General features: G+C 44.1%; 2 protein-coding genes across 2 annotated transcripts; both read left to right on the plus strand.

Annotated features, from left to right (window-relative positions):
- The first annotated feature begins 12,790 nt into the window (after positions 1-12,790).
- Positions 12,791-17,344, plus strand: LOC109740952 (uncharacterized). The gene is made up of 7 exons (XM_045234208.1): positions 12,791-12,809; positions 13,435-13,492; positions 14,034-14,208; positions 15,053-15,219; positions 15,624-15,939; positions 16,712-16,878; positions 16,989-17,344. Exons 2-7 carry the CDS (start codon positions 13,471-13,473, stop codon positions 17,123-17,125), a joined length of 984 nt encoding a protein of 327 aa, XP_045090143.1. The 5' UTR covers positions 12,791-12,809; positions 13,435-13,470; the 3' UTR covers positions 17,126-17,344.
- Positions 17,345-18,750: 1,406 nt separating this feature from the next.
- Positions 18,751-21,757, plus strand: LOC109740965 (uncharacterized). The gene is made up of 5 exons (XM_073505998.1): positions 18,751-18,815; positions 19,306-19,360; positions 19,900-20,027; positions 20,553-20,722; positions 20,994-21,757. The coding sequence occupies exons 1-5, from the start codon at positions 18,751-18,753 to the stop codon at positions 21,371-21,373; spliced, it is 798 nt and encodes a 265-aa protein (XP_073362099.1). The 3' UTR covers positions 21,374-21,757.
- Positions 21,758-72,089: the final 50,332 nt, after the last annotated feature.

A 72,089-nucleotide genomic window follows, 5' to 3' on the forward strand; every position in this document is an offset into this window, starting at 1 on the left:
ATACTAATATCTCTACAACCCTAGCGTCACCGAACCTTAAGTGTGTAGACCCTACGGGTTCGGGAGACATACAGACATGACCGAGACGCCTCTCCGGTCAATAACCAACATCGGGATCTGGATACCCATGTTGGCTCCCACATGTTCCACGATGATCTCATCGGATGAACCACGATGTCGAGGATTCAATCAATCCCGTATACAATTCCCTTTGTCAATCGGTACGTTACTTGCCCGAGATTCGATCGTCGGTATCCCAATACCTTGTTCAATCTCGTTACCGGCAAGTCACTTTACTCGTACCGCAATGCATGATCCCGTGACTAACTCCTTAGTCACATTGAGCTCATTATGATGATGCATTACCGAGTGGGCCCAGAGATACCTCTCCGTCATACGGAGTGACAAATCCCAGTCTCGATCCGTGCCAACTCAACAGACACTTTCGGAGATACCCGTAGTGCACCTTTATAGCCACCCAGTTACGTTGTGACGTTTGGTACACCCAAAGCATTCCTACGGTATCCGGGAGTTGCACAATCTCATGGTCTAAGGAAATGATACTTGACATTAGAAAAGCTCTTAGCAAACGAACTACATGATCTTGTGCTAGGCTTAGGATTGGGTCTTGTCCATCACATCATTCTCCTAATGATGTGATCCCGTTATCAACGACATCCAATGTCCCTTGTCAGGAAACTGTAACCATCTATTGATCAACGAGCTAGTCAACTAGAGGCTTACTAGGGACATGGTGTTGTCTATGTATCCACACATGTATCTGAGTTTCCTATCAATATAATTCTAGCATGGATAATAAACGATTATCATGAACAAGGAAATATAATAATAACCAATTTATTATTGCCTCTAGGGCATATTTCCAACAGGCTACGGCTCGACTTGAGTCTCGAAGGGCACGTTGCGCCTCAAGTGCTTGAGGTTCACGTAGTTGTTGTTCTTGGCGTTGTGCCTCGGCGTCTTGTGCATCTTGGTGTTGTCGCGCTCGCTCCTCTTTTTCTTGTTGGCGTTGATGTTGTCGTTCTCGTGCTTGCGTGAATGTATCTTGGTTTTGACGATGTCAAAGCTCTTGAGAGTCGGTGTCGTGTAGAGGATTGCGGTTAGCTTGACGGTCTTGACGCGCGGCACGACGAAGAGTATTCGATGTCGGTGTACTTGAACCGGAGATAGTGTCGTCGGAGTGTCGACTTGAGCGGCTCCGTCTTGAAGAGGACGAAGTTGTAGAAGAACAGTTGACCATCATGGTTCGGATATCTTCTTTGAGGGAACTCATGGATGTGTCGAAGTAGTCTCTTGTACGTTGCTCGGATTGTCATAGGTCGGTGGCGAGATTGTCGATGCGATCGCCCAAAGTAAGTTGTTCTTGATGCAAAGCTCGATGTGCGCCAAATAGTTGCGCCTTGGTGACGTAGGAGGTCATGTCAGCGTCTTGCTCCAAGAAGAGTGGGTCGGTAGAAGTACTTGGCCTATCCATCATTCCAAACAAAGATATGTGAGTGGGAGAAAAAGAAGAACCAATACCAAATGTACCTTGACCGATGTTGCAGATGGATCAATGATCACTCCAATGTGTAACAAGGAAATAGCACAATTGGTACCAATTCTTGTCGGTTCCTCACACCTACACAAGTAAAAGCTTATGGTGGAGCTTGGTTAGGATGGTGGCACAATTTTTTATGTGAAAGTAAGCAAGATTCAATAATGTTGGAAAAGATTCGTGACTTGTAAATGCAACAAGTAGACCAATAGCAAGATATGGTACATGGAAACACAACACACGGAAAGATAAATGGGGTCGTGCGACCAAGGGTGAGCCAAAATGTGGAATCCATGAAAATGCTCTTGCTGCACAACACTAGAGAGACGCTAGCACGATTGCACAATAGGCGGATACGAATTTGTGCACAACCTACTAAGCAAAAATGCAACAACTTCTATCCCAAGTATGCTCTATGTATAATGTTCCGATGATAAGATCCAAGATGATCGAGTATGACAACCTTAATGTTGTATGATGCTATGGTTCTTGCTTATAAGCTCTTTGCTTATCTTTCCCTTTTGCTTAAAAGCTTGTTTGGCTCTTTGTTGTTTGAGCTCTTTTCTCATGCAATGCTTCACGAAGCAAGATAGCAATTGTCTATGCAATGACAACTTTGTGACACAAGAGATGATTCCAAGATATGCAACACGATGATAGTATGTATGCTATGGGAAGTATGATCACTAATGTCCACAAGTCACGTTGCCGGCAATACTCAAAGGCTAGTCTCGATGGGTAAGCTACGCAAAAGTAAGGCTATGGGGTTATCGATGCAAATGCAAGAGAGTATGATGATATCACAAGGTGTAGTCGTTCGTAGTAGTCCTTGGCGAAGATGAGCGGTGGTGATGTTGATGTCGAACCGTCCCTAAGTAGCCGAAACACGATAGGAAACGGTGAGCCACAACTCAAATTCTCAAAATCAAAAGCGACAAAATGTAGTGGAGTTGGTAGCGGTCAAGTGGTGGTATGGTTTGGGTTTGTGGTAGGGTTTGCGGAAGTTAGGTGGTGGTGGTCGAAGTGGGTATTCGGAGGCGTAGGCGGTGGTGTCAAAAACTGCAGAAAATGCAGTTTCGTCAGGGGAAGCCGGATGATCCGGGCCAGGAGCCGGATGATCCGGGCAGGTCAATCTTGCTCGGGGATGGCTCGGGATGAACACGAAAATGGCCACAAATTCGGGGAATTCGCGGATTTTGGAGGGATTGCGAGGTGGAGATGGTGGGGGAAGGTAAGATCCACTTGCAACACAACAAATTCACGGATCAAAACCAACAAAACATCATCAAAACTCACAAATCACAAGAAAAAAATTTGGGGCTATTTTTTGTGGGGATTTTCGGATTAGGACGAAAAACAACAAAATCAAGCTAGAAAATGAAGAGGGGAGGCTCCGAAATCGTGATCAACGTGGCTCATGATACCAAGATGATGTAGGGTGGAACCCTATACGACCGATCTTTCACGAAAGGAGCGGATCCCTACTAAGGACACGAAGAACACGAGGGGAAAACGAGAGAAAACACAAGAGGAAACACGAGAGAATCACTCAACCAACAAGAATAGATCACACATGCGCTAGATCGATGAACACAAAGGTGAGATACAAGATCCAAAGTCAAAAACGGACGATACAAACGGTAACCGGTTCTTCTCCTAGAGGAGGTCTTGATGGGGCCACCCAAGAGGGGGTCTTGAATCCAAGGGGATCTTCTTCGTAGAGGGGCTGCGGTCACTCTCGAGGAGACGATCCGTATGGATGAGCAAAAGCTATCCTCACATATGAGCTACTACTTTGCTAACCCTAAAAATGGGGAGGAGAAGGTCTATTTATAGCCCAAGGGGCGAGGGGGTAAGTGAGGGGACGAAACGGGTACACGGGCCTCGGCCCAAGTCACGCACGCAGGCGGTGGCCAGATGATCCGGGAGTTGGTCCGGATGATCCGGGCTTCGGTGGTCCGGATGATCCGGGTCGGCGTCCGGATGATCCAGCTGTGTTGGAGCAGCTGCGGGAGGGCCGGATGTCCGGGTCCTGGTCCGGACGTCCGGGTGTGGCCGGATGATCCGGTTTCATGTTGAAGCTTCGGGTGTCGTTGGGCATTGTAGCTGGATCGTCTGGGCCGGGGTCCGGATCATTAGGGCTGGGGCCGGATCGTCCGGACGGCGGTCCGAATCGTCCAGGCTTCTGCTGACTTAGCCCTTCTTCTACTCCGTCTTCACGTCCATCTTCGTCTTCGGATTCTCCTTGCTCCTTGGCGTCTCCATGGCTAACTCCTTGGTACCTGAGCATGCACAATGTCTCCGTTTGAGGTAGTAGCCATGTCTCATGTTCATCGAAGTGGAATTGTGAGAGGAGAGATGTCACCTCGGTTTTGAGAGCTCTTGCACGTGATCGAGTCATGGGTCCACTAGCCACTTGGTGAGACGATGGTAGGTTCATGGGGATGACCTTGGGATGCTCCGCATCAGGGTTGCTCTCAAACGACAAAAGCCGTGCACTAACTCTGAGCAGCCACCAATTTATGGTGTAGGGGGTGGGCTATTTATAGCCACTAGGCAACCCGACCTGATTTGTCCGAAATGACCCTGGGTCACTAAGGAACTGACACGTGTTCCAACGGTCAGATTTCAAACACACACGGCAGCTTGACTTGGGCTACAAGTAAAGCTGACTCATCCAGCTCTGGATAAGATTTGCTCTCATTGTCTTCGCTCGAAGACATAGGATTTGGTTGAGCATCACTTCAGTCACTCTGACTTTGTTCACTTGGACCCCACTTAGCAGTACGGTGGTTCCTATGACTGTGACGCCCAGATAATTAGGCTACAGTAATCCCACGTTAATGATGCCATGTCACCCCGGTTTCTGTGCTAATCTCGCGTTAGTTCGAAAAAAACGATTCAAATTAAAATTTTAAAATAAAAACAAACAACAAAAGTTTTCAAACACTAAAAACTAAAATGTTCACAATATTGCAAAAATTACCAAAGCTGTTATAAAAATAAAACCAACAATTTAGAAACTCCAGAAATGCCCCTAGAAATTAAAACAGCGGACCAACGGCACATCACTTGGCCTTTTCGATTTTTAAAATAATTAAACCTTTTTGAAAGACCTTCAGCTTTTTGTGGCATTGCTATATAATGCAATGATGTTCATGTGACAAGCTCCATGATTTACAAAAGTCCTTTGGTGGTTAAGCAATTAACAAACCAGAGCAAAAATAAAATAAAAACTGTAGAAAAGAAAAAAAAGAAAAAAAAAGAAGCCCCCCCCCCCCCGACTGGGCCTTGGCCCAGTTGGCCGAAGGAGCCAGTCGGCCCAGCCGACTCACTCCCGCACCCCCTGGCCTACTAGGCCTCCTCCACCCCCCGAAACCCTAACCCCCCCACTCCCCCTCTCGCTCCCCATCCCCCCGATCCAGAACTGGATCGGGCCGAACCCCGACGCCGTGCGCCGACGCCGGCGCCCGTCCCCGCCTGCGCCCGTCGCTCGGACTTGCCGGACCTCCTCGCCGGCCTGCCTCCCCTGCGTCGCCGTCGTCCCCGACCTCCTCCCCGCGCCCACTGCCCCGTACCCTGCCACTCCCCCTGTGAGCTCCTCCCCCTCGCTGTTTTCCTCGCTCACACACGGCGCCCGCGCTGTCCCCGCCGCGGTCACCGCCCCCTCCTGGCTCCAGCGCGCGCGCACCGCACCAGGCGACCCTGCGCCCGCCCGCGGTGGCCTGCTGTCGCCGCTCTACACGCCCAGCGACGGCCGCGCCCCTGCCTCCGCCCTCCCGCTCGCGACCCTCGGCCCCGCTCCGCTGCTCTGCTCCGCGCTGCCGCGCTCGCCGCCTCCACCACCGCGCCCCACGGCCCCCCTCCGTTCGCCCTCACCACCTCCGCGGCTTGTGCGCCCCGCCCTCGGCCTCGTCGCCGCTTCGACCTGGGGGCCACGTCGTGCCGCCCCCGCGTGTTGGTCGCCGCTCAGGCTTGACCCCGCCCACGGCGCTCGTCGCCGGGTCCGCCCGCACCACCGCCCATCGCCCACGCCCGCCTGTGGCCCCTGGGCCACTGCCAGGTGGGGCCTCGCGCCCCTGAGCCACCGCCCCTGGGCCCGAACCCCCTATGGGCCACAGACAGGTGGGCCCCGCTCCCAGAACGTAATAAAAAATGATTTAAAAAATTAAATAAATAAAAATATATAAATAAATAATTAAGATAATTAATTAACTTAATTAATCCTGTTAATATTAACTAATTAAGATTAATTAACTTAATAACTAATTAACCTAATTAACTACTGTTAATTAGCTAACAGTCCCTGACAGGTGGGACCCACCAGTCAGGTTGACCAGGTCAACGGTCAACGTTGACTGCTGACGTCATGCTGATGCATTAATTAAATTTCGAATTAAATTAATTTATGAAATTCTAAAAATAATTTAAATCTTTAAAATTTAATATAAAATAAACCGTAGCTCGGATGGAAAAACTTTGTACATGAAAGTTGCTCAGAACGACGAGACGAATCCGGATACGCAGCCCGTTCGTCCACCACACATCCCTAACCTATCGAACTCGCAACTTTCCCCCTCCATTTCATTTGTCCGAAAATGCGAAACATCGGGAATACTTTCCCGGATGTTCCCCCCCTTCGCCGGTACCACCTACTGCCGCGTTAGGACACACCTAGCACCGCTCATTGTCATGTCACGCATCGTCATGCTTATGTTTGCATTGTATTTACTGTTTCTTCCCCCTCTTCTCTCCAGTAGACTACGAGACCGACACTGCTGCTGTCCAGTTCGACTACGGAGTTGACGACCCCTCCTACTTGCCAGAGCAACCAGGCAAGCCCCCCCCTTGATCACCAGATATCGCCTATTCTTCTCTATACTGCTTGCATTAGAGTAGTGTAACATGTTACCGCTTTCCGTTAATCCTATCCTGATGCATAGCCTGTCCTTGCTTCTACTGTTGTTACCTTTACCTGCAATCCTACATGCTTAGTATAGGATGCTAGTTTTCCATCAGTGGCCCTACATTCTTGTCCGTCTGCTGTGCTATACTATCGGGTCGTGATCACTTGGGCGGTGATCACGGGTATATACTTATATACTATATACATGACACATGTGGTGACTAAAGTCGGGTCGGCTTGTAGGAGTACCCGCAAGTGGATCTTTGTGGCGGAGCGATAGGGCAGGTTGAGACCACCTAGGAGAGAGGTGGGCCTGGCCCTGGACGGCGTCCGCGGTTACTTCAACATAACACGCTTAACGAGTTCTTGGTATTTGATCTGAGTCTGGCCATTTGGTCTATACGCACTAACCAGCTACGCGGGAACAGTTATGGGCACTCGACGTCGTGGTATCAGCCGAAGCTCTTTTTGACGTCAGCGACGGAGCGGCGCGCGCCGGATTGGACTGGAACGCCACTAGGCTAGGTCTGCTTCCGGCCGCCCTCGCAACGTGCAGGTGTGCAATGGGCGATGGGCCCAGACCCCTGCGCGCATAGGATTTAGACCGGCGTGTTGACCTCTCTGTTGATCCTAGGTGGGGTTGCGACGTGTTGATCTTCCGAGGCCGGGCATGACCCAGAAAAGTGTGTCCGGCCAAATGGGATCGAGCGTGTTGGGTTATGTGGTGCACCCCTGCAGGGAAGTTTATCTATTCGAATAGCCGTGTCCCTCGGTAAAAGGACGACCCGGAGTTGTACCTTGACCTTATGACAACTAGAACCGGATACTGAATAAAATACACCCTTCCAAGTGCCAGATACAACCCGGTGATCGCTCTCTAACAGGGCGACGAGGAGGGGATCGCCGGGTAGGATTATGCTATGCGATGCTACTTGGAGGACTTCAATCTACTCTCTTCTACATGCTGCAAGATGGAGATGGCCAGAAGCGTAGTCTTCGACAGGATTAGCTATCCCCCTCTTATTCTGGCATTCTGCAGTTCAGCCCACTGATATGCCCCTTTACACATACCCATGCATATGTAGTGTAGCTCCTTGCTTGCGAGTACTTTGGATGAGTACTCACGGTTGCTTTTCTCCCTCTTTTCCCCCTTTCCTTTCTACCTGGTTGTCGCAACCAGATGTTGGAGTCCAGGAGCCAGACGCCACCGTCGACGACGACTCCTACGGCACTGGAGGAGCCTACTACTACGTGCAGCCCGGTGACGACGACCAGGAGTAGTTAGGAGGATCCCAGGCAGGAGGCCTGCGCCTCGTTCGATCTGTATCCCAGTTTGTGCTAGCCTTCTTAAGGCAAACTTGTTTAACATATGTCTGTACTCAGATATTATTGCTTCCGCTGACTCGTCTATGATCGAGCACTTGTATTCGAGCCCTCGAGGCCCCTAGCTTGTATTATGATGCTTGTATGACTTATTTATGTTTTAGAGTTGTGTTGTGATATCTTCCTGTGAGTCCCTGATCTTGGTCGTACACATTTGCGTGCATGATTAGTGTACGGTCAAACCGGGGGCGTCACAATGACTCAACAAAGAAGAAAAGGAAACTACGAAACAACTATGTCTTCGCACTCCATAGTCTTCACGTGAATGTCTTCTCGAGTCATAAACTTCGATGTGATTGTCTTCATATACCACCATTGTCTTCAATGTCTTCATACATTTTTAGGGGTCATCTCCGGTAGGTAAACCGAATCAATGAGGGACTACTACCTGTGTTATCCTGCAATTCTCACAAACACATTAGTCCCTCAACCAGGTTTGTCGTCAATACTCCAAAACCAACTAGGGGTGGCACTAGATGCACTTACAAACACCAACTTCCCTGACTTGCTTGCTGAAATCCACGCCTCCCCTCCCCGCTACCGCCATATTAGATGGCTATGCGTGGAGGTTCTTGCCTGGACGCTTTGGACCGTCCCCAATAAGCTTGTCATTCAGAAAGTGCCTCTTCGACGTGCAACTGACGCAATCTTCAAAATGTGTGGTTACTTGCAGCTCCGGCGGCTGCTTAGCCGCCCTCAGGACCGGGACACCATCAACACTCTCCTCGCCGACCTTCGGTCGATGGCCTTCCGCTTGGCGCCCCCGCTCCCTCCGCCTCCCCCGGAGCCCGACTAGTTCCTCTTTCTGCGCTCCGTGTGTGCGAGTTTTTTTTCTGTTTTCAGGGCTTGTTGAGTTGTGCCCTCAGCACTAACCCTTGGATACCTCTCTATTTGTGAGACTTTTGTGTGTGTGTGTGTGAACCTTGTTGGATGTTTGGTTTGGGCGGTTGCTTTATAATATAAAGCGGGACGAAAGCCTTTTTCGGTAACTTTCTTGATAGGCTTGCCATCGTTGTAAAGTTGGCGCTTGACCATGTCGCATGCCTCCGTACCAGGCATCCAGGGAAGGTGTTGCCTGCCACCATCACCGTCCTCCATGTCGATGACCTCTCCCATGCACTAGCAGTGTTGTGGCTGCCCGCCGTCAAACTGGAGGACGCCCGCCTCAAGGTCCCGTTGGCTGCCAGCTAAGTCAAGCCAGTGTGCACGACGTCTTTCGTGCGGCAAAAAACAACAAACTTATAGAAAAACACAACCGTCTTAATAAAAAAAATGCCCACGAAACAGACCGCCTCGTCACAAACTGGCAAGCAAAAGCAAAGGCTCCGCGGTCAAGTCCGTTAAACGTCAAGAGAACATCGAGCCAGGCGCACATGCATACGCATGTCAAACAAAGTGCCAGGCCAGCTTCACCATCACCTCACTGCTGCAAAAGAAGGTGGAGACTGAATGAACACTAGCAGTGGCACGCTCGATCGTGCTGGCGCGATGGGGAGCTCGCGGGCGCAGACACGACTTGCATGTCACGATCGAACCAGCCTGAACGGTGCAAAAGCGCCGACATGAGGGTTCGGTTGGACCATTGCGCGCGACCGGCGTCACGAGCGGCACGTACGACCCGACTGTCGTGCCCGCACCAACCTAGTGCGGGGGCAAAGACAGTCGATAGGCGGGTCCGTGGCCCGCTGTGCACGGGGTTGCGCGCGGGATGCCACGGCCAACGCCGCCGGGCGGTGTCTATTTCTTAGCTCACTGATTCTTTTTCCTCGACCGGCTGAGCGTTTCGCGTGAACGAGGCAAGACAGCTAGGACCAAAGGTTGCCAACGCCAACGGTGTTAATAGCTGCCCCCTATGAGACACGGGCGGCGGATGCAACGCGTGGGCCGGCCAGCGCCGCGGGTGCAATGCAGAGCTTGGCCGACCTAACTGGCTCGCCCACATGCGCCGGCTCACTCAAGTGTGACACAGGACCCACGCGCGAGCCAGCGCAGGCGAGTGCGACACACGCCTCACATGTCGCGACCGGACCATCCCTGCATGGGACTAGGATGCCGACAGACGGGTCCGGCTCACACGTCGGGCACGAGACAATGCGTGAAAAGGTCATCACATGTGCGCCCTCCGCCGCGCAATGACAATGGCCCAGGACGCACCTTAGGTCCACCCGTCATGGACCATGGAGGCGGGTCTCCTTGGCGCGCGTCACCCGGGAAGATCGGACAACGCGGAGAGCCCCTCGTGGCATGCCAACCAGAAATGGACAGTGCCGAGGCTCTCTTTGCCCTCGAAGCTCCCGAAGAGGCGGGTACTCTAGAATGCTTTTATAGGAGTAATGACACACACGTCATGCGTTCTCGAGAAAAAAAGGAAGCAACATAAACACCAACGATTAGATTCAACAACTATTAGAGACATCAACAAGGTGTACTACAACAAACAGGAATGCTAAGCAAATATACAAGAAGAACGAACCTTTTTAGGAAAATCTTTGGGGATTTTCAGCAAATATACTTCTATGGTTGTTCATATTTGTTTGTCGTGTGTACAAAACACAACGCCAGGGGCAAGGGATGCCCCCTTTCCTTGTTTGGTGAACACAACGCCAGGGGCAAGGGATGCCCCCTTTCCTTGTTTGGTGAGGGGCACAGCTTTACTAAAGACTATCTCTACAAGATGGTGATTTTATCCAGGTTCGAACAACTGAGAAGTGTGACACCCTACGTCCTGCTAGATTTATTCATTGGAAATAGTGAATGAAGTTTACAAGAGTCAGTTTATGTTACCGGGGCTAGCTGGGACTAGGAAACGATCTCTAACGTACTGGAGTGAACTCTCTCGGAGTCGAACCCTTATATACGTAGCTTGGGCTTCCTTTTATCATTGCAAGGGGTCGCCACAGTAGCTACAATGTAGTGGGTATAGTATTGGTACAATTGAATACCCACCACATTAAATGCGGGGTATGTGGCGCTGTATCATGTTGTCGAGAGTAGGCACATGTTTCATCGCACCGGCTTTATTGACAGCCCACCATTTACCGTGACATGCAGCGGGTGAGGTGTCGCGCATGGGGTAAAAGGGATGGTGTGAATCACCTCGCATGCCACCTAATCTCTAGGGATGCCCTGTCTGTTTCACAACTCGCCCCGCGCCACCGTAGGCCGTCGCATGCCTATGTTACAACTGCTCTGCCATAGACCCAAGCTATCCCGCAGCCACACCCACCGTTGACTGGTCATTGGTGGGCAGGATGTTCACAGGAGGTGGACGCCAGGGCAGCCATTGCCAGGTGGCAATCCCTTGTCAAGGCAATCTTGGTCTTGACATTGTCAACGGTGTCAGAGGGCACCTCCTCAAGCATGTTGTTGTTGGCAGTGAGAGTCTTTTACAAGGGTTTCACCACACCAAGACACGAGGGCCGTCCTCTTGTGGCGGCCGCCTCTAGCGATGAGAGGACCCTCCAAAGCAAGCAAGAACGAGACTCGTGAGAACGATTCTTCAAAGAGAAACACGGCTGCACAAACCAGAGAAACAAAACCCTGCAACCACCAGGACATAAACATTGCCGGGTCCAACCCTGAGTTTGCCGCCTCGCTTAATTCTTGCAAAGGTTATCACAAGGTATTTTACTAGATGTGATACTAACGATTTATTCGTTTCTAATCCGATAAAGGACATTTGTTGTTATCAAGAAAAACTATCAAAACATACGAAGTAGGAAAGTAAGGGTGTCCCGATTCAACTTCTCACGAATGAGAATATTAGTTCATATTCACATTATTAGTTTTCTTTCGAAAAAGAGCAGCTACCAACCAGCAGCAAGATTACACGAGTGAGGAGGTAAATCCTTTGAAAAAAGAGAAAAAAATAGAGAGAGAGGAAGAAAGAAGCAAAATACTGAATGCGTCAGTCTGCTTTAGTGTATTGATAAGAAACGTTACTCCAAAATGGCACTCATAGTAAAACAGAACGTAACCCTTCGCCCTTGCCGGCGGAAGGGCTCCGTTTTAGATGCTTTTCTGAATTTTGTTAGGGTTTGCGCCATGCTCAAGAAGATGAGGCGGCGTCGGCTTCTTGAAGATGGAATAAGGTCCTCCCCGCCTAGCCCCAGTTCCTGTGATGTTTTAAGCATCGTCGGAAGGCGTGTGGGGGTTTGTCTCTGGCGGATCTCGTGGGATCCGGTAGGCATTTGTCTTCGGTGGATCCGACTGGATCCGGTTTTCGTTCGTCTACGTCTGTGTGCCTGCAGGTTGGATCCTTCCGGTCTATTCTTCTCTTCATCGACGATGGTTACTGTTCTGGTGCGCTGGTCCTATGGGGCCTTAGCACGACGACTTTCCGACTGTCTACTACAACAATGTTTGCCCGACTCCGACGAGGGAGGGGCGATGACGATGACGTGCCTTCGGCTCGCTTCAGTGCTTGCAGTCGTCGCTAGGTGGTCTACGAACTTGGATGTAAAATTTACATCTAGTGTTCTTTGTACTACCTTGACAGTTGATGAATAGATCGAAAGTTTCTCGAAAAAAAATGGCACTCATAGTGCTTCCTTTTAACAATGGAGAAATAAACCCGCAAAAAAGAAACCAATGGAGAAAATGAAAGGGGAGGGAAACGGAGAGACGGACGCAGGAGAGACAGAGGATAGAAAAGTGACGACGCGCTTCCTCTCTGTGAGCTGTGACCGTCGTCCAGAAGAAAACCCACCTCCGCCCGCATCGCACCTCCGGGACCCTTACGGACGCCGGCCGAGGAAGCCCCCGAATTCAGGTCTCTCTCTTCCCGTTGCTTCTTCACTTCTTCGTCCCGTTGCCGCAGACCGCGCGCTTGGCATCCTCACTTGTTCTTGTTCTGGAGTAGAGGGTTTTTCAGGCTCCCACTTTCTCATTTTTGACGAAACAGGGATTCAGGGTTTTTGCGCTGCAAGTTCATCTTGGCTTTCTTTCGTGATCGATCGACGGGTAGCTTTTTAATCGATCTGCTCGTGGAGTGGGATTTCTACTTCTTGTTCTCTTTTCTTTATTTTTTTCGCGGGTAATAATTTTGACGAGCCGAGCCGTGGCAATTATTTTGACCAAGATTGGCTCTGCCTCTCAAGATTCTGCATGTTCTTAACCCTCATCGACAATGTGCTGCTCCCCGCGGAGTAGGAGAGTATTTAGTAGCAGCGTGGGGGTATTCACTTACCCTTTCTGGCTTTTCCCCACTCTTTCTCCAAGCCCCCAAAACCCTCTTTTCCCCTCCTCCTCTTCTTCTTCCTCTGCTCTGCTCCCGGATTCTGCTTTGCTTGTTGGTGTTGCTAGGTATCTCGAGGACCCAAGCACACAATCCATCTCCCCCTCTGTTTATTTTGCTCTTTGTTTTGTGTTCTTAGTTATTGTCGCTCTCTGCTTCTGCCCTATCTTGCTCCTGATCGTTCTTCGGTCTCTACTCTACTGAGTGTTGCGCTTCGTCGAGGCCCTCTGCCCTATCTTGATTCCTTCTCCTTCCGTTGCCTTCACTTTACTCCATCTGTTTTGTGTGGTATTTTGCATCATCTGCTTCTACCTTTACCTGACATGTGGTATGATTTAATCTCACTTGTAGAGGAGAAGAGAAGAGGAAGGGGCAGATCTATCATCTATGGGCAACTGCAAGAGTTCATGTATGTAGCTCTCTTATAAACTGAAAGTGAGGTGCAATTTACAGCATTAATTCCTTGGCAAAAGTCAGGGTAAGAAGATGACATCCTAGCTCTGAATTGAAGAGCACTTACTCTCACCATCATGCTCATAAATTAGCAAGATGCCTAGCTAGTCATGTGTTGAGTATATCACTCTCCTTATGTAGAAACACAAAGCTGTTTGAGTGCTGGTCTTGATGTCTTATTGGTTAGAAGCAATACTACAATGCTAATGACATAGTACTAGAAGCAAGTACCTGAATGATATCTTGTTGATTGGAAACACAGTGTCTTCTGCCTTATTCTACCCCTGATTGGTGACATGAATAAATATGTGCATCCAAGATTTTGATTCATTTATTAATCAGAAGATAAAAAACTTATATGCATGTATCCCATTCTTGCGGTAGTCGATATTGTAGTTTGTTTATTTGGATCTGCAACATGACATGAATTTTATCATAGCCTGTTCTCTCTTTCTTTGTTTTGTAATTTTAAGTTATTGCATTTGTGCAAATATCAGCTCGGGCACTGCTAGGAAAAGCCCATGTTGTTCCGGATGCTGAATGGAGGATGCAGGACTTTGGAAAGACCCATGTTCCAGATCTAGAATGGAGGATTCATGACTTCTCATCGCTGCTTGAGACGGGAGCTAAGTCAGCAACATCTGCCACTTTTCACTGCTCTGGGTATAACTGGTATGCACCATAATTGCAAAAGAAACTCTGCAAAATTCAGGTATTAGATGTACTAGTAGGTATATACACGTGCAATGCACGTCTTAATATAACGGAGTGATTTTGGTAAAAGAAATAAAAAAGGTCAAAGATTTGCTAATAGATTCGGGCAAAAAGAAATATAGTGATGTACGAATGCAGATATTAATTAAGTAGGAATTAATATTCGTTCCTCCTGCAAAAGAAAAGAATTAGTACTCATACAAAAACTGTACATTCACATCTAAAACAACTATAGGTTCATGTAGAAAGTTGTATGTTACTCTATTTTCTTTTTCTCCTCATTCTCCTCCCAAACCATCATGCCTGGGCTCAAGTAGTCATGCGCTCAAGCAGCACTGCAGCAAGCCGGCAATATGGCCCATGAGGCACCGCATTTTTTTTATGGGCTTCTTTTCTCTGGAAGGGCCACATGAATGTTCTATAACACAGAAGAGGCAATAGCAGTCTACTGTTCATGGCGAATCCTACTGATCTTAGCCCTTGGATTTTGGGGACCAACAGTTATGATTGATGCTCTAGATCCAATTCAAAACTGGTACACTATATAGTAGTGGAGAAATGCCATCTGGTTTGTTTTAGTAGAAAAGGTAATTATATGTTATCCATATACACATTGATTTAGGATGACATTTACTCACAATGATGTTTCGATGTAATCAAATTAGTAATCACAATCTCATAAACAAACAGTCAGACGCTAAAACTTGATATGGTGCAGGAAGTGAAGAAATTAGACTTCATTCCTACTTCAGTTATGAATTCTAGACTGACTTTGGCTTCTTCGCATGATTTCATTTACCAGGCACCTGCAAGTAATTCCAATGCATAAAGAAACAGGTTCTGAAACGCCATATGTTGCTCTTCATCTTATGACATCCCAAGAAAGGATGGTGCCAGGTCACACGGTGCATGTGGTTTTTGAGTTGTCAATATACAACCATTCAAAAGGAATGTACTGTGGATGCAAAGGTAGTCTCATGGATGTGTTTTTTCAATCACATCCATCATATTGCAGCTACAAATCCATACTCATATGTGTGTCATAAGTTTGGGATATAAATACCATGATTCCACCATCATTACAAGGCAATATTTGTAAATATTGAAATATGATCAAATACAACGTTTTCCCATTAACAAGTCACTTTCTATTTGCTTTGCTGTCAAGTTTCTCTGTAGATCTTCAGGAATGTGTCACATTTGAGACTACTATGGTTCAAAACGGCATACACATGTTCTCTTAAAATTTGATTATCATTATTTGGACGTAAATATTTGGTGCAAGGTTGGTTAGATTATTTGGTAATATTTGCTTCTTGCATACAAGTTGTCGTTCTCTAATCTTCTAAGTTCTAACCTTTAGCTAAATGCAGCTGGCTGCAACTTTGATTTCAAGAATGCCCACTCGAAGGAAAATTGCTTGATTCCTCTCCAGGAGCTACTGAACTCATCTGCTTTTCTAGTTGATGATAACTGTGTCTTTGCTGTGGAGATATTAAAAATTGATGCCTCTTCTCCTAAAAAGAAGGCTGTTGTGCTTCAGAAGAAAGCTACCACAGTTCAGAACCTATTTGTCCAGAGGAAGGGGTTTGTCAAAGGGACATACACTTGGACCATGAACAATTTCCTTGAACTGGACTTGAAGTACTTCGTCCGTTCTCCTACATTTGAAGCTGGCGGACAGAAATGGTATACATCTGTTACCACTTAGGCAGTTACATCACAAATGATGTATATAAACAGTGCATGTGTAATCCAACATTTTAGCTTATATGTATCCTTTAGCTTACCATACCTGGTCGGTTCACTAGTTTCATAGTGGAAAGAAGCTTCCTGTTTAATGTTTTATGCCAACGGACATTAGCGATGGCGGGATTTTTGTGGAAGGCAAGGTCCTTGAGATATTCCAACTAGATAGTTTAGCTTGATCTCTAAGCATGAAACCAAACTGTACTTCTAGTATATTTACAGATATGCGGTAGCACATTCCAATTTCAATAGAAAGGGGTTTTGTCATCATGATGTACCGAAATTCAGGAACCAATTTGAAACAATGTAGTACTAAAATCTATGTTGGCATATAAAAATTTCATGGTCATATGTTATGTTGTTTAGGAGATTTTTCCCAGAAATTTTGTTCTCATGTATATATGTGGTATCACTGGTTCTGGTATGTTCTCCCAGAAATTTCATTCTCATGCATATATTTTGTATCACTGGTTCTGGTATGTGTCACATACCATCAATTATTTTGGCAGATTGTTTTTGCTGAACATTGTATTATCTTGTACTGTAGTCATGGTTTGCTTAGATTTTTTGTACAATTTAGTAATACCACGAAGTTGTGTCCAAAGATAATGGCATTCTACACCCAAACTCAGCCACAACTTTCTTATTTCAATAGCTAACCACATTCTGCAAATACATTTTCCGGGGTACTTAATTATATTTTTGTCAACAGGTACATCGGCATGTATCCGCGTGGTGACTTGTACAGCACTGATTGCCTCAGTTTGTACTTATACCTGGATGCCTGGGATGAGATCCGTCTTGAGTCCAAGAAGGTGGTTGTAATGACTCTGTCCATCCTGGACCAAAAGAATGGGAAGCACTTGACTGTAACTTCAGGTTCAGCTCTCCTTAGCAAGTATCACTGCTATTGATATGTGTGATTTAAGAAGCTAGTGTCTGTAACCTCATTATTATTACAGTTGATCTTACTTTTTTCTTGATCACAGGTCTCTGGGTGTTTACGGGTGGACATGGCTTGGGATGGGCTGATTTCCTTAGACTCAGTCAACTCAAGGACCCTTCTGGAGGCTATGTTGTGGGATCGAGCTGCATTGTGAAGCTAGATGTTTACCTCATGGCCTGATGGAGAGATAATGCTATTTAATCCTAGCTACTAATAACCGGACTTATATATGAGACAATGTTGTGGTAGCAGTACTAAGAACTTGTGGAATGATTAGTAGTAGTAATGAAAGCCGGATTTGAGAAGTGAGATGATTTCACGCATATATATTTCTACGTATATGTGTCGGACAGAAATATGTTACTGGAAGTACTTGTATATGCATGGATGATACAGCTATGTCGTTCTGCTTGCCTCGATTACATGCATGCTGGATTCAGCTGAACACTTTGGTTATCTTTCGCTTGGTTTATGCGGATCATGTCCCCAATAGATAACAGGATAGGAGTCTAGGGAGCTTATCCTCTTTTCTGCCTTACCGGTTGTACTTTTATTTTCTTTGTCTTTGCTCTGCTTGCGAGCTGTAATACCTTCATGACTTTGGGATACTTCGAGAATTTTTAATAAGATGGCTGCATGCATCATTATGATGCAGAGGCCGAGGGCACGCCTCCATTTTCAAAAAAAATGTCCCCAATAGATGAACCATGGTTCAATGTAAAGCGCTTTGCGTCTATGGTTTATTTTGAGAAGGAAAAGAGGCTCTTTCCTTTGTCTGCCGTCCATTCGTTTCGATCTCCAGGAGGAGGAGGAGGATCAGGGCGTTTAACTTGTCCTGGTCCAAACTAATTTCTCCAGGGGTTTGTTGCGGATAATATAATATCCAAACTAATTTCTCCTTAGAGCTGGGAAGGATTCCGTTTTTTTTCTCCAAAAAAAAATAGAGAGGAAGGAGTCCCCACGATCACATCCTCCATATAAATGCCCTCGCCCCCTCTCGCCTCCATTCCTCCAGCGTCGACCATCCAAGCCAGGTCTTCCCAGCTCGATCTGCCCCGGAAGCCAGGTCTTTCTCCTCCCTTGCTTCCTGCTCTGCTGACCATGGGAAATCCAGTCATTTATTCGCCCTTCTCCATCTTTTCACCTACCTCTCTGTGGAAAGAACAAACGATTCCCCGAGCAGAGGGTTTTAGGGTTTTTCTAGACCAGGGGGTTTAGGGGGTTTCAGTGCAAATTCCAAGTTCCTGTAAATTTATCTAATTATTTTAGACAAACCGTTTATGTTTATGGAGTGCAATTTTACTTCTTGATCTCTTATTTATTAATTAGTTCGTCGGGGAAATTCTGTCCTCGGCAAAGCTTAGTTTGGCAGCACAGTTTTTGAAAAAACGAAGTATCCTAAAACCACAGTTTTCTTATGTGTGGGGAACAAATACTCTGGTTTTTAAAAACCATAGTTTTTCTCAGTTTTGTCAAGTCCACCGAAGCGTTTGGCTTATCTTATTTTGCTGCAGTGATAACTACATGGCCGAATAGCACGTGCTAACTTATCAACACCTAAAAAGCAACATCACCGGATTAATCAGCGTGTGCTAGTGTACGACCGGATTAATCACCTGCAGCTACATGGCCATGCACGAGTCAACCTCCTGTGTACGAGTGTGCTCCAATGACCAATCTATTTAGCAAGCTAGCTTTGTTCGAGACGTGCAGAAAGTATTCGGCAACCAGTGAATTCATTATAAAATATACAACAGATAGATGAGTCGGCGGCCGCGGCGACTGATTTTCTGATCAGTGCGTAGATGGCGGTGTCAACAAGCTTAGCACTCTCCCAACGACTTTCACTTGGTTCAGTTTTTAAAAAGAGGTCAGGGCCTTTTTTTAAATACTGCAGAAAAACTACAGTATCAAAGATACCTCAGTATATTAAACTACAGTAATTTTTTGAGCCAAACACTTCAAAGTATTTAATACCAAGGTTTTTTCAGAAACCACAGTATTCCTAAAAAACTCCAAAAATACTTTACTCCCAAACGCACCCGATTGATTTACATCCAAGTGGTAAGTCATTAAGGAATGGTGATTTATGTTTGTGCGGCGTGGTTATTATTTCGTCAAGATTTGCACTACTCTACTTTTGGAGATTACTTACGTGCCTTGTGGTGCTTCCAGAGGAGAGCAGAGGAAGGCTATGGGCAACACCGGGAGTACATGTACGTCTTCTTGGTCCTTTTCTAGTTGAAATTCAGATTGTGCATTATAAACAGAACACAGATACCAATTACAGTGCTCATTTGTTAAACAAAATCAGGTAAAAAGTACATGAATCGTAGCACTTAATTCTTATGGTCCTACAGTTCTAGGTATGCTGCAGAGAATGAAGTTATTGTCATCGCTATCATCTTTAGTACTGTAACTAGCAAGACGATTAGCTACCGGTGCGGTGATTGCTCTTCGACTGGGCTTGTTGCGGTGGTGGCTCTTGTGCCCCTGTGGTGCTCATGCAATAATCATCGATCGTGATCATGGTCGTCTGATCTGTGCTTTGGCTGCCACCGTGAACGCCCATGGCTGATGACCAAACGCACACTTTTTTTGTGACTCAAAAAGAAGGCATGCTAGATTTCTAGAGAACACATGCATACTTGCTGATTACAAGAAGCATTACTTGCTATATATGTACATGTAGGAAGTACTATGACATGTTCCATTCTACGCTTTTTTGGTCCAAGTGAATCTGTTAAGATTACATGCCTTCACGTATGTACACTGTTTGCATTTTCTGCTCAATGAAAAGATGTTCTGCTGCTTCCATACTGCCCATGGTAGATATTGCAGCCTGTTCTTCTGCAAATGCAAAAGCACATTAATTTTCTGAATGGTGCATACGTTCTTTTCCTTTCCCTGGACTGGTATGTAATTTTGAGTTGCTGCCTTTGTGGAAATTTCAGCTCCTGCAAGCTTTAGGAAAGGCTCATGTTCCACATTTACAATGGAAGGTTCATGACTTCTCAGCGCTACTTGAGACAGGAGCCAAGTCAGCAAAATCTGCTCATTTTCACTGCTCCGGGTATAAATGGTATGTATCTTAACTGCAGAAGGATTTTTTACACAATTACTCCCTCCGTTCCTAAATATAAGTCTTTTTAGATATATTTCAATAAGAATTACATACGGATGTATATAGACATATTTTAGAGTGTAGATTCACTCATTTTGCCCCGTATATTAGTCCGCATTGAAATCTCTAAAAAGACTTAAATTTAGGAACGGAGGGAGTACTATGTGTTACATGCAAATATGATGCTTCTCAGTCTAGCATTATTACTAAACCTTTCATTTTGTTTTTAGTAGACAGAATTGCTATCTGTATATCCATATGCAATACTAATTTAGGACCCAAAAAACACTAATATAGGATGTGAATTGCTCTGGCTAATCATGCTTCTGTGAAGTCAAATTGTCAATCATAATAATTCCATTAACAAACATTTTGGTAGGATGCATGAAGTGAAGAAATCAGATTTCATTCTTACTTCAGTTATGACTACTTCTAGACTGATCATGTTTTTACTTTTTTTTTGTCCATCAATTGATTTACCAGGTTCCTGAAAGTGACACCACCAATGCATAATAAACCTGGCGCTGAAACTCCATATGTTGGTCTTTCTCTTAAGCTAGGCCGGACAACCCTGAAGCCGGGTGACACGGTAAATGCCGTGTTTGAGTTATCAGTATACAATCATGCAAAGAAGATATACTGTGGACGCAAAGGTATTTTTTAATTGCTTCTTTGTGCACGTCCAACCTATTACAGTTGGGATTCCCTTCCCTAGTCCTTTGTGACTATGCTATATAAGTTTGAGCTATAATTCTATATTGGGATTTACATTGAACAATGGTACCAACATGGGATTCACTATATTGCTGCCATGTTTGCATATATGCGTAAAGGGTGTGAACGGAGGTTATACATTGTTTGGGGTATGTGCAGCTTACATGCAAGTTTTCACTCACTAATCTTCTAATCTTTAACTGAATGCAGCTAGCCACAATTTTGATTTGAACAATACATGCTCAAAGGATGAATGTTTGATTCCTCTTCAGAAGCTACTAAAATCATCTGCTTTTCTAGTTGATGATAGCTGTGTCTTTGGTGTTAAGATATTAAAAATTAAAGTATGTTCTCCTGAAAAGAAGGCTGTTATGGTTCTGAAGAAGGCTACCACACTTCAAAACCTTTTTATCCAGAAGAAAGGGCTCATCAAAGGGACCTACACCTGGACCATGGACAACTACCATGAATTGGACTTGAAGCGCTATGTTTGTTCTCCTACATTTGAAGTTGGTGGACATAAATGGTACTCATATCTTCCATCAGTTACATATAAATGGTTTTTATTAATAATGTGCATGCAACATTAGCCCATTTATCATAAATGTACCATGCCATGTTACATTACTAATTTCGTAGTGGCCGGAAGTACTTCTCCAGTGCTCTATGCCAACATACATTAGGGACACCCAGATGTCTGTGCAACACAAGTTCCATTGTAACTTCAGATATTCCAACTGAATATCTTAGCCTAATTTCCACGAAAGGAACCAATCAACTCTTGTTCTAGTATATTTAGAGACACCCAGAAACACACTCTGATGCATGACCTAACGAGTTACTGAATATTCAGTCTGCAAACTCGATGATTATGTTTTGATTGCCACTCTACATGTCTGTCAACAGGCATGTTGGCATGTATCCGCATGGTTGCAGACACATCACCGGCCACATCTCCTTGTTCTTATACCTGGAGTCCTCGGATAAGCTCTGTGACGAGTCCGGGAAGGTAGTTGAATTGACTCTATCCATCCTAGACCAAAAGAACGGGAAACACTCCACCATCACTTCAGGTTCAGCTCTCCTTAGCAACTATCAGTGACGACTATAATTTGCTACCTCCTGATTTCAGTTGATCTTACTTTTCTGGTGATCGCAGGTCTCTCGGTGTTTGGAGGTGATAGCAGCTGGGGATGGCCCAAGTTCCTTACAGTCAATAGATTCAAGGATCCGTCTCGAGGCTATGTCCTAGGATCGAGATGCCTTGTCAAGGCAGATTTCACTATTGTTGGCTCCAATGATGGCTAGATCTTTAGCTCATGGCCCTTGCATCCTACTACTCCCTCCGTTCCAAATTACTCGTCGCAGAAATGGATGTATCTAGAACTAAAATACATCTAGATACATCCATACCTGCGACAAGTAATTCGGAACGGAGGGAGTACTTGCTAGTATTGTGTCATATACTTGTTAAGTTTTTGCCATATTGTTTTGGTAGCAGTGCTAACACGACCATCATATGGTGCTAACGACAAACTTAGCACTGTAAGTTGAGAACATGTTAGTTTTATTTCAGGCAGTGTGATGTTAGAAACTACTTCAATACGGATGATGCAATTATTTCGGTTGGCTTATTATCTCGCTAGTACAATTTAAGTTTCTACCATCTCTCCTCACGCCCTGGTCGGCCAAATAGATTTTGGTGTTGGTGCTGTTATTGGAAGAGACATAGGCTTGCTTGTTTGCAAGATAAGTTCAGAGATTGACACTTGTTGTTACATGAACGAGGAATTTAATCATAATATCAGCTACAACTGGAGATGTACAGATTGAATGCTGGAACTCGCCATGGTTGTTACATGGACATGGTAACAAACCAGATGCAAAGCAACAGTAAACAATTGCGTCGACGCTTTTGATTTTCCTTTTCAGATGAGATGCATTGACGGTTTGAGGCACACCTGAAATTTGAATGGTCGGGGGGGGGGGGCACCTGAATATAACAAGGAAATAAAATTTTGCAAGTGGAAGAGACATGGCTGCAATTTTAAGCATTCCCTATGCTCATCAATCAGTTTAATTCATTTCCTTTGCAAGAAATTCACAAGACATTCAAGCACGAGTTGGTAATTACAAAGTTTGTCAGTACTAAGATCAACGATCAAATATTTCACATCCATAGCATGCCATAAGGAAAATTGATGAATATTACATCTGAAACAAAAGAAACCATCCTAGCTCATTGTATTTCAGATACAGATTTACATAGGTATCTCCCCTAATGTTGTACTTTTCCTTATGCCGATCTAGCAATGCTGGCCTCTGCCCGGGCGGTAAACTCTGCCGCCATGCTCCGCGGTGTGCATTCTTCCCTTGCATTTCTTCAAGTGTTAAACTTGGCATGAGAATTCTTCGGCGATCCTTCATCTCTTCCCTAATCTGGGTGCTAACTTGCCATCATGCTCTATCACGCTCATGTCTGGCTTTCCTTTGCTCTTGTGTAAGGCTAGCATCGCAAGCAGAATCATAGGAACATTTTCTTCGACTCCATGGGATAATAAATACTCCCTTCATTCCCCAATAAAAGGTACTAGAGGGGTTGGCACACTCTGCTGCGCCCATGCATCACGCCAATGATTAAGCTTGTATCAAAATGGCTTTTTGCACTATAGTATTTGTAAGTGCATCTAGTGCCATCCCTAATTGGTTTTGGACTATTGACGACAAACTTGGTTGAGGGACTAATGTGTTTGTGAGAATTGCAGGATAACACAGGTAGTAGTCCCTTATTGATTCGGTTTATCTACCAGAGATGACCCCTAAAAATATGTGAAGACATTAAAGACAATGGTGGTTCATGAAGACATTTATGATGAAGATTATGACATGTGAAGACATTCACTTGAAGACTATGGAGTGCGAAGACATAGTTGTTTCGTAGTTTTGTTTTCTTCTTTATTGAGTCATAGGAACCACCGTACTGTTAAGTGGGGTCCAAGTGAACAAAATCAGAATGACTGATGTGATGCTCAACCAAAATCCTATGTCTTCGAGGAAGACAATGAGAGCAAATCTTATCCAGAGCTGGATGAGTCAGCTTTGCTTGTAGCCCAAGTCAAGCTGCCGCGTGTGTTTGAAATCCGACCGTTGGACACGTGTCGGTTCCTTAGTGACCCGGGGTCATTTCGGACATATCATGTTGGGTTGCCTCCTGGCTATAAATAGCCCACCCCCTACATCATAAATTGGTGGCTGCTCAGAGTTAGTGCACGACTTTTGTCATTTGAGAGCAACCCACCTCCGAAGCCTTTGAGAGAGATCCTTGCGAGGACAACGCCCAAAACACCCAGAGCCAAAGAGTGTTAGGCATCACTAAAGTCTTTCTGTCCGCGTGACCTGAAGACTTGTTACACTTGAGGACTGTGAATCCTCCAGCCGGTTAGGCGTCGCATTCTGAGCATCCAAGAGCCATTGTGGATCGCCGGTGAACGAAGTCTGTGAAGGTTTGGAACTCTACCTTGAAGACTTACCAGAGTGATTGGGCGAGGACTGGGTGTCCTTAGCTCAAGGGGAATAAGGTGAAGACGCGGTCTTCTGAGTTCAATCTCAGCCTCCCTAACCAGACGTACAGTTGTCACAGCAACTGGAGCTGGTCTACCAAATCCTTGTCTTCACCAAGCAACTGGTTCTATCCCCAACTTCCTTTACTTTTCAGTTTGTCTTCGTGAAGTCATTGCTTGTGTGTCTGATCTGATTGACTTCACTGTGTGAAGACTATTACCTGTTTGGCTTCATACTGCCTTCCATTCTGATCCATTCTACCTAGCTGCTGATAGTCTTCGTACTTGCATTGTATTGCTTACTTGACTATGGCTTGTCTAGTGTAGTCTATCTTCTGCTGCATATCAATAGGTTCATTCCATCTGTTTGTCTTCAAAGACCTCATGTTTTGAAGACTTTCATAAAAACCACCTATTCACCCCCCCTCCAGTCGATAACTAGCACTTTTAATTGGTATCAGAGCAAGGTGCTCCCTTGTTCTGTGTGATTCGGTTTAACCACCTGGAGTTTTAGCTATGTCGACTGCAGGGATAATCAAGGTGTCCGCTGCGTGCCCAGTCTTCGATGGCACTGATTACCCTACTGGAAGAATAAGATGCGCATGCATCTTGAAGCCATTGACGTCAACCTCTGGTATGTCGTCAAGACATGCGTTCCCAAGGTCGGTGAAGGTGTCACCGTTGTTGATGTCAAGAGGTTCGCTCAACTGGACTCGACCGCCAAGAACATCATTTGTGGTCATCTGACCAAATGACAGTATGGCCGTGTGAGTGCACTGGAAACTGCGAAGCTAGTCTGGGACTGGCTGTCCAAGGTCAACGAAGGTGTCTCTACTCAGAGAGACTCGAGGATTGATGTTCTTCGCAACCTCTTCAACCGCTTCAAGAGAAACGACAATGAGAATGTCCAGCTCACATTTGATCGCCTCACTGATATCACAAATGAGCTTCGTGCTCTTGGCGCCACTGGGATCACCAAGCACGAAATTGTGAAGAAGCTTCTGAGATCACTTGACAGCTCATTTGACACCCTAGCCCTGATGATACAAGAACGTCCTGACTTCAAAGATCTTGATCCGTCTGACATACTTGAGAGGCTCAACACACATGAGTTCCAGCTATCTGAGAAGAGAGATATCTATGGCCCCAACTATGGCCGAACTCGTGCCTTGAAGGCAAAGGCTGTTTCATCATCTGGAGAAGAATCTGACTGCAATTCTGAGGATCCTGAAGACATTGGAAAGGGGCTAGTTATGCTCGTGAAGAAGTTCCAGAAGTTCTCCAAGAAGAATCGCTTCGGAAAGTCTTCAAGATCCAGCTCAAGAAATGATGAGGCTTCCACTCGTGACCACAAGAAGAGAACATGCCACAGATGCAAGAAGCCAGGACACTACATCTCTGAGTGTCCTCAATGGGACAAGGAATCTAAGAAGAAGAAGAAGAAGAAGAAGAAGAAGAAGAAGAAGAGCAAGGAATATGATTCTGACGACAAGAAGAAGAAGGAATCTTCAAAGTCTTCTTCAAAGTCTTCGTCTCACAAGAAGAGCTCATCCAGCAAGGCTCGTGCATTTGTTGGCAAGGAGATGGATTCAGATGAGGAGTCTGCTTCTGAGGAGGCGGAGGTGGAGCCTGAGGAGGAGTCTGATTCAGGAGTGGCAAGCCTGGCTCTAGCTTCGGCATTCGTCGCCAAGTCCATCTTCAACACTGAAGACAATGGTCACGTCACCAACGCTGAAGTCGAGGATGAGGACGACTCTGCTCTGACCTATTGCTTCATGGCACGAGGTGCCAAGGGACAGGTCTCCAGCCGGAAATCAAAGGCTTCAGGCACTAATGCTAGGGACCTAAAACATCTTGTGGGACGGAAGATAAAGTGCCAAAATGGTCTCACTATGTATTTCGTCCCAGGGTTTCTTGACAATCGTCCTATCTACCCTAACAAAGATATGAACTTTGATAGTATGCTTGTTCGTCAAATGTTTATGCTTCACACTTCTGTTTGTGAAGCCTATCCCCCTAACTGCATTGTAGGGTACGGCTCCGAAGGCTACGGATGCACTAACCACATGACTGGTAATCGAAGTCTTCTTATGGATTCAACCCTACGTCCGTCTGACAAAAGTCACATCACATTTGCTGACACTGGTAAAAGCAAGGTATTGGGCCTAGTTAGAGTTGCAATCTCAAAGGATCAACACATGGATAAAGTGATGCTTGTTAAATCCCTTGGTTTCAACTTAATGTCTGTCTCAATGCTTTGTGATCTGCACATGATTGTGATATTTGGAAAGTATCGTTGCCTTGTGCTTATGGAATCTGACAAATCTCTAGTCTTCTAAGGGTATCAAAGAGACGATCTGTATATGGTAGATTTCTCCGCAGGACCACAGCTTGCCGTATGTCTTCTAGCAAAAGCTTCAGAGTGCTGGCTTTGGCATCAGAGGCTAGGGCATGCGGGCATGAGGAACTTGCACACTCTCGCGAAGAAGAAGCATGTCATTGGCATCGAGGGCGTCAAGTTGAAGAAGGATCATCTGTGTGGTGCCTGTGAAGCCGGGAAGATGACAAGGGTCAAGCATCCCTCGAAGACAATCATGACGACAACACGCCCCTTCGAGCTGCTTCACATGGACTTATTTGGCCCTACTCACTACTCTACCCTTACTACCACTGCATGCCTCTATGGCTTCGTCATTGTTGATGATTACTCAAGATATACATGGGTGCACATAATTCTCTACAAGACTGAAGTGCATGATGGCTTCAGACGATTCGCCAATCGTGCCATGACCAACTATGGCATCAAGATCAAGCATATCAGAAGTGACAACTGCACAGAATTCAAGAACACCGGCCTCGACACTTATCTTGATACATTGGGCATCACACATGAGTTCTCTGCTCCATACACACCTCAGCAGAATGGCATAGTGGAGCGCAAGAACAGAACCCTCATTGAGATGACCCGTACGATGCTTGATGAGTACAAGACACCAAGGAAATTCTGGCCTAAAGCCATTGATACTGATTGCCACATCATCAACCGTATTTATCTTCACAAGTTCCTAAAGAAGACATCCTATGAGCTCCTGACTGGTAAGAAGCCAAATGTCAGCTATTCAGAGTCTTTGGTGCTAGGTGCTGGATCAAGGATCCGTATCACACTTCAAAATTTGCACCGAAAGCACATGAAGTTTTTATGCTTGGTTACGAAAAGGATTCACACTCCTACAAAGTCTTCAACCTCTTTCACTACAAAGTGGTTGAAACTATGGATGTGAGGTTCGATGAGACTAACGGCTCGCAAAGAGAGCACCTGCCAAATGTGCTAGATGAAGCTACACCAAGTGAATTTATCAAGCTAATGGGTACCAGAGAAATCATACCTACAGAGGAATAGGTTGAAGAGGAAATCATCATTTCTGCACCTAATAAGCATGAATACACTGCTCAGCCTGAAGCCAATGCTGAAGATGAAGACAATGATCAGCAAGGGCAAAATCTTTGTCCAGCTCATCCTCGTGTTGCAAATGAAGTCCAGATTGAGAAGATAATCGATAGCATCAATGCACCTGGTCCACTCACTCGTTCAAAAGCAACTCAGTTAGCAAATTTCTGTGGGCACTTTGCATTTGTCTCTATATCTGAACCCAAGAAAGCTGATGAAGCCTTCATGGAACCTGAATGGATTCAAGCTATGCAAGAAGAGCTTCGATAGTTTGAGCTGAATAATGTATGGGAGTTAGTAAAGCGTCCTGATCCTCGCAAGCACAATATCATCGGCACCAAATGGATCTACCGCAACAAACAAGATGAGCATGGTCAAGTTGTGAGAAACAAAGCTCGTCTCGTTGCTCAAGGTTACACACAAGTTGAAGGGATTGACTTCTATGAAACCTTTGCTCCTATGGCTAGGCTTGAAGCCATTCGCATACTGCTAGCCTACGCCAACCACAACAACATTCTTCTGTACCAAATGGGTGTAAAGAGTGCCTTCCTTAATGAAGGAAATATGCCCTAGAGGCAATAATAAAGTTATTATTTATTTCCTCATATCATGATAAATGTTTATTATTCATGCTAGAATTGTATTAACCGAAAACATAATACATGTGTGAATACATAGACAAACATAGTGTCACTAGTATGCCTCTACTTGACTAGCTCGTTAATTGAAGATGGTTAAGTTTCCTAGCCATGGACATGAGTTGTCATTTGATTAATGGGATCACATTATAAGGAGAATAATGTGATTGACTTGACCCATTTCGTTAGCTTAGCACTTGATCGTTTAGTATGTTGCTATTGCTTTCTTCATGACTTATACATGTTCCTATGACTATGAGATTATGCAACTCCCGTTTACCGGAGGAACACTTTGTGTGCTACCCAACGTCACAACGTAATTGGGAGATTATAAAGGTGCTCTATAGGTGTCTCCGAAGGTACTTGTTGGGTTGGCGTATTTCGAGATTAGGATTTGTCACTCCGATTGTCGAAGAGGTATCTCTGGGCCCTCTCGGTAATGCACATCACTATAAGCCTTGCAAGCATTGTGACTAATGAGTTAGTTGCGATATGATGTATTACGGAACGAGTAAAGAGACTTGTCGGTAACAAGATTGAACTAGGTATTGAGATACCGACGATCGAATCTCGGGCAAGTAACATACCGATGACAAAGGGAACAACGTATGTTGTTATGCGGTTTGACCGATAAAGATCTTCATAGAATATGTAGGAGCCAATATGAGCATCCAGGTTCCGCTATTGTTTATTGACTGGAGACGTGTCTCGGTCATGTCTACATAGTTCTCGAACCCGTAGGGTCCGCACGCTTAAAGTTAGATGACGATCGGTATTATGAGTTTTGTGTTTTGATGTACCGAAGATTGTTCGGAGTCCCGGATATGATCACGGACATGACGAGGAGTCTCGAAATGGTCGAGAAATAAAGGTCGATATATTGGACGACTATGTTCGGACACCGGAATGGTTTCGGGGAGTTTCAGACATATATCAGAGTACCGGGGGGTTACCGGAACCCCCCGGGGAGACTAATGGGCCTATTGGGCCCTAGTGGAGAAGAGGAGGGGCGGCCAAGGGTAGCCCCGCGCCCCCTTCCCCCAGTCCGAATTGGACAAGGAGGGGGGGCGGCGCCCCCCTTTCCTTTCCCCCTCTCTCTCCTTCCCTCTCCTCTCCTACTCCCACTGGAAGGGGGGAGTCCTACTCCCGGTGGGAGTAGGACTCCTCATGGGGCGCGCCTAGGGAGGCCGGCCCCCTCCCCCTCCTCCACTCCTTTATATACAGGGAGGGGGGCACCCCTTGACCCCTTGGAGACACAACAATTGATCTCTTGATCTCTTAGCCGTGTGCGGTGCCCCCCTCCACCATATTCCACCTCGATAATATCGTAGCGGTGCTTAGGCGAAGCCCTGCGTCGGTAGCATCATCATCACTGTCACCACGCCGTTGTGCTGATGGAACTCTCCCTCAAAGCTCGGCTGGATCGGAGTTCGAGGGACGTCATCGAGCTGAACGTGTGCTGAACTCGGAGGTGTCGTACGTTCGGTACTCGGATCGGTCGGATCGTGAAGACGTACGACTACATCAACCGCGTTGTGCTAACGCTTCCGCTTTCGGTCTACGAGGGTACGTGGACACACTCTCCCCTCTCGTTGCTATGCATCACCATGATCCTGTGTGTGCCTAGGAATTTTTTTGAAATTACTACGTTCACCAACAGTGGCATCCGAACCTGGTTTTATGCGTAGATGTTATATGCACGAGTAGAACACAAGTGAGTTGTGGGCGATACAAGTCATACTGCTTACCAGCATGTCATACTTTGGTTCGGCGGTATTGTTCGATGAAGCGGCCCGGACCGACATTACGCGTACACTTATGCGAGACTGGTTCTACCGACGTGCTTTGCACACAGGTGGCTGGCGGGTGTTAGCTTCTCCAACTTTAGTTGAACCGAGTGTGGCTACGCCCGGTCCTTGAGAAGGTTAAGAAAGCACTAACTTGACGAACTATCGTTGTGGTTTTGATGCGTAGGTAAGAACGGTTCTTACTCAGCCCGTAGCAGCCACGTAAAACTTGCAACAACAAAGTAGAGGACGTCTAACTTGTTTTTGCAGGGCATGTTGTGATGTGATATGGTCAAGGCATGATGCTATATTTTATTGTATGAGATGATCATGTTTTGTAACCGAGTTATCGGCAACTGGCAGGATCCATATGGTTGTCGCTTTATTGTATGCAATGCAACCGCCCGGTAATGCTTTACTTTATCACTAAGCGGTAGCGATAGTCGTAGAAGCAATAGTTAGCGAGATGACAACGATGCTACGATGGAGATCAAGGTGTCGCGCCGGTGATGATGGTGATCATGACGGTGCTTCGGAGATGGAGATCACAAGCACAAGATGATGATGGCCATATCATATCACTTATATTGATTGCATGTGATGTTTATCCTTTATGCATCTTATTTTGCTTTGATTGACGGTAGCATTACAAGATGATCTCTCACTAAATTTCAAGATAAAAGTGTTCTCCCTGAGTATGCACCGTTGCCAAAGTTCGCCGTGCCGAGACACCACGTGATGATCGGGTGTGATAAGCTCTACGTTCATCTACAACGGGTGCAAGCCAGTTTTGCACACGCGGAATACTCGGGTTAAACTTGACGAGCCTAGCATATGCAGATATGGCCTCGGAACACTGAGACCGAAAGGTCGAGCATGAATCATATAGTAGATATGATCAACATAGTGATGTTCACCATTGAAAACTACTCCATCTCACGTGATGATCGGACATGGTTTAGTTGATTTGGATCACGTGATCACTTAGATGATTAGAGGGATGTCTATCTAAGTGGGAGTTCTTAAGTAATTTGATTAATTGAACTTAAATTTATCATGAACTTAGTACCTGATAGTATTTTGCTTGTCTATTCTGATTGTAGATAGATGGCTCGTGTTGTTGTTCCGTTGAATTTTAATGCGTTCCTTGAGAAAGCAAAGTTGAAAGATGATGGTAGCAATTACACGGACTGGGTCCGTAACTTGAGGATTATCCTCATTGCTGCACAGAAGAATTACGTCCTGGAAGCAGCGCTGGGTGCCAGGCCTGCTGCAGATACAACTGATGACGTTAAGAACGTCTGGCAAAGCAAAGCTGATGACTACTCAATAGTTCAGTGTGCCATGCTTTACGGCTTAGAACCGGGACTTCAACGACGTTTTGAACGTCATGGAGCGTATGAGATGTTCCAGGAGTTGAAGTTAATATTTCAAGCAAATGCCCGGATTGAGAGATATGAAGTCTCCAATAAGTTCTACAGCTGTAAGATGGAGGAGAATAGTTCTGTCAGTGAACATATACTCAAAATGTCTGGGTATAACAATCACTTGATTCAACTGGGAGTTAATCTTCCGGATGATAGTGTCATTGACAGAATTCTTCAATCACTGCCACCAAGCTACAAGAGCTTCGTGATGAACTATAATATGCAAGGGATGGATAAGACAATTCCCGAGCTCTTCGCAATGCTAAAGGCTGCGGAGGTAGAAATCAAAAAGGAGCATCAAGTGTTGATGGTCAACAAGACCACCAGTTTCAAGAAAAAGGGCAAAGGGAAGAAGAAGGGGAACTTCAAGAAAAACAGCAAACATGTTGCTGCTCAAGAGAAGAAACCCAAGTCTGGACCTAAGCCTAAGACTGAGTGCTTCTACTGCAAGCAGACTGGACACTAGAAGCGGAATTGCCCCAAGTATTTGGCGGATAAGAAGGATGGCAAGGTGAACAAAGGTATATGTGATATACATGTTATTGATGTGTACCTTACTAGAGCTCGCAGTAGCACCTGGGTATTTGATACTGGTTCTGTTGCTAATATTTGCAACTCGAAACAGGGACTACGGATTAAGCGAAGACTGGCTAAGGACGAGGTGACGATGTGCGTGGGAAATGGTTCCAAAGTCGATGTGATCGCCGTCGGCACGCTACCTCTACATTTGCCTTCGGGATTAGTTTTAGACCTGAATAATTGTTATTTGGTGCCAGCGTTGAGCATGAACATTATATCTGGATCTTGTTTGATGCGAGACGGTTATTCATTTAAATCTGAGAATAATGGTTGTTCTATTTATATGAGTAATATCTTTTATGGTCATGCACCCTTGAAGAGTGGTCTATTTTTGTTGAATCTCGATAGTAGTGATACACATATTCATAATGTTAAAGCCAAAAGATGCAGAGTTGATAATGATAGTGCAACTTATTTGTGGCACTGCCGTTTGGGTCATATTGGTGTAAAGCGCATGAAGAAACTCCATACTGATGGACTTTTGGAATCACTTGATTATGAATCACTTGGTACTTGCGAGCCATGCCTCATGGGCAAGATGACTAAAACGCCGTTCTCCAGAACTATGGAGCGAGCAACTGATTTGTTGGAGATCATACATACTGATGTATGTGGTCCAATGAATGTTGAGGCTCTCGGCGTGTATCGTTATTTTCTCACCTTCACAGATGATTTGAGCAGATATGGGTATATCTACTTAATGAAACATAAGTCTGGAACATTTGAAAAGTTCAAAGAATTTCAGAGTGAAGTGGAAAATCATCGTAACAAGAAAATAAAGTTTCTACGATCTGGTCGTGGAGGAGAATATTTGAGTTACGAGTTTGCTCTACATTTGAAACAATGCGGAATAGTTTCGCAACTCACGCCACCCGGAACACCATAGCGTAATGGTGTGTCCGAACGTCGTAATCGTACTTTACTAGATATGGTGCGATCTATGATGTCTCTTACTGATTTACCGCTATCGTTTTGGGGTTATGCTTTAGAGACGGCTGGATTCACGTTAAATAGGGCACCATCAAAATCCGTTGAGACGACGACTTATGAACTGTGGTTTGGCAAGAAACCAAAGTTGTCGTTTCTTAAAGTTTGGGGCTGCGATGCTTATGTGAAAAAGCTTCAACCTGATAAGCTCGAACTCAAATCGGAGAAGTGTGTCTTCATAGGATACCCAAAGAAACTGTTGGGTACACCTTCTATCACAGATCCGAAGGCAAGACATTCGTTGCCAAGAATGGATCCTTTCTAGAGAAGGAGTTTCTCTCGAAAGAAGTGAGTGGGAGGAAAGTAGAACTTGGTGAGGTAACTGTACATGCTCCCTTATTGGAATTAGTTCATCACAGAAACCGGTTCCTATGACACCTACACCAATTAGTGAGGAAGCTAATGATATCTATCATGAAACTTTAGATCAAGTTACTACTGAACCTCGTAGTTCAACCAGAGTAAGATCCGCACTAGGGTGGTATGGTAATCCTATTCTGGAGGTCATGTTACTTGACCAAGGTGAACCTACGAACTATGAAGAAGCGATGGTGAGCCCAGATTCCGCAAAATGGCTTGAGGCCATGAAATCTGAGATGGGATCCATGTATGAGAACAAAGTATGGACTTTGGTTGACTTGCCCGATGATCGGCAAGCCATTAAGAATAAATGGATCTTCAAGAAGAAGACTGAAGCTGACGGTAATGTTACTGTCTATAAAGCTCGACTTGTTGCAAAAGGTTTTCGACAAGTTCAAGGGATTGACTACGATGAGACTTTCTCACCCGCAGCGATGCTTAAGTGTGTCCGAATCATGTTAGCAATTGCTGCATTTTATGATTATGAAATTTGGCAAATGGATGTCAAAACTGCATTCCTGAATGGATTTCTAGAAGAAGAGTTGTATATGATGCAACCAGAAGGTTTTGTCGATCCAAAGGGAGCTAACAAAGTGTGCAAGCTCCAGCGATCCATTTATGGACTGGTGCAAGCCTCTCGGAGTTGGAATAAACGTTTTGATAGTGTGATCAAAGCATATGGTTTTATACAGACTTTTGGAGAAGCCTGTATTTACAAGAAAGTGAGTGGGAGATCTGTAGCATTTCTGATATTATATGTGGATGACATATTACTGATTGGAACTGATATAGAATTTCTAGATAGCATAAAAGGATACTTGAATAAAAAAAATCAATGAAAGACCTCAGTGAAGCTGCTTACATATTAGGCATCAAGATCTATAGAGATAGATCAAGACGCTTGATAGGACTTTCACAAAGCACATGCCTTGACAAAGTTTTGAAAAAGTTCAAAATGGATCAAGCAAAGAAAGGGTTCTTGCCTGTATTACAAGGTGTGAAGTTGAGTCAGACTCAATGCCCGACCATTGCAGAAGATAGAGAGAAAATGAAAGATGTTCCCTATGCTTCAGCCATAGGCTCTATCATGTATGCAATGTTGTGTACCAGACCTGATGTGTGTCTTGCTATTAGCCTAGCAGGGAGGTACCAAAGTAATCCAGGAGTGGATCACTGGACAGCGGTCAAGAACATCCTGAAATACCTGAAAAGGACTAAGGATATGTTTCTCATTTATGGAGGTGACAAAGAGCTAGTCATAAATGGTTACGTCGATGCAAGCTTTGACACTGATCCGGACGATTCTAAATCGCAAACTGAATACGTGTTTACATTGAATGGTGGAGCTGTCAGTTGGTGCAGTTCTAAACAAAGCGTCGTGGCGGGATCTACGTGTGAAGCGGAGTACATAGCTGCTTCGGAAGCAGCAAACGAAGGAGTCTGGATGAAGGAGTTCATATCCGATCTAGGTGTCATACCTAGTGCATCGGGTCCAATGAAAATCTTTTGTGACAATACTGGTGCAATTGCCTTGGCAAAGGAATCCAGATTTCACAAGAGGACCAAGCACATCAAGAGATGCTTCAATTCCATCCGGGACCAAGTCCAGGTGGGAGACATAGAGATTTGCAAGATACATACAGATCTGAATGTTGCAGACCCGTTGACTAAGCCTCTTCCACGAGCAAAACATGATCAACACCAAAACTCCATGGGTGTTAGAATCATTACTATGTAATCTAGATTATTGACTCTAGTGCAAGTGGGAGACTGAAGGAAATATGCCCTAGAGGCAATAATAAAGTTATTATTTATTTCCTCATATCATGATAAATGTTTATTATTCATGCTAGAATTGTATTAACCGGAAACACAATACATGTGTGAATACATAGACAAACATAGTGTCACTAGTATGCCTCTACTTGACTAGCTCGTTAATCGAAGATGGTTAAGTTTCCTAGCCATGGACATGAGTTGTCATTTGATTAACGGGATCACATTATTAGGAGAATAATGTGATTGACTTGACCCATTCCGTTAGCTTAGCACTTAATCGTTTAGTATGTTGCTATTACTTTCTTCATGACTTATACATGTTCCTATGACTATGAGATTATGCAACTCCCGTTTACCGGAGGAACACTTTGTGTGCTACCCAACATCATAACGTAATTGGGCGATTATAAAGGTGCTCTATAGGTGTCTCCGAAGGTACTTGTTGGGTTGGCGTATTTCGAGATTAGGATTTGTCACTCCGATTGTCGAAGAGGTATCTCTGGGCCCTCTCGGTAATGCACATCACTATAAGCCTTGCAAGCATTGTGACTAATGAGTTAGTTGCGATATGATGTATTACGGAACGAGTAAAGAGACTTGCCGGTAACAAGATTGAACTAGGTATTGAGATACCGACGATCGAATCTCGGGCAAGTAACATACCGATGACAAAGGGAACAACGTATGTTGTTATGCGGTTTGACCGATAAAGATCTTCATAGAATATGTAGGAGCCAATATGAGCATCCAGGTTCCGCTATTGTTTATTGACTGGAGACGTGTCTCGGTCATGTCTACATAGTTCTCGAACCCGTAGGGTCCGCACGCTTAAAGTTAGATGACGATCGGTATTATGAGTTTTGTGTTTTTATGTACCGAAGGTTGTTCGGAGTCCCGGATATGATCACGGACATGACGAGGAGTCTCGAAATGGTCGAGAAATAAAGGTCGATATATTGGACGACTATGTTCGGACACCGGAATGGTTTCGGGGAGTTTCAGACATATATCAGAGTACCGGGGGGTTACCGGAACCCCCCGAGGAGACTAATGGGCCTATTGGGCCCTAGTGGAGAAGAGGAGGGGCGGCCAAGGGCAGCCGCGCGCCCCCTTCCCCCCCCCAGTCCGAATTGGACAAGGAGGGGGCGGCGCCCCCTTTTCCTTTCCCCCTCTCTCTCCTTCCCTCTCCTCTCCTACTCCCACTTGGAAGGGGGGAGTCCTACTCCCGATGGGAGTAGGACTCCTCATGGGGCGCGCCTAGGGAGGCCGGCCCCCTCCCCCTCCTCCACTCCTTTATATACGGGGAGGGGGGCACCCCTTGGAGACACAACAATTGATCTCTTGATCTCTTAGCCGTGTGCGGTGCCCCCCTCCACCATATTCCACCTCGATAATATCGTAGCGGTGCTTAGGCGAAGCCCTGCGTCGGTAGCATCATCATCACCATCACCACGCCGTCGTGCTGACGGAACTCTCCCTCAAAGCTCGGCTGGATCAGAGTTTGAGGGACGTCATCGAGCTGAACGTGTGCTGAACTCGGAGGTGCCGTACGTTCGGTACTCGGATCAGTCGGATCGTGAAGACGTACGACTACATCAACCGCGTTGTGCTTCCGCTTCCGCTTTCGGTCTACGAGGGTATGTGGACACACTCTCCCCTCTCGTTGCTATGCATCACCATGATCATGTGTGTGCGTAGGAATTTTTTTGAAATTACTACGTTCCCCAACACTTAACGGCAAAATTGAAGAAGAAGTGTATGTTGCAAAACCACCTGGTTTTGAAGACCCAAAGCGTCCTAACATGGTATACAAGCTCAACAAGGTACTGTATGGCCTCAAACAAGCACCTCGTGCTTGGTCTGACACACTCAAAGACTTCCTGAAGAGCAAAGGCTTCAAACCTGGTTCTGTATATCCCACTCTCTTCATGAAGACATATGATGGTGAACTGTTTGTATGCTAAATCTATGTGGATGACATTATCTTCGGCTGCACTGACAAGAGATACAGTGATGAGTTTGGGCATATGATGCAAGAGCAATATCAGATGTCCATGATGGGTAAGCTGAAGTTCTTCCTTGGTCTTCAAATCTGTCAGCAGAGAAATTGCATCTTCATATCACAAGAGAAGTACCTCAAAGATTGCCTGAAGAAGTTTGGAATGCAAGACTGCAAAGGGTACACGACGCCAATGCCAACCAAAGGCCAATTGGGCCCCGATGACAATGGTAAAGAGTTCGATCAAAAGGTATACCACTCCATGATTGGTTCTTTACTCTACTTATGTGCATCTAGGCCTGATATAATGCTTAGCGTTTGCATGTGTGCCCGATTCCAAGCGGCACCAAAGGAATCGCATCACTTAGCCGTGAAGCGAATTCTTGATATTTGGCTCACACCCCAACACTAGGATTATGGTATCCAAAGGGCTCAGAGTTCGATCTAGTTGGATTCTCATATGCTGATTATGCTGGTGACAAGGTTGATCGCAAGTCCACATCAGGCACATGTCACTTTCTTGGATGATCTCTTGTCTGTTGGTCTTCAAAGAAGCAGAACTGTGTATCATTCTCCACTGCTGAACATCAATACATTGCTGCTAGATCTTGCTGCGCTCAGCTTCTCTGATGAAGCAAACACTCAAGGACTATGGCATCAACATGAAGCATGTGCCTCTCTGCTGCGACAACGAGAGCGCCATCAAGATTGCTCACAATCCAGTTCAGCACTCGAAGACAAAGCACATTCAAATCCGTCACCACTTTCTCAGGGATCATATGTTGAAGGAAGACATTGATATCATTCATGTCAACACTGAAGAGCAATTGGCAGATATCTTCACAAAGCCCTTGGATGAGAAAAGGTTTTGCAAGCTGCGGTGTGAGCTAAATATCTTAGAATCCCCGAATATCCTGTGAATGGACACACATCCTAACACTTATGCATGTTGATGACTTAGATGTGCAACACACGAAGTAACGTATATCTTCAATTAATGAAGACTTACCCTCTAAGTGTGAATACATTAATGCGGAATTTGACTTCGGAGCGCCACGATAATTGTGCGCCGTGTCTGGGTCTAATACTTCCTATACGGTGGGTAACGCCACCACCAAACCTTCTCTAAGATTTTCATTTGGCGTCACGATTGCATTATCTTCATATTTGGTTTGTCTTCAACATTGATTTGACTTCATAGTTTATCTTCGCAATGTTGATTTGGCCTTTTCTGATATATCAATATATATATGTGTGTGTGTGTGTGTGTGTGTGTGTGTGTGTGTGTGTTCTGCCTCTACAGCATTCACTTATAGCTATGTCTTCCAATTGCCATTTTCTGAACTAAGTGAATGTGATCGGACCCTAACACCTTATGTGCTTCTACCTCAAATTCTTTCTGTCTAGTCATATGCATTCTGTTGACACGTGTCGAATGTCTTCACTGCGTCCTTGTCAGCTAAAGATACAGAGACACACATTTAAAGCTATTTTCCAAAAAGGAAGAATGCACGAACCACGGCAGAGGAGAAAGGACGGATCACCTGCCGATCTTTTACAAAACTATGCCAGAAAGGATATAAAGATTGACCGGTACAAAAGCCATCTCCATCAATCTACGCTCATTAAGGAGAGGGTTCCTTAGAGAATAAAATGGGGAGCGAACGAAAAAGATGTGTGGCTGAGGTGTTGGGAGCCCCCAATAGAGAAGTGTTTTAATGCTATATCTCTTTTGCCTGAATACCGGAGAAGCCGGAACAACCACCCGACAAACCAGGCGCGCGTGGGAACATGGAACAACTCTCAATGAGTTGCATGTGCGCCACGTGTCCACCAGATGTGAACCGCCAGGGGCACCTGCGTAATTGCGCTGCGCAGCCCTTCACCTTATAAATACACACTCGCGCGATCATTATCTCCTCTTCCACCTCGCCATCTCGCCCAAACCCTAGCGCCACCGCTAGCTCAAGTCGACGCCGGAGACGAAGCGCTTAGCTGCCACGACCTCTTCGACGCCGTCCTCATGCCGGCCGCCGACCTTGTCTTCTCCGCCGCCGCCGTAGGTGTCTTCTGCCGCCAAGTTAGGGCGCGGGAGATTGGACTGCTCGGCATCCATTCTGCCCCATCTAGCAGTTCTTCAAGTGGTAAATAAACTCGCTTTTTACCGCTTTTTCGATCTGTCAAATCCGCCCACTTCACCAAAAAGTGGTTTCTGAACTTCCAAATCTGGATCTTTCTGTTTCTGCATCTCATATCTTGCAAGTATATTCACTTATGCCTCACAACTAGTTAGATTCCTCACTTCTACTTATTCATGGATTCGTACAAATCTAGAACCAACTCACTTCAAATAAGTGAATGTATTCGCACTATGAGGTCAATGTCTTCAAACTGATTTATCTTCAAAATCTTCTGAGAATGCATATGACCTCTTCCCCTTCCCTCACATCTCTAATGCTGTCACAGGTACATGTCCATGGGAGAATCCCTTGGTTCTCATAGTCTGCATTCATTTGTAGAATACATACAACATCACATTGAATCTCCTGAAGCCAGCTCTTGTCTGACCAGTCGTCGGAAGCCTTTCGCTGATTTGAAGCCTTTCAGTCTGAATATAATGGCAACTGAAAAATCTGCAAGGAAAGGTGGCAGGCAACACCATGACAATACTGCTCTGGACCTGCCCCCAGATCTGTATGAACTTTACAAGTCTAATCCTGAGGAGAACTACAATCAGCACAAGACCAGAATCCAGTGGATCAGAAGATATTGGGCAGAGCAATGGTTCAAGTATAACTTCGTCACCCCTGAGTATGCAGAAAAGAATGATGTCAAGCGCCCGTGGGGCGATATTCTTTACAGGAATTTGCCACCTAAGACAAAGCCTGAAGCTATTGCTCAAGGCTTCTATCCGTGCATGGTCCGTGGGACTCAGCCTGAAAATGCCGACCCATCATCTCCTCAATGGTGTCATGACGATGATCTCTTCAAGTGCAACTTTCAGTTTGCAAAGGAGTGTGCTGCCAAGAACAAAAAGGCAATCGGACTCAACTTCAACCCTGGTTCGTCTGCTCCAAGGCCTAATGGCACACGTGACGCCAATCCCAATGTCATCAGCCCCTTCAATGGCTTCGATGGGCTCCTCTCCCATATTGTCGCTCAAAGGGCCACAGTAGATCAATCTGCTGATGATGCAGACTCTGAGGATTCACCTGCACCATTGAAGCAGAAGAAGAAGTCAAAAGCTTCAAAGCCCTCTGCTGCTCCAAAAGCTTCGACTGTGAAGCCTTCGAAAACTGTACCTCCTGAACCAAGTGTGCAGTCTGAAGATTTCTGGGCATGACCTTACTCCTGTTGCTATTCTGCGCAATGAGGACAATACCACGATCTGTCAAGTGATGAAGATCTTGGAGATGATGCTCTGGAAATGTTGATTAAGAGCAAGCAAGAGCCCGAGATCTTCAAAGATCTACCTCTTTTTATGCTGATATACTCAACAACTTCATTGATGAATGGTTTGAGGACCAAAGCATCAACATTGATGATCTGAAGCTGCCAGTGGACATAAGCACACCTTCTAAGGAGCCATTGCCAACAAACTTGCCTTAGCTCAGAAAATAGTCGAGCTGAAGAACAAGATAGACTATGAGAAGGCTTAGTTCAAGAAGCACATGGCCAAGCTCAGTGTTGCTGATGTGGAAAAATTCAAGCAGATGATGCATGACCTCAAGGACCAGTTCAACAAGAAGCGTGAAGAAGCTAAAGGCTCACGCGAGCGCATGAAGTATTATGCACAGAAGTGTGTGCAAGCGCACAATGAGGCTGAAAAAAGAAAGGCACTTGGGCGTCCTGGCATCAATCCCAAGATGGTTGCCAAGAAGAGCAAGAAGTCTGCTGAAGCTGAACCAAAATCTTCAAGGCAGGGCCAACCAAGCATTGTCTTCCCTGCCAACATGACTGGCTCGAAGCCAAAGGTCCCCTCAGCAGCTTCTGAGCAAAAGAAGACAAGGCAAGCTGAGGCTGAAACCAGGAAGAGGAAGCACAAAGACACCTCTGATGATGCTCCCTCAAAGAAAAAGTTGAAGACTAAGGCTTTAAAGTCTTCAAGAAAAGAGCGTGATGTTGCCCAAGAGCCCCTCAACATTGAACCTATCTCTGTTGCTCCTCCTGCCGACCGCGAGCACCGCCTTGTGATTCATGAGCCTGCTTCCACAAAGGCTCTAGAAAGTGAAGAGATTCCAGTTGTTGACCCCAATGCAGCTGAAGACATTGGTCATGAAGACAATGTTGATGATGATGAAGTCCTTCCTCAGCTTGAACCCAATCTGGTATCATCGCCTGCTCCCACGAGTAGTGAACTCATTAGCATTGGTCGTCCCTTGACACCAGTCGCTCAAGATGATTCATGGGTAGAGCAACAACTAGACACCCCTCTGCAAGATGAGATCCCCCGTACTCCACCAGCTCAAGTCACCACCCCGGTGCTTGATGATGACTACATGGAACTGATAATTGAAAGTGCAACTATCCCTGGGTGGTTTTTGTAATTCCTAACAACATATAGCTCATTGAGCTAATGCTACTTCAAGATAAAAATTTCAGGAAAGCTCAATGATTGGCATGGCATGGATGAGAAAAGTGACCCTCAAAATGCTAAGGACAAAAGAATTGGCTCAAGCTCAAAGCACAAGACTCTACATTTTCATTTTAGTGATCCAAGATCACATTGAGTCCATAGGAAAAGCCAATACTATCAAGAGGGGGTGAGGTCTTACTTAATGAGTTTCTTGCTCAAAGTGCTTAGTGATATGCTCCAAAAACCCTCAACTACTTTCTCACATCCACATATGTCCCAAACCAAAAGTCAAACTCGGCCCCACCTAATCTTTCTATCCAGCACCACCGAGTTCAATTGACATAGCCACTGCTAGAAACCCTAGTCTTTTCGGTCTCATCGAGATGGGATTGTAATCTATCTATTTCCCTTCGTAACGTTTCGGTCGAACCGAGATGAGCGATCAGTCCCACCGAGATTGCAATGCAAACACTCTGTTTCCCTTTCGTAACGTTTCAGTCTAACCGAGATGAGCGAATCGGTCCCACCGAGTTTGCCTGACCAACTCTCTGTTTGACTGTTACCAAAATCGGTCTCACCGAGTTTGTGTAATCGGTCTCACTGAGATTACGTTATGCCCTAACCCTAACAAAATCGGTCTCACCGAGTTGACATGTCGGTCCCGCCGAAAACCCTAACGTTCACATTTTGAACTAAATCGGTCCGACCGAGTTTCATGATTCGGTCCCACCGAGTTTGGTGATTTGTGTGTAACGGTTAGATTTTGTGTGGAGGCTATATATACCCCTCCACCCACTCTTCATTCGTGGAGAGAGCCATCAGAACATGCCTACACTTTCAACATACATTTTCTGAGAGAGAACCACCTACACTTGTCTTGAGGTCAAGATATTCCATTCCAACCACATAAATCTTGATCTCTAGCCTTCCCCAAGTTGCTTTCCACTCAAATCATCTTTCCACCAAATCTAATCCTATGAGAGAGAGAGTTGAGTGTTGGGGAGACTATCATTTGAAGCACAAGAGCAAGGAGTTCATCATCATCACACCATTTGTTGCTTCTTGGAGAGTGGTGTCTCCTAGATTGGCTAGGTGTCACTTGGGAGCCTCCGTCAAGATTGTGGAGTTGAACCAAGGAGTTTGTAAGGGCAAGGAGATCGCCTACTTCGTGAAGATCTACCTGAGTGAGGCAAGTCCTTCATGGGCGACGGCCATGGTGGGATAGACAAGGTTGCTTCTTCGTGGACCCTTCGTGGGTGGAGCCCTCCGTGGACTCGCGCAACCGTTACCCTTCGTGGGTTGAAGTCTCCATCAACGTAGATGTACGATAGCAGCACGCATCAGAACCAAAGAAGAACTAGAGAGTTCTTGAGGGTGACTCCGCCAACATACTTCACTCTTATCATTTTGGCAATGACAAGTGCAAACAACTTCCACTTCTTGCACTAGTCCAAGGAGTCACAAACCCTCTTGTTGGTAAGACAAGGGACAAGGTATTGAAAGTGCAACTCACTCCAAAGGATTGCTCCGAATGATCTACATCAGCATTGAGCATCCACATCTTCAACACCTACATGAAGTCATCATCAACAAAACCCAAGGTTAGTTCATCCCTCCTAGGGGGGATATCACATCTAGGGGGAGCTTTACTCTAATCAATTGAGCTAAAGCAACTCTAATGATGTGAACACAACAATGCTTTATGTAAAAGTGGTAACCCCACTTGTGCTTAAACGATGAGTATGACCTATGATCAAATGTTCTCATTTGACTCCTAAGTCAATATACTCATATATAGATGACCTAGTCATCGCCAATTGCTTGATAGATGCTAGAGTGTTTGTGCATGCTTTGTCACATATTTCATTTGCCATTTTAATTGTGTGAGCATGTTGAATGCATATTTTTCTCATTCAAGGACATCCATTTGTTGCTTTGATTGTTTGGTTTTTTCTCTTTTGCCAAATGGATGGACAAGAATGCCTAAGAACTCCCTCTAGCTATCTATGCTTTCCTCGTCTCAAACTCTATTCATGCTACATCACAAAGTTTGATCAAGTCAGATTCGAACCACTCTGTGTGAGGAGCACTCGGAGTCCCCGATTCATCATAGACTTAAACTTCCAAAACCTCTTTGTGCATTTCGGTCTGACTGATTCATCCTTTTCGGTCCTACCGAGATCACTAAGTTGATCTAGGTTTTCAATCTCGGTGCAACCGATTAGAACATTTCAGTCACACCGAGTTGCAGTAACTGCTTGCAGTCTTGCATCTCAGTGCCACCGAGTTGTTACAGTCGGTCACACCGACAGTGTCAGGTTATATATACCGACGGGTCAAATTTTGGAAATTTTTCCGAAACCCTTCGCCCGCGCGTAACCTGCTCTGCCTTCTCGTGTCTCCGGATCGTCCTCTCGCCGCCAGCGACCTCCCGCCGCTGGTCTCCACCACCGTCAACGGCAATCTGCCCCGCCGTTGCCGCCGTAGCAAGTTCACTACCGAGGTAGGGTATGAACTTGATCTTTGTGCTATTCTTTAACTCCGATTCCTAGCACATTGCCTTGCCATGTTTCATACCACGTATGAGATCATCCTGTCCAATGAAAACATCCCGTAGATTAGACTTGATTTGAAAATTTAGGGTTAGGTTTCCGCCGAACTCATCTCGGACCGACCGAATTGTAGAAATCGGTCTCACCGATTTGGCTTGGGCCATTGCACATGTGATTTTTGGTCTGACCGAGAATTGCAAATCGGTGTGACCGAGTTTGATTCTCTGTGAAACCCTAGTAGTCTCGGTGCCACCAAACTGTGACTCGGTCTGGCCGAGTTCACTAGTTTAGGTTCCAAAAGTTGCTTTGGTATCACCGAGTTTACAAATCGGTAGCTCTGAAATGCTTTCTGTGGAGAACTAAAACTAAGTTTTTGAGTCATCTGTTTTGCAAAACTCCTGTACTTTGTGATGCTCATCTTCTCTACCTCATCTATAATCTATTCACAGGGTCTGCTGACAGTTTGCCTGCAAGATGTCTGATCAAAGTGACAGTCATAACAAGTCAGAAGAGCAGGTTCAGTTGAGTGAGGGCACTAGTCCCTCAGGCAGCTATGATGAGGGCAGCAGGGGCACACCTAGCAACTTGCCAAAAGCAGCTACCAGGACAAGGAAGAAGAGAACTTCTGATTCTGAAGATGAAGATTATGTGGCTGTTGAGGATGAAGCTACTTCAAGGAAAAAGGTGCTGAAAAAGGAGTATGGCACAGCTGCTGCAACAAAGCCTGGACTGGAAACAAAGGCTCTAGCAAGAAGAGTTCCAATGTCAAAAGCCAGAGCCAGGTGCTGAAAAAGGAGTATGGCACAGCTGCTGCAACAAAGTCTGGACTGGAAACAAAGGCTCTAGCAAGAAGAGTTCCAATGTCAAAAGCCAGAGCCTCAACTGCTGAAGCTTCCAAGCCAAAGAAAGTTGCCACAGGTGAAACTATGAAGTTCACCATTGAATCAGATGATGGTGAAGCAGCAGGTGATGGTAAAAAGAAGAAGAGGGCAAGAACCACTACTGCTAGAGTTCTTGGCAAGCCCTCAATGATGAAAGATTCTGAAGGAGAAGAGGAAGAGGAAGAGGATGTTGCACCAGCACCCAAAACTCAGAAGCTCATGGGAGATGCAATCAGATCAGGGGCTGCTCCATCTAAGCCCAAAGCTGCTCCCAAGGCTGCTGCTGCAGCTCAGAAACCCCCAAAACCCAAGGCAAGCACCAGGAACATCCCTGCTGAGGAGAAGAACAAGGCCCCAGTGCCTGAAGCTGCTGAAGAAGAAGAAGAAGAAGACTCATCTGTTTTGAGAAAGCTGGAGCCCAAGATCCCTGACCACAATGATGCACACCCTGTTGTAGAAAACATGAAAATCAGGAAGGATGCAGGACTGAGGTTATGGAGACAGTCTGATCCTTATGCTGTCAGGAGAAGAACTGTTGTTGACTACAGGTTTCACACTAAGGAACAACAAGATTTTTATGAGGCAATTTTGCTTGACAAGAAGCCCATTGTGTGTGACATGAGATGGGTTGACTGGGAGTACATCAAGGAGAATGAAGATCACTATCCAGGTGTATATGACAGCTTCAAGGCATGTGGAGTTGATACATTTGTTGCTCAGAAGCTCACCAAGTGGAATGATGAGCTCATCATGCAGTTTTACTCCACTGCCCACTTCTACCCAGATGGGAAGATCATTTGGATGTCAGAAGGTACTAGGTACCAATCTTCTGTTGAAGAATGGGCTCAGTTGATCAATGCCCCAAAAGAAAATGAAGATGACTTGGATGTTTATGCTGAGAAGAAGAAAGACCACAACACTATGGCACACATGTACAGAGAGATCCCAGATGATGCTTTGGAGAATCACAAGTTTGGATCTGTCCACTTCTTGTTGTCTGGTCTGCCTACAATTAACTGGATCCTAAGGCACACACTGCTACCCAAGTCAGGTGACCACAAGATGATCAGAGGACATGCTATCAACTTGCTACATTTGTTTGATGTGCCTCAAAAATTCAAAGTCATGAGTCTGATTGTGGAGACAATCAAGAGGACAGCAGCTGATCAGAAGAGAAGTTGTGGGTATGCCCCACACATTCAGGAGCTCATCAACTCCAAGATGGGCAAAGGCAAATATCTACTGGATAAGGAGCACCTGCCCATCTACCCTGAATTTGAAGACAACATTGTAGTCATGACTGAGAATGAACCATCATCAGCTCAAGCACATGAGGAGAGAGAGAAGGCAAAGGCAGAGAAAGCTGCAAAGATGCCAACTGTTGAAGAGGCATCTCAAGTCTTCCTGAAGAGCAAGCAAGATCAGTTAGCATATCTGATCCAATCCACCCTGAGGATTGAGAAGGGCTTGGCCACCCTGACTCAAAACCAGGAGAGCTTGGAGAGGATTATAGAGACCAAATTCTATGATCTTGATATGAAGGTAACTGAGATCCAAACTGCAGTTGAGCAGCTACAGGAGGAAGCGGGGGAGAAGAAGGGCAAGTCTACCACAGATGCTTTTGCTAGAGTGCCCAAAGGACAAAGATCTGTTGCAGTGCCCGTGACAGATACTAGGGCAACAGCATCAGCACCAGCAGCTACAGCTCCAATGCCACCTCCAGCAGCCACTCCACCAGCTCCAGCTACATCATCTGAAGCCTTCATCCTTGGAGTTCTCTCAACACCACCTCATGAAGACCAAGCTTGAGAGTCGCTTAGCACTATGCATTTTTGAACTTTTGGGTAACTTGTTGCCAAAGGGGAGAAAAATGTATAGATCATAGGCTTCGAGAGAGAGTGTTGCTTTTTATCTCTCTTGCTATTTTGGTTGAAACTTTTTTATTGTGTGCTTGTGTGAGATACTTTGTGTGCTTGTGAGATACTTGTTTGATCATGTGTTTGATCATATGCTACCCTTAATGCTTGTTGGATGATATTATCGCTTATATCCTTATATGATCATTCACTTGCTTGGTGATGAGTGCATGCTGTTAACTTCTATCATTTTGAGCGCTCCACCAAGATGTATGTGACATGGAAGAGTAACCCATGATCCTAATCGATTGTGCATTTGCATTCAAAAGCAAATTTTTAAATAATGCACAAATTTAGGGGGAGCTCTTGCTTATCACATACTTCTCAAAGCGACGATGTTTTTCAATCTTATTTTCATTTGTAGAAGCTTTTATCTATATGTTGTCATCAATTACCAAAAAGGGGGAGATTGAAAGTGCAACTATCCCTGGGTGGTTTTGGTAATTCCTAACAACATATAGCTCATTGAGCTAATGCTACTTCAAGATAAACATTTCAGGAAAGCTCAATGATTGTCATGGCATGGATGAGAAAAGTGGACCCCTCAAAATGCTAAGGACAAAAGAATTGGCTCAAGCTCAAAGCACAAGACTCTACATTTTCATTTTAGCGATCCAAGATCACATTGAGTCCATAGGAAAAGCCAATACTATCAAGAGGGGGTGAGGTGTTGCTTAATGAGTTTCTTGCTCAAAGTGCTTAGTGATATGCTCCAAAAACCCTCAACTACTTTCTCACATCCACATATGTCCCAAACCAAAAGTCAAACTCGGCCCCACCGAATCTTTCTATCCGGCGCCACCGAGTTCAATTGACATAGCCACTGCCATAAACCCTAGTCTTTTCGGTCTCACCGATAGGGATCTCGGTCTCACCGAGATGGGATTGTAATCTCTCTGTTTCCCTTCGTAACATTTCGGTCAAACCGAGATGAGCGATCGGTCCCACCGAGATTGCAATGCAAACACTCTGTTTCCCTTTCGTAATGTTTCGGTCTAACCGAGATGAGCGAATCGGTCCCACCGAGTTTGCCTGACCAACTCTCTGTTTGACTGTTACCAAAATCGGTCTCACCGAGTTTGTGTAATCGGTCTCACCGAGATTATGTTATGCCCTAACCCTAACAAAATCGGTCTCACCGAGTTGACATGTCGGTCCCGCCGAAAATCCTAACGTTCACATTTTGAACTAAATCGGTCCGACCGAGTTTCATGATTCGGTCCCACCGAGTTTGGTGATTTGTGTGTAATGGTTAGATTTTGTGTGGAGGCTATATATACCCCTCCACCCACTCTTCATTCGTGGAGAGAGCCATCAGAACATGCCTACACTTCCAACATACATTTTCTAAGAGAGAACCACCTACACTTGTGTTGAGGTCAAGATATTCAATTCCAACCACATAAATCTTGATCTCTAGCCTTCCCCAAGTTGCTTTCCACTCAAATCATCTTTCCACCAAATCCAATCCTATTAGAGAGAGTTGATTCTTGGGGAGACTATCATTTGAAGCACAAGAGCAAGGAGTTCATCATCATCACACCATTTGTTACTTCTTGGAGAGTGGTGTCTCCTAGATTGGCTAGGTGTCACTTGGGAGCCTCCGTCAAGATTGTGGAGTTGAACCAAGGAGTTTGTAAGGGCAAGGAGATCGCCTACTTCGTGAAGATCTACCCGAGTGAGGCAAGTCCTTCGTGGGCGACGGCCATGGTGGGATAGACAAGGTTGCTTCTTCGTGGACCCTTCGTGGGTGGAGCCCTCCGTGGACTCGCGCAACCGTTACCCTTCGTGGGTTGAAGTCTCCATCAACGTGGATGTATGATAGCACCACCTATCGGAACCACGGATAAAAAATCTCCGTGTCAACATTGCGTTTTCTCCCTAAATCTACTCCCTTTACCTTCATATGCAATTGTTTTACTTTTCGCTGCTACACTCTTAGAATTGCATGTGTAGGTTGATTGCTTGACTTGTGCTAAGTTGCTAAAATCTGCCAAGAACTAAAATTTGGAAAAGGCTAGATTTTTAATTGGTCAAGTAGTCTAATCACCCCCCTCTAGACATACTTTCGATCCTACAATAACCCACAAGTATAGGGGATTGTTTGTAGCCTTCTTCGATAAATAAGAGTGTCGAACCCAACGAGGAGCTAAAGGCAAAACAAATATTCCCTCAAGTTCTATCGACCACTGATACAACTCTATGCACACTTGACATTTGCTTTACCGAAAACAAGTATGAAACTATTTTGTAGGTGTGAAGCTAGAACTACTTTGCATGAATAAAACTAGAAGTACTTTGCAAGATAATAAAAGTTAGGTGTTTAGAAAAAGGGTTTGTGTCAACAAGAAAGTTATTTGTCCCTAGGCAATCGATAATAAGTACCAGTAATCATTCTTGCAATTTTATATGAGGGAGAGGCATGAGCTAACATACTTTCTCTACTTGGATCATATGTACTTATGATTGGACCCCTAGCAAGCATCCGCAACTACTAAAGATCATTAAGGTCGTGAAACCCAACCATAGCATTTAGTATCAAGTCCTCTTTACTCCCATATGTCATACCCCACTTACTCGGGTTTAAGCTTCTGTCACTGTCGCAACCCACCATAAGCGAACCATGAACATATTGCAACACCTTACAGCGGGGGCCCCTCACGTTTGCGCAAGAACGGAGGGCACCGTAGGACAGCACCATAAATAAAATATATGATCAAACCAACCAAGATCACGATTAACCCATAGGACAAAACAGATCTACTCAAACATCATAGGATAACCATAGATCATTGGGAAATAATATATGGAGTTGAGCACCATGTTTAAGTAGAGATTACAGCGGGGAGAAGAGGTGTTACACTGCTGCATAGAGTGGGAGAGAGTTGGTGTTGACGGTAGCAAGATTGTTGATGTAGATCGCCGTCATGATCCTAGCCCCAGCGGCACTCCGGCGGCACCGGGAGAGAGGGGGAGAGAGCCCCCCTCCTTCTTCTTCTTCCTTGGCCTCCCCCTAGATGGGAGGAGGATCCCCCCTATGGTCCATGGCCTCCATGGTGGCGGAGGGGCTCCGAGATTGGATCTCCCTCTCTGTTTCTTCTGTTTCGCGCTCTCCAGATCTGGCCGAAAACCGTTTCTTATATTCCAGGAGATCCATAACTCCGATTGCGCTGAGATTTTAACACGATTTTTTTCCGGATATAAGCTTCCTTGCGCCCGAAGTAGAGCTCCAACCGACGTACGAGGTGAGCACAACCCACCACCACGCGCCAGGGGCCTGGGGCGCGCCCTGGTGTCTTGTGGGCTGTGTGGGCCTCCGTTTGCGGTGATTCCAACTCCCAAAAATCACATATATTCCAAAATAATTCTCCGTAAAATTTTATTGCATTTGGACTTCGTTTGATATGGCTTTTCTGCAATACAAAAAACATGCAAAAAACAGGAACTGGCACTGGGCACTGGATCAATAGGTTAGTCCAATAAATCATATAAAAAGGTGCCAAAATATGTGAAACTTGTATAATATTGGCATGAAACAATGAAAAATTATAGATACGACGGAGACGTATCAGCATCCCCAAGCTTAATTCTTGCTCGTCCTCGAGTAGGTAAATGATAAAAAAGATAATTTTTGATGTGGAATGCTACCTAGCATAAACTTGATCATATATCTAATCATGGCATGAATATTAAGACATAAGTGATTCAAAGCAATAGTATATAATTTGACATAAAGACATCAATACCCCGGCATCCCAATAAACAATCATGTCTTTCAAAATATCAACGCTAAAGAAAGCTATCCCTACAAAATCTTATAGTCTTGTCGTGCTCTGTCTTCTTAACACAAAGTATTTATCATGCACAACCCCGATGACAAGCCGAGCAATTGGTTCATACTTTTTAACGCGCTTCAGCTTTTTCAACCCCCATGCAATACATGAGCGCAAGCCATGGATATAGCACTACGGGTGGAATAGAGTATGATGATAGGGGTAAATATAAAGAAGACAAAAAAGTAAGAAAGTCTCACACCGACACGGCTAACCAACGGGCTATGGAGATGCCTGATAACCCACAAGTACAGGGGATCAATTGTAGCCTCTTTTGATAAGTAAGAGTGTCGAACCCAACGAGGAGCTAAAGGTAGAACAAATATTCCCTCAAGTTCTATTGACCACCGATACAACTCTATGCATGCTTGACGTTCGCTTTACCGGAAACAAGTATGCAACTAGAAGTATTTTGTAGGTGTTTTTGGATAGGTTTGCAAGATAATAAAGAGAGCATAAATAAAAACTAGGGGCTGTTTAGATGAAGACACAACTAAGTTAGTTTTAGTAGAGAGCTTTTTGTCACGAGAAAGTTATTTGTCCCTAGGCAATCGATAACTAGACCGGTAATCATTATTGCAATTTTATTTGAGGGAGAGGCATAAGCTAACATACTTTCTCTACTTGGATCATATGCACTTATGATTGGAACTCTAGCAAGCATCCGCAACTACTAAAGATCATTAAGGTAAAACCCAACCATAGCATTAAAGTATCAAGTCCCCTTTATCCCATACGCAAACAACCTACTTACTCGTGTCTGTGCTTCTGTCACTCACGCCACCCACCATAAGCAAATCATGAACATATTGCAAACCCTACAGCGGGGATCCCTCACGCTTGCGCGACACGGAGAGCACCATAGGACAGCACCAATAATAAAACATGCAACTCAAACCAATCTTGATCATCAAATAACCCATAGGACAAAACGGATCTACTCAAACATCATAGGATAGCCATACATCATTGGGAAATAATATATAGCGTTGAGCACCATGTTTAAGTAGAGATTACAGCGGGTAAGAGAGAGGTTACACTGCTGCATAGAGGGGGGAAGAGTTGGTGATGATGGCGGTGAAGTTGTTAGTGAAGATTGCGGTGATGATGATGGTGGCCACGGCAGCGTTCCGGCGCCACCAGAAGAGAAGGGGAGAGGGGTCCCCTTCTTCTTCTTCTTCTTCCTTGACCTCCTACCTAGATGGGTGAAGGGTTTCCCCTCTGGTCCTTGGCCTCCATGGCATGGGAGGGGCGAAAGCCGCTCCGAGATTGGATCTGTCTCCCTGTCTCTCTTTGTTTCTGCATTCTCCTCCGCTGCCCTTTCACCGTTTCGTATATATATGGAGATCCGTAACTCCGATTGCATTGAAATCTTCGCCGTGATTTTTTCCTAAAAATTAGCTTTCTTGTGGCCGAAGAAGGGCATCAACTGCCTTACGGGGGGCCCACAAGGGTCAGGGGCGCGCCCCCTGCCTCGTGCCTCCCTCGGGCACCGTCTCGCGTGGATTTTTCTTCCCATATTCTCCGAATATTCCAAAAATAATCTCCGTTCGTTTTTATCCCGTTTGGACTCCGTTTGATATGGATATTCTGCGAAACAAAAACATGCAACAAACAGGAACTTGCACTGGGCACTGGATCAATATGTTAGTCCCAAAAATAATATAAATAGTTCCCAAAAGTATATGAAAGTTGTATAATATTGGCATGGAACAATCAAAAATTATAGATACGACGGAGACGTATCAGCATCCCCAAGCTTAATACCTGCTCGTCCTCGAGTAGGTAAATGATAAAAAAGATAATTTTTGATGTGGAATGCTACCTAGCATAATCTTGATCATGTATCTAATCATGGCATGAATATTAAGGCACGAGTGATTCAAAGCAATAGTCTATCATTTGACATAAAAGCAATAATACTTCAAGCCTACTAATAAAGCAATCGTGTCCTTTCAAAATAACATGGCCAAAGAAAGTTATCCCTACAAAATCATATAGTCTGGCTATGCTCCATCTTCACCACACAAAATATTCAAATCATGCACAACCCTGATGACAAGCTGAGCAATTGGTTCATACTTTTTAACGCGCTTCAGCCTTTTCAACCCTCACGCAATACATGAGCGCAAGCCATGGATATAGCACTATAGGTGGAATAGAATATGATGATGGGGGTTATGTGGAGAAGACAAAAAAAGAAAGTCTCACATCGACGCGGCTAATCAACGGGCTATGAAGATGCCCATCAATTGATGTCAATGTGAGGAGTAGGGATTGCCATGCAACGGATGCACTAGAGCTATAAGTATATGAAAGCTCAAACTGAAACTAAGTGGGTGTGCATCCAACTTGCTTGCTCATGAAGACCTAGGGCATTTGAGGAAGCCCATCGTTGGAATATACAAGCCAAGTTCTATAATGAAAATTCCCACTAGTATATGAAAGTGATAACTCAAGAGACTCTCTATATGAAGAACATGGTGCTACTTTGAAGCACAAGTGTGGTAAAAGGATAGTAACATTGCCCCTTTTTCTCTTTCTTTTTTGGCGGGCTTCTTTGGCCCCCTTTTATTTATTTAGGCTTTGTTGGCCTCTCTTTTGGGGGGGGGGGGGTAATGCTCTAATAATGATGATCATCACACTTTTATTTACTTACAACTCGATATTACAACTCGATACTAGAACAAAGATATGACTCTATATGAATGCCTCCGGTGGTGTACCGGGATGTGCAACGATCTAGCATAGCAATGACATCAAAAAACGGACAAGCCATGAAAACATCATGCTAGCTATCTTACGATCATGCAAAACAATATGAAAATAAATGCTCAAGTCATGTATATGATGATGATGGAAGTTGCATGGCAATATATCTCGGAATGGCTATGGAAATGTCGTAATAGGTAGGTATGGTGGCTGTTTTGAGGAAGATATAAGGAGGCTTATGTGTGATAGAGTGTATTGTATCACGGGGTTTGGATGCACCAACGAAGTTTGCACCAACTCTTGAGGTGAGAAAGGGCAATGCATGGTACCGAAGAGGCTAGCAATGATGGAAGGGTGAGAGTGCGTATAATCCATGGACTCACATTAGTCATAAAGAACTCATATACTTATTGCAAAAGTTTATTAGCCCTCGAAGCAAAGTACTACTACGCATGCCCCTAGGGGGATAGATTGGTAGGAAAAGACCATCGCTCGTCCCCGACCGCCACTCATAAGGAAGAGAATCAATAAATACCTCATGCTCCGACTTCGTTACATAACGGTTCACCATATGTGCATGCTACGGGAATCACAAACCTCAACACAAGTATTTATACTAATCCACAACTACCCACTAGCATGACTCTAATATCACCATCTTTATATCGCAAAACTATTGCAAGGAATCAAACATATCATATTCAGTGATCTACAAGTTTTATGTAGGATTTTATGACTAACCATGTGAATGACCAGTTCCTGTCATCTCTCTAAATAGATATAAGTGAAGCAAAAGAGTTTAATTCTTTCTACAAAAGATATGCCCACGCTCTAACAAATATAAGTGAAGCAAAAGAGCATTCTACAAATGGTGGTTGTCTAAGTGAAGAGAAACAGGCAATCCAAACTTCAAATGATATAAGTGAAGCACTTGAAGCATTCTATAAAGTCATACTCAAAAGATATAAGTGAAGTGCAAAGAGAATTCTATAAATCAATCCAAGTACTATCTCATACCAGCATGGTGCATAAAACAAAAGTGAAAACTAAATGCAAAAAATGCTCCAAGATTTGCACATATCGCATGAACGAAACGAATCCGAAAACATACCGATATTTGTTGAAGAAAGAGGGGATGCCTTCCGGGGCATCCCCAAGCTTAGACGCTTGAGTATCCTTGAATATTTACTTGGGGTGCCTCGGGCATCACCAATATTGAGCTCTTGCCTCTCTTCCTTCTTCTCACATCGAGACATTCTCGATCATTGAACACTTCATCCACACAAAACTTCAACAGAAAACTCGGTAAGATCCGTTAGTATAATAAAGCAAATCACTACTCTAAGTACTGTTGAAAACCAATTCATATTTTGTTTTGGCATTGTAGCTTCTGTAATATAAATTTTTCATGGCTTAATCCACTAATATAAATCGATAGTTTCATCAAAACAAGCAAACTATGCATCAAAAACAGAATCTGTCTAAAACAGAACAGTCTGTAATAATATGAACATTCACCATACTTCTGATAGTTGAAAAATTCTGCCAAAATTAGAAAAAAAAATCGTATATAAAGACAGTGCAAAAAGAATCAGAACCATTTGACGTTCGAGTAAAAAATGAAAAATCGTGCACTACAGCCAAAGTTTCTGTCCTGCACCGTACAAACCAACAAGCATTGTTAACATCCTAAAGGCAAATCTTGGCACATTATTTTTATAATACAATGGAATTGTACAAGGGGATAAATATTTTTGTTGAAAAGTTTCTGTAATCAAGATTCACAAAGTTTCCGTGAGCATGAACAAAGTTCAAGGCTAGCTCCCACTTCAACAATGCTCATCTTTCTCACTTTCGCTTTTCTTTTTGAAAAGTTTCGGGTTCCCCTCTTTATTTTTTTGGTTTAGAACTATATAAAAGCACTCAACAGAAATAAATGACTCTCTAAAACTTCCGGGTTGTCTCCCTGGCAGCGGTTTCTTTAAAGCCATTAAGCTAGGCATATAGTGCTCAAGTAGTGAATCCACCCGGATCCCAAGGTATATCAAAGCCAATTTTAATTAGCAATGATTTGGCATTTAATAGTGAGCACAAGGCAACATATATCATGTAATAACGAAGTATAACTCTCTTCCTATGCATCGGCATGTCATAAAAGAACAATTCATGCACACAAAGTAAAGGCCAATGCATAGTATAAACAATTTTTTGCAATTTTATCGTGTTGGAAACATAGAGAGGTGGAGATATAGTTACTCTCTCATAATAATTGCAAGTAGGAGCAGCAAGCACATGCATATTATATTCATCAAAATCATCATGTGCAATGGTATAAGGCAACCCATCAATATAATCCTTAATAAGGGTAAACTTCTCCGATATAGTGTAGTTGGGAGAATTCAAAAAGATAATAGGACTATCCTGCGTGGGTGCAATAGCAACAATTTCATGATTAACATAAGGAACTATAGCAAGTTCATCTCCATAAGCATCATTCGTATTGGCATCATGGCCACAAGCATAGCAAGCATCATCAAAAAGGGACATTTCAAGATAATCAACGGGATCATAATAGTCATCATAGCAATCCTACTTCGGTAAGCACGAAGGGAAATTAAACAATGTATGAGTTGAAGAGTTACTCTCATTAGGAGGTGGGCACGGGTAGCTAATCTGCTCTTCCTCCTTTTGTTCTTCGCTCTCCTCATCATCTTTTTCATCCAATGAGCTCACAGTTTCATCAATTTCTTCTTCCATAGACTCCTGCAAAATATTAGTCTCTTTTTGGACAGCGGAGACTTTCTCAATAAATGCATCAATATCGGAATTGAATTCATAATTGGCATAGCAATATTTAAGGATAGCTAAATTTTCAGGTCTATAAAAAGCATCATAAAGATTTTCAAACTCTTTGAACATAGATTCAATTTCATAAGCACCCATAAAAGCAACAAATTCTTCTATTTGTTCCACATCATAGTAATCATATATACCTCTAGCATAAGAAGCCAAGGTTTCATTATCATTAAATTTGCATGAAAAGGGAAGGTGTGGAGCCTTCATCCTAGAGCAACAAGTATAATCATATCTCAAGCATAGTTGCCTAGCATACCACTTCAATTTATAAATTTGATCCCATAATAGTTTCCCTTTTTGAGTCAAGCGATAATCCCTAAAGTATTCGCGTTGATCCAAGGTGTCTCCCATAACATAATTGAATGGGGTTTTCTCAGGATTATTAAAGTAGTACATAATATCTTTCACCTAATGATCATCGAGGGTTTTAGGAGGTTCCCCATCTCCATGAGTAGCAAGTACACCTAATTTTTTTGGTATTTCGTGTTCCATATCCATAACTAAGGATAGAGAACAACTAAGAACATCAAATAAAAATTAGTTAGTGATAAAGCAAACAAGCACACACGAGAATATTCACCCCACGCTATTGCTCCCCGGCAACGGCGCCAGAAAAAGGTCTTGATAACCCAAAAGTATAGGGGATCAATTGTAGCCTCTTTCGATAAGTAAGAGTGTCGAACCCAACGAGGAGCTAAAGGTAGAACAAATATTCCCTCAAGTTCTATCGACCACCGATACAACTCTACGCATGCTTGACGTTTGCTTTACCGGAAACAAGTATGAAACTAGAAGTACTTTGTAGGTGTTTTTGGACAGGTTTGCAAGATAATAAAGAGCGCGTAAATAAAAACTAGGGGCTGTTTAGATGAAGACACAACTAAGTTAGTTTTAGTAGAGAGCTTTTTGTCACGAGAAAGTTATTTGTCCCTAGGCAATCGATAACTAGACCGGTAATCATTATTGCAATTTTATTTGAGGGAGAGGCATAAGCTAACATACTTTCTCTACTTGGATCATATGCACTTATGATTGGAACTCTAGCAAGCATCCGCAACTACTAAAGATCATTAAGGTAAAACCCAACCATAGCATTAAAGTATCAAGTCCCCTTTATCCCATACACAAACAACCTACTTACTCGGGTCTGTGCTTCTGTCACTCACGCCACCCACCATAAGCAAATCATGAACATATTGCAAACCCTACAGCGGGGATCCCTCACGCTTGCGCGACACGAAGAGCACCATAGGACAGCACCAATAATAAAACATGCAACTCAAACCAATCTTGATCATCAAATAACACATAGGACAAAACGGATCTACTCAAACATCATAGGATAGCCATACATCATTGGGAAATAATATATAGCGTTGAGCACCATGTTTAAGTAGAGATTACATCGGGTAAGAGAGAGGTTACACCGCCGCATAGAGGGGGAAGAGTTGGTGATGATGGCGGTGAAGTTGTTGGTGAAGATTGCGGTGATGATGATGGTGGCCACGACAGCGTTCCGGCGCCACCGGAAGAGAAGGGGAGAGGGGGCCCCTTCTTCTTCTTCCTTGACCTCCTCCCTAGATGGGAGAAGGGTTTCCCCACTGGTCCTTGGCCTCCATGGCATGGGAGGGGTGAAAGCTGCTCCGAGATTGGATCTGTCTCTCTGTCTCTCTCTGTTTCTGCGTTCTCCTCCGCTGCCCTTTCACCGTTTTGTATATATATGGAGATTCGTAACTCCGATTGGATTGAAATCTTCGACGTGGTTTTTTCCTAAAAATTAGCTTTCTTGCGGCCGAAGAAGGGCATCAACTGCCTTACGGGGGGCCCACGAGGGTCAGGGGCGCGCCTAGGGGGTGGGGCGTGCCCCCTGCCTCGTGCCTCCCTCGGGCACCGTCTCGCGTGGATTTTTCTTCCCATATTATCCGAATATTCCAAAAATAATCTCCGTTCGTTTTTATCCCGTTTGGACTCCGTTTGATATGGATATTCTGTGAAACAAAAACATGCAACAAACAGGAACTGGCACTGGGCACTAGATCAATATGTTAGTCCCAAAAATAATATAAATAGTTGCCAAAAGTATATGAAAGTTGTATAATATTGGCATGGAACAATAAAAAATTATTGATACGACGGAGACGTATCAATGCCCATCAATTGATATCAACGTGAGGAGTAGGGATTGCCATGCGACGAATGCACTAAGAGCTATAAGTGTATGAAAGCTGAATATGAAAACTAAGTGGGTGTGCATCTAATCCTATAATGATAAATTCCCACTAGTATATGAAAGTGACAACATAGGAGACTCTCCATATGAAAAACATGGTGCTACTTTGAAGCACAAGTGTGGTAAAGGATACTAACAATGCCCCTTCTCTCTTTGTTTATTTTTTTCTTTTTTTTTCTTCTTCTTTTCTTTTTATTTTTCTTTTTCTCTCATTGTCCGGACTCTCATCCCGACTTGTGGGGGAATCATAGTCTCCATCATCCTTTCCTCACTGGGGCACTACTGTAAAAATGAATAATGATGATCATCACACTCCTATTTACTTATAACTCAAAAGAAATAAAAATTACAACTCGATACCTATGACAAAGTATGACTCTATATGAATGCCTCTGACATGTACCGAGATGTGCAATGATCTAGCATAACATGTATGAAAAATGATGAACGGTGGCTGAGCCACAACTACTATGTCAGCTATATGATCATGCAAAGCAATATGACAATGAATGCTCAAGTCATCACACGGAAGCGGTGGAAGTTGCATGGCAATATATCTCGGAATGGCCATGGAAAAGCCATAATAGGTAGGTATGGTGGCTGTTTTGAGGAAGATATAATAAGGCTTATGTGTGATAGAGCGTATCATATCACGGGGTTTGGATGCACCTGCGAAGTTTGCACCACATCTCAAGGTGAGAAAGGGCAATGCACGGTACCGTAGAGGCTAGCAAATTGCGAAAAGGTAAGAGTGTCTATAATCCATGGACTCACATTAGTCATAAAGAACTCATATGCTTATTGCAAAAGTTTATTAGCCCTCGAAGCAAAGTACTATTACGCATGCCCCTAGGGGGATAGATTGGTAGGAAAAGACCATCGCTCGTCCCCGACCGCCACTCATAAGGAAGACAATCAATAATAAATCATGCTCCAACTTCATAGCATAACGAGAGACTATACGTGCACGCTTCGGGAATCACAAACCTTAACACCAATATTCTTACTAACCACAACCGTTTACTAGTACCTCCCACATATTCCATCTCTATATCGCAAAACTATTGCAAGGAATCAAACATATATCATATTCAATGATCCATAAGTTTTATGTAGGATTTTATGACTAACCATGCAATTGACCAATTCATGTTGACTCTCTAAATAGATCTAAGTGAAGCATGAGAGTTTAATTCTTTTTACAAAATACCATGCTCTAATAAATATAAGTGAAGCAAAAGAGCATTCTACAAATGACGGTTTTCTATGTGAAGAGAAACAGGCAATCCAAACTTCAAATGATATAAGTGAAGCACATGAAGCATTCTATAAAGCCATACTCAAAAGATATAAGTGAAGTGCAATAAGCATTCTATAAATCAACCATGGACTATCTCATACCAGCATGGTGCATAAAATAAAAGTGAAAAATAAACACAAAAATGCTCCAAGATTTGCACATATCACATGAACGAAACGAATCCGAAAACATACTGATACTTGTTGAAGAAAAATGGGATGCCTTCCGGGGCATCCCCAAGCTTAGACGCTTGAGTCTCCTTGAATATTTACTTGAGGTGCCTTGGGAATCCCCAAGCTTGAGCTCTTGCCTCTCCTCCTTCTCCTCACATCAAGACCTCCTCGATCTTCGAACACTTCATCCACACAAAACTTAACCGAACTTTTAGTGGCGGGGTTACTGAATATGGCAATGAAATCCCATCATGTACTGCTGTAACATTATTCTATAATTATAAACAAACATTACCCACTGTATGCTATCACAATTCTATGTCCCCAAGTCGAGGGGGCTTCAACAAGAATTCAAACATACGCAAATAATGAAGCTATAATAGCAATCTGTGAAAACAGGATAGTCTGTAAAGATTTGAACATCCACAATACTTCTGTAACTCAAAAAATTCTGAAAAAAATTAGGAAAAATAAACATTTTGTATAGGAAGACAGTGCAAAAATTTTCAGAACCGTTTGACGTTCCAGTAAAAAATGTAAAATCGCGCACTACAGCCAAAGTTTTTGTTTTGCACCGCACAAACCAACAAGCAATATAATCATCCTAAAGGCAAACCTTGGCACATTATTTTTATAATACAATGGAATTGTACAAGGGGATAATTATTTTTGTTGATAAGTTTCTGTAATTAAGATTCACAAAGTTTCCGTGAGCATGAACAAAGTTTAAGGAGCTCCCCCACTTCAACAATGCTTGTCTCTCTCACTTTCACTTTCCTTTTTGAAAAGTTTTGGGTTCCCCTCTATATTTTTTTAAAACTTTATGAAAGCACTCAACAGAAATAAATGACTCTCTAAAACTTCCGGGTTGTCTCCCTGGCAGCGCTTTCTTTAAAGCCATTAAGCTAGGCATAAAATGCTCAAGTAATGAATCCACCCGGATCCCAAGGTATATCAAAGCCAATTTGAATCAACAATGATTTAGCATTTAGTAGTGAGCACAAAGCAACATATATCATGCAATGACGAAGTCTAAATCTCTTCCTATGCATCGGCATGTCATACAAGAACAATTCATGAACATCAAGTAAAGGCCAATACATAGCATAAGCAGTTTCTTGCAATTTTATCGTGTTGGAAACATAAAGAGGCGGAGATGTAGTCCCTCTCTCATAATAATTGCAAGTAGGAGCAGCAAGCACATGCATATTATATTCATCAAAATCATCATGTGTAGTAGAAAAATGCAACCCATTAATATAATCCTTAATAAGTGCACACTTCTCTGATATAGTGTAGTCTGGAGAATTCGAAAAGATAATAGGACTATCATGTGTGGGTGCAATAGCAACAATTTCATTATTAACATATGGAACTATAGCAAGTTCATCTCCATAAACATAATTCATATTGTCATCTTGGCCACAAGCATAGCAAGCATCAATTTCATCGAAAAGGGATATTTCAAATGAATCAACAGGATCATAACAATTATCATAGCATTCATCCCTCAGTAAGCATGAAGGGAAATTAAATAATGTATGAGTTGAAGAGTTACTTTCATTAGAAGGTGGGCACGGGTAGCTAATCCGCCGTTCCTCCTTTTGTTCTTCGCTCTCCTCATCATCTTTTTCATCCAATGAGCTCGCAGTTTCATCAATTTCTTCTTCCATAGACTCCTGCAAAATATTAGTCTCTTCTTGGACAGCGGAGGAGTCCTCAATATATGGTTTAACATAGGAATTAGAAGCATAATTATCATAACAATATTTAAGTATAGCAAAACTTTCAGATTTGTAAAGAGTAGCATCATACTTTTCAATCAAAGAAGCAATTTCATAAGTACCCTTAAAAGCAACAAATTCTTCAATTTGTTCAAAATCAAAGTAATTATAAACACCTTTGGCATAATAAGATACGATTCCATTATCAATAAACACACATTGGTAGGGAAGGTGTTTCTTAGGGTCTTCAGAACAACAAGTAACACCATATAATTCACATAAATTACAAGCATAACATTGCATAGTATTAATTTGATGCTGTAAAAGTTTCCCTTTTTCAGATAAACGATGTCGCACAAAACAAGCATGCTCATCTAATGATTTTCCCTCATCTAAGCTAGTTGAGTTTTCAGCACGAGCACAAATGGATCGAAGATGATCCAAGTAGAAAGCTTCGGTAGTATGATATATTTTGGGTGGTTCTTCAACCATTGGTTTAGTAGGTACAACTAATTTTTTGGTATTTTGCGTTTCCTACCGATAACTAAAGATAGAAAACAAGAGCACAAAATAAATACTACTTAATGATAAAGCAAACAAGCACACACGAGAATATTCACCCCACGCTATAACTCCCCGGCAACGGTGCTAGAAAAAGGTCTTGATAACCCACAAGTATAGGGGATCGTTTGTAGCCTTCTTCGATAAATAAGAGTGTTGAACCCAACGAGGAGTTAAAGGCAGAACAAATATTCCCTCAAGTTCTATCGACCACCGATACAACTCTACGCACACTTAACGTTTGCTTTACCGAAAACAAGTATGAAACTATTTTGTAGGTGTGAAGCTAGAACTACTTTGCATGAATAAAACTAGAAGTACTTTGCAAGACAATAAAAGTTAGGTGTTTAGAAAAAGGGTTTTTGTCAACAAGAAAGTTATTTGTCCCTAGGCAATCGATAACAAGTACCGGTAATCATTCTTGCAATTTTATATGAGGGAGTGGCATGAGCTAACATACTTTCTCTACTTGGATCATATGTACTTATGATTGGACCCCTATCAAGCATCCGCAACTACTAAAGATCATTAAGGTCGTGAAACCCAACCATAGCATTTAGTATCAAGTCCTCTTTACTCCCATACGTCATACCCCACTTACTCGGGTTTAAGCTTCTGTCACTCTCGCAACCCACCATAAGCGAACCATGAACATATTGCAACACCCTACAATGGGGGCCCCTCACGTTTGCGCGAGAACGGAGGGCACCGTAGGACAGCACCATAAATAAAATATACAATCGAACCAACCAAGATCATGATTAACCCATAGGACAAAACGGATCTACTCAAACATCATAGGATAACCATAGATCATTGGGAAATAATATATGGAGTTGAGCACCATGTTTAAGTAGAGATTATAGCGGGGAGAAGAGGTGTTACACCGCTGCATAGAGGGGGAGAGAGTTGGTGTTGACGGTAGCAAGATTGTTGATGTAGATCGCCGTCACGATCCTAGCCCCGGCGGCACTCCGGCGCCACTGGGAGAGAGGGGGAGAGAGCCCCCTCCTTCTTCTTCTTCCTTGGCCTCCCCCCTAGATGGGAGAAGGATCCCCACTCTGGTCCCTGGCCTCCATGGCGGCGGAGGGGTGGGAGCCCCTCCGAGATTGGATCTCCCTCTCTATTTCTTCTGTTTCGCGCTCTCCAGATCTGGCCGAAAACCGCTTCTTATATTCCGGGAGATCCGTAACTCCGATTGCGCTGAGATTTTAATACGTTTTTTCGGATATAAGCTTCCTTGCACCCGAAGTAGAGCTCCAACCGACATACAAGGTGAGCACTGAAGGAAATATGCGCTAGAGGCAATAATAAAGTTGTTATTTATATTTCCTTATATCATGATAAATGTTTATTATTCATGCTAGAATTGTATTAACCAGAAACTTAGTACATGTGTGAATACATAGACAAACAGAGTGTCACTAGTATGCCTCTACTTGACTAGCTCGTTGAATCAAAGATGGTTAAGTTTCCTAGCCATATACATGTGTTGTCATTTGATTAACGGGATCACATCAGTAGAGAATGATGTGATTGACTTGACCCATTCCATTAGCTTAGCATTTGATCATTTAGTATATTTCTATTGCTTTCTTCATGACTTATACATGTTTCTATGACTATGAGATTATGCAACTCCCGAATACCGGAGGAACACTTTGTGTGCTACCAAACGTCACAACATAACTGGGTGATTATAAAGGTGCTCTACAGGTGTCTCCGATGGTACTTGTTGAGTTGGCATAGATCAAGATTAGGATTTGTCACTCCGATTGTTGGAGAGGTATCTCTGGGCCCTCTCGGTAATGCACATCACTATAAGCCTTGCAAGCAATGCAACTAATGAGTTAGTTGCGGGATGATGTATTATGGAACGAGTAAAGAGACTTGCCGGTAACGAGATTGAACTAGGTATTGAGATACCAACGATCGAATCTCGGGCAAGTAACATACCGATGACAAAGGGAACAACGTATGTTGTTATGCGATTTGACCGATAAAGATCTTCGTAGAATATGTAGGAACCAATATGAGCATCCAGGTTCCGTTATTGGTTATTGACCGGTGATGAGTCTCGGTCATGTCTACATAGTTCTCGAACCCGTAGGGTCCGGACGCTTAACGTTCGGTGACAATCGGTAATATGAGTTTATGTGTTTTGATGTACCGAAGGTAGTTTGGAGTCCCGGATATGATCACGAACATGACGAGGAGTCTCGAAATGGTCGAGACATAAAGATCGATATATTGGATGACTATGTTTGGACTTCGGAAGGGTTCCGAGTGAATTTGGACAAATACCGGAGTACCGGGGGGTTACCGGAACCCCCCGGGGAGTGTAATGGGCCTCATGGGCCTTGGTGGAGAGAGGAAGGGGCGGCCAGGGCAAGCCGCGCGCCCCTCCCTCTCTAGTCCGAATTGGACAAGGAAGGGGGGCGGCGCCCCCCTTTTTTCCTTCCCCCTCTCTCCTCCTTCCTACCCTCCTACTCCTACTCTTGGAAGGGGTGGAATCCTACTCCCGGTGGGAGTAGGACTCCCCTTGGGGCGCACCTAGGAGGCCGGCCTCCTCCCCCTCCTCCACTCCTTTATATACGGGGGAGGGGGCACCTCATAGACACAAGTTGATCATTGATCTCTTAGCCGTGTGCGGTGCCGCCCTCCACTATAATCCACCTCGGTCATATCGTAGCGGCGCTTAGGCGAAGCCCTGCATCGGTAGCTTCATCATCACTGTCATCACGCCGTCGTGCTGATGGAACTCTCCCTCGAAGCTCTACTGGATCGTGAGTTCATGGGACGTCACCGAGCTTAACGTGTGCAGATCGCGGAGGTGTCATACGTTCGGTACTAGGATTGGTCGACCATGAAGACGTACGACTACATCAACCGCGTTGTCATAATGCTTCCGCTTACGGTCTACGAGGGTACGTGGACGACACTCTCCCCTCTCGTTGCTATGCGTCACCATGATCTTGCGTGTGCGTAGGAATTTTTTTGAAATTACTACGTTCCCCAACAGTGGCATCAGAGCCAGGTTTATGCATAGATGTTATATGCATGAGTAGAACACAAGTGAGTTGTGGGCGATACTAGTCATACTGCTTACCAGCATGTCATACTTTGATTCGGCGGTATTGTTGGATGAAGCGGCCCGGACCGACATTACGCGTACGCTTACGCGAGACTGGTTCTACCGACGTGCTTCGCATACAGGTGGCTGGTGGGTGTCAATTTCTCCAACTTTAGTTGAATCGAGTGTGGCTACGCCCGGTCCTTGTTGAAGGTTAAAACAGCACATACTTGACGAAATATCGTTGTGGTTTTGATGCGTAGGTAAGAACGGTTCTTGCTCAGCCCGTAGCAGCCACGTAAAACTTGCAACAACAAAGTAGAGGACATCTAACTTGTTTTTGCAGGGCATGCTGTGATGTGATATGGTCAAGACATGATGCTAAATTTTATTGTATGAGATGATCATGTTTTGTAACAAAGTTATCGGCAATTGGTAGGAGCCATATGGTTGTCGCTTTATTGTATGAAATGCAATCGCCATGTAATTGCTTTACTTTATCACTAAGCGGTAGCGATAGTCGTAGAAGCAATAGTTGGCGAGATGACAACGATGCTACGATGGAGATCAAGGTGTCGCGCCGGTGACGATGGTGATCATGGCGGTGCTTTGAAGATGGAGATCAAAGGCACAAGATGATGATGGCCATATCATATCACTTATATTGATTGCATGTGATGTTTATCCTTTATGCATCTTATTTTTCTTAGATCGACAGTAGCATTATAAGATGATCTCTCACTAAATTTCAAGGTACAAGTGTTCTCCCTGAGTATGCACCGTTGCAAAAGTTCGTCGTGCCAAGACACCACGTGATGATCGGGTGTGATAAGCTCTACGTTCACATACAATGGGTGCAAGCCAGTTTTGCACACGCAGAATACTCGGGTTAAACTTGACGAGCCTAGCATATGCAGATATGGCCTCGGAACACTGAGACCGAAAGGTCGAGCGTGAATCATATAGTAGATATGATCAACATAGTGATGTTCACCGTTGAAAACTACTCCATCTCACGTGATGATCGGACATGGTTTAGTTGATATGGATCACGTGATCACTTAGATGATTAGAGGGATGTCTATCTAAGTGGGAGTTCTTAAGTAATTTGATTAATTGAACTTTAATTTATCATGAACTTAGTACCTGGTAGTATTTTGCATGTCTATGTTGTTGTAGATAGATGGCCCGTGTTGTTGTTCCGTTGAATTTTAATGCGTTCCTTGAGAAAGCTAAGTTGAAAGATGATGGTAGCAACTACACGGACTGGGTCCGTAACTTGAGGATTATCCTCATTGCTGCACAGAAGAATTACGTCCTGGAAGCACCACTAGGTACCAAACCCGCTGCAGGAGCAACACGAGATGTTATGAATGTCTGGCAGAGCAAAGCTGATGACTACGCGATAGTTCAATGTGCCATGCTTTACGGCTTAGAACCGGGACTTCAACGACGTTTTGAACGTCATGGTGCATATGAGATGTTCCAGGAGTTGAAGTTAATATTTCAAGCAAATGCCCGGATTGAGAGATATGAAGTTTCCAATAAGTTCTACAGCTGCAAGATGGAGGAGAATAGTTCTGTCAGTGAGCATATACTCAAAATGTCTGGGTATAACAATCACTTGATTCAACTGGGAGTTAATCTTCCGGATGATAGTGTCATTGACAGAATTCTTCAATCACTGCCACCAAGCTACAAGAGCTTCGTGATGAACTATAACATGCAAGGGATGGATAAGACAATTCTCGAGCTCTTCACAATGCTAAAGGCTGCGGAGGTAGAAATCAAGAAGGAGCATCAAGTGTTGATGGTCAACCAGACCACCAGTTTCAAGAAAAAGGGTAAAGGGAAGAAGGGGAACTTCAAGAAGAATGGCAAGCAAGTTGCTGCTCAAGTGAAGAAGCCCAAGTCTGGACCTAAGCCTGAGACTGAGTGCTTCTACTGCAAAGGGACTGGTCACTGGAAGCGGAACTGCCCCAAGTATTTGGCGGATAAGAAGGATGGCAAGGTGAACAAAGGTATATCTGATATACATGTTATTGATGTGTACCTTACTAAAGCTCGCAGTAGTGCCTGGGTATTTGATACTGGTTCTATTGCTAATATTTGCAACTCGAAACAGGGACTACGAATTAAGCGAAGATTGGCTAAGGATGAGGTGACGATGCGCGCGGGAAATGGTTCCAAAGTCGACGTGATCGCGGTCGGCACGCTACCTCATCTACCTTCAGATTAGTTTTAGACATGAATAATTGTTATTTGGTGCCAGCGTTAAGCATGAACATTATATCTGGATCTTGTTTGATGCGAGATGGTTATTCATTTAAATCAGAGAATAATGGTTATTCTATTTATATGAGTAATATCTTTTATGGTCATGCACCCTTGAAGAGTGGTCTATTCTTTTTGAATCCCGATAGTAGTGATACACATATTCATAATATTGAAGCCAAAAGATGCAGAGTTGATAATGATAGTGCAACTTATTTGGGGCACTGCCGTTTAGGTCATATTGGTGTAAAGCGCATGAAGAAACTCCATTCTGATGGACTTTTGGAATCACTTGATTATGAATCACTTGGTACTTGCGAACCATGCCTCATGGGCAAGATGACTAAAACACCGTTCTCCGGAATAATGGAGCGAGCAACAGATTTGTTGGAAATCATACATACTGATGTATGTGGTCCAATGAATGTTGAGGCTCGCAGCGGGTATCGTTATTTTCTCACCTTCACAGATGATTTGAGCAGATATGGGTATATCTACTTGATGAAACATAAGTCTGAAACATTTGAAAAGTTCAAAGAATTTCAGAGTGAAGTGGAAAATCATCGTAACAAGAAAATAAAATTTCTACGATCTGATCGTGGAGGAGAATATTTGAGTTACGAGTTTGGTCTTCATTTGAAACAATGCGGAATAGTTTCGCAACTCATGCCACCCGGAACACCACAGCGTAATGGTGTGTCCGAACGTCGTAATCGTACTTTACTAGATATGGTGTGATCTATGATGTCTCTTACTGATTTACCACTATCGTTTTGGGGTTATGCTTTAGAGACGGCTGCATTCACGTTAAATAGGGCACCATCTAAATCCGTTGAGACGACACCTTATGAACTATGGTTTGGCAAGAAACCAAAGTTGTCGTTTCTTAAAGTTTGGGGCTGCGATGCTTATGTGAAAAAGCTTCAACCTGATAAGCTCGAACCCAAATTGGAGAAATGTGTCTTCATAGGATACCGAAAGGAGACTGTTGGGTACACCTTCTATCACAGATCCGAAGGCAAGACATTCGTTGTTAAGAATGGATCCTTTCTAGAGAAGGAGTTTCTCTCGAAAGAAGTGAGTGGGAGGAAAGTAGAACTTGATGAGGTAAATGTACCTACTCCCTTATTGGAAAGTAGTTCAACACAGAAATCTGTTCCTGTGACTCCTACACCAATTAGTGAGGAAGCTAATAATGATGATCATGAAACTTCAGATCAAGTTACTACCGAACCTCATAGGTCAACCAGAGTAAGATCCGCACCAGAGTGGTACGGTAATCCTGTTCTGGAAGTCATGTTACTTGACCATGACGAACCTACGAACTATGAGGAAGCGATGATGAGCCCAGATTCCGCAAAATGGCTTGAGGCCATGAAATCTGAGATGGGATCCATGTATGAGAACAAAGTGTGGACTTTGGTTGACTTGCCCGATGATCGGCAAGCCATCGAGAATAAATGGATCTTCAAGAAGACTGACGCTGACGGTAATGTTACTGTCTACAAAGCTCGACTTGTTGCGAAAGGTTTTCGACAAGTTCAAGGAGTTGACTATGATGAGACCTTCTCACCCGTAGCGATGCTTAAGTCCGTCCAAATCATGTTAGCAATTGCTGCATTTTATGATTATGAAATTTGGCAAATGGATGTAAAGACTGCATTCCTGAATGGATTTCTGGAAGAAGAGTTGTATATGATGCAACCTGAAGGTTTTATCGATCCAAAGGGTGCTAACAAAGTGTGCAAGCTCCAGCGATCCATTTATGGACTGGTGCAAGTATCTCGGAGTTGGAATAAACGTTTTGATAGTGTGATCAAAGCATATGGTTTTATACAGACTTTTGGAGAAGCCTGTATTTACAAGAAAGTGGGTGGGAGCTCTGTAGCATATCTAATATTATATGTGGATGACATATTGTTGATTGGAAATGATATAGAATTTCTGGATAGCATAAAAGGATACTTGAATAAGAGTTTTTCAATGAAAACCCTCGGTGAAGCTGCTTATATATTGAGCATCAAGATCTATAGAGATAGATCAAGACGCTTAATTGGACTTTCACAAAGCACACACCTTGATAAAGTTTTGAAGAAGTTCAAATGGATCAAGCAAAGAAAGGGTTCTTGCATGTGTTACAAGGTGTGAAGTTGAGTCAGACTCAATGCCCGACCACTGCAGAAGATAGAGAGAAAATGAAAGGTGTTCCCTATGCTTCAGCCATAGGCTCTATCATGTATGCAATGTTGTGTACCAGACCTAATGTGTGCCTTGCTATTAGTTTAGCAGGGAGGTACCAAAGTAATCCAGGAGTGGATCACTGGACAGCGGTCAAGAACATCCTGAAATACCTGAAAAGGACTAAGGATATGTTTCTCGTTTATGGAGGTGACAAAGAGCTCGTTGTAAATGGTTACGTTGATGCAAGCTTTGACACTGATCCGGATGACTCTAAGTCACAAACCGGATATGTATTTATATTGAACGGTGGAGCTGTCAGTTGGTGCAGTTCTAAGCAAAGCGTCGTGGCGGGATCTACGTGTGAAGCGGAGTACATAGCTGCTTCGGAAGCAGCAAATGAAGGAGTCTGGATGAAGGAGTTCATATCCGATCTAGGTCTCATACCTAGTGCATCGGGTCCAATGAAAATCTTTTGTGACAATACTAGTGCAATTGCCTTGGCAAAGGAATCCAGATTTCACAAGAGAACCAAGCACATCAAGAGACGCTTCAATTCCATCCGTGATCAAGTCAATGAGGGAGACATAGAGATTTGCAAGATACATACGGATCTGAATGTTGCAGACCCATTGACTAAGCCTCTCTCCTGAGCAAAACATGATCAGCACCAAGACTCCATGGGTGTTAGAATCATTACTGTGTAATCTAGATTATTGACTCTAGTGCAAGTGGGAGACTGAAGGAAATATGCCCTAGAGGCAATAATAAAGTTGTTATTTATATTTCCTTATATCATGATAAATGTTTATTATTCATGCTAGAATTGTATTAACCGGAAACTTAGTACATGTGTGAATACATAGACAAACAGAGTGTGACTAGTATGCCTCTACTTGACTAGCTCGTTGAATCAAAGATGGTTAAGTTTCCTAGCCATAGACATGAGTTGTCATTTGATTAACGGGATCACATCATTAGAGAATGATGTGATTGACTTGACCCATTCTGTTAGCTTAGCATTTGATCGTTTAGTATATTGCTATTGCTTTCTTCATGACTTATACATGTTTCTATGACTATGAGATTATGCAACTCCCGAATACCGGATGAACACTTTGTGTGCTACCAAACGTCACAACGTAACTGGGTGATTATAAAGGTGCTCTACAGGTGTCTCCGATGGTACTTGTTGAGTTGGCATAGATCAAGATTAGGATTTGTCACTCCGATTGTCGGAGAGGTATCTCTGGGCCCTCTCGGTAATGCACATCACTTTAAGCCTTGCAAGCAATGCAACTAATGAGTTAGTTGCGGGATGATGTATTACGGAATGTGTGAAGAGACTTGCCGGTAACGAGATTGAACTAGGTATTGGGACCGACGATCGAATCTCGGGCAAGTAACATACCGATGACAAAGGGAACAACTTATGTTGTTATGTTGTTTGACCGATAAAGATCTTCGTAGAATATGTAGGAACCAATATGAGCATCCAGGTTCCTCTATTGGTTATTGACCGGAGATGAGTCTCGGTCATGTCTACATAGTTCTTGAACCCGTAGGGTCCGCACGTTTAACGTTCGGTGACGATCTGTAATATGAGTTTATGTGTTTTGATGTACCGAAGGTAGTTCGGAGTCCCGGATATGATCACAGACATGACGAGGAGTCTCGAAATGGCCGAGACATAAAGATCGATATATTAGATGACTATGTTTGGACTTCGGAAGGGTTCTGAGTGAGTTTGGACAAATACCGGAGTACCGGGGGGTTACCGGAACCCCCCGGGAGTGTAATGGGCCTCATGGGCCTTGGTGGAGAGAGGAAGGGGCGGCCAGGGCAGGCCGCGTGCCCCCACCCCTCTAGTCCGAATTGGACAAGGAAGGGGGGGCCCCTTTTT

The sequence above is a fragment of the Aegilops tauschii genome, chromosome 1 (genome assembly GCF_002575655.3).
Source record: "Aegilops tauschii subsp. strangulata cultivar AL8/78 chromosome 1, Aet v6.0, whole genome shotgun sequence".
NCBI lineage: Eukaryota > Viridiplantae > Streptophyta > Magnoliopsida > Poales > Poaceae > Aegilops > Aegilops tauschii.

Excerpts from the sequence above, each read along its gene's own strand:
- LOC109740952 (XM_045234208.1), top strand. The coding sequence starts at position 13,471 with ATGGGCAACTGCAAGAGTTCAT. Across the intron at positions 13,493-14,033 it reads GGGCAACTGCAAGAGTTCAT|CTCGGGCACTGCTAGGAAAA; the intron begins GTATGTAGCTCT and ends TGCAAATATCAG. Across the intron at positions 16,879-16,988 it reads GCACTTGACTGTAACTTCAG|GTCTCTGGGTGTTTACGGGT; the intron begins GTTCAGCTCTCC and ends TCTTGATCACAG.
- LOC109740965 (XM_073505998.1), top strand. The coding sequence starts at position 18,751 with ATGGCGGTGTCAACAAGCTTAGCACTCTCCCAACGACTTTCACTTGGT. Across the intron at positions 18,816-19,305 it reads GGTTCAGTTTTTAAAAAGAG|TTCTAGGTATGCTGCAGAGA; the intron begins GTCAGGGCCTTT and ends ATGGTCCTACAG. Across the intron at positions 19,361-19,899 it reads TCGCTATCATCTTTAGTACT|CTCCTGCAAGCTTTAGGAAA; the intron begins GTAACTAGCAAG and ends TGGAAATTTCAG.